The 72,089-nt window shown below is 38.2% G+C and overlaps 1 protein-coding gene and 1 long non-coding RNA gene across 3 annotated transcripts; both read right to left on the bottom strand.

Moving 5' to 3' along the window:
• Positions 1-20,545: 20,545 nt before the first annotated feature.
• On the bottom strand, positions 20,546-48,164 carry LOC121105849. Its single transcript, XR_005838605.1, has 3 exons — positions 48,141-48,164; positions 30,016-30,056; positions 20,546-20,580 (listed from the first exon to the last, which is right to left on the bottom strand). It is a non-coding gene; the product is annotated as an uncharacterized LOC121105849 (long non-coding RNA).
• A 2,315-nt stretch (positions 48,165-50,479) lies between these two features.
• On the bottom strand, positions 50,480-58,314 carry MTERF1 (mitochondrial transcription termination factor 1). 2 transcript variants are annotated; one of them, XM_040644287.1, is made up of 4 exons: positions 58,221-58,289; positions 57,627-57,688; positions 56,600-56,706; positions 50,480-53,815 (listed from the first exon to the last, which is right to left on the bottom strand). In XM_040644287.1, the coding sequence occupies exon 4, from the start codon at positions 53,782-53,784 to the stop codon at positions 52,648-52,650; it is 1,137 nt and encodes a 378-aa protein (XP_040500221.1). In that variant the 5' UTR covers positions 53,785-53,815; positions 56,600-56,706; positions 57,627-57,688; positions 58,221-58,289; the 3' UTR covers positions 50,480-52,647. The 2 variants fall into 2 exon arrangements, with proteins under 2 accessions (XP_040500221.1, XP_008684443.1); XM_008686221.2 differs by lacking the exon at positions 56,600-56,706 and having other exon boundaries at positions 58,221-58,314.
• Between the last annotated feature and the right edge of the window lie 13,775 nt (positions 58,315-72,089).

The following is a 72,089-nucleotide window of genomic DNA, read 5'->3' as shown; positions in this document are numbered from 1 at the left end:
GTTTCCAGGAAGGCATCCATTTCTTCCAGGTTGTTTAATTTATTGGCATAAAGCTGTTGATAAAAGTTTCTAATGATTCTTCCTATTTCGTTGGTGTTGGTTGTGACCTTTCCCCTTTCATTCATAATTTTATTAATTTGGGTCCTTTCTCTATTCTTTTGAATAACTGTTGCCAGTGGCTTATCGATCTTATTTATTCTTTCAAAGAACCAGCTTCTAGTTCTGTTGATCTACTCTGCTGTGCTCCTGGTTTCTAATTCATTGATCTCTGCTCTAATCTTGATCAACTGCTTTCTTGTGCATGGGTTAGGCCTGTTCTTCTGTTCCAGCTCGAGCTTCTTGAGGTGAGAATATAAAAACCGCATTTTAGATTTTTCTATTATTTTGAGTGAGGCGTGGAATGCTTTGTATTTTCCCGTTAGGACTGCCTTTGCAGTGTCCCATAGGTTTTGGGCCATTGTGTTTTCATTCTCGTTGGTCTCCATAAATTGTTTAAATTGATTTTTAATTTCCTGGTTTACCCAATCATTCTTGAGCAGGATGGTTCTTAGTTTCCAAGTGTTTGAGTTTCAAATTTTTCCTTGTGACTGAGTTCCAGTTTCAAAGCATTGTGGTCTGAGAATATGCAGGGAATAATTCTGGTCTTTTGGTATTGGTTGAGACCTGTTTTGTGACCCAGTATATGGTCTATTCTGGAGAATGTTCCATGTGCATTTGAAAAGAATGTGTTCTGTTGTTCTGGGGTGTAGAGTTCTATATATATCTATGAGGTCCATCTGGTCTAGTACGTCATTCAAAGCTCTTGTTTCTTTATTGATTTTCTGCTTAGGTGATCTGTCTATTGCTGACAGCGGAGTGTTGAGGTCCCCTATTAACGTATTATTATCTATATGTCTTTTTATTCTGTTTAAGGGTTGGCTTGTGTATCTAGCTGCTCCCCTGTTGGGGGCATAGATATTTATAATTGTCATATCCACTTGTTGGATACATCCTTTAAGAATAATGCAGTGTCCTCCTGTATCTCTAACTACAGTCTTTAGTTTAAAATCTAATCTGTCTGATATGAGAATTGCTACCCCAGCTTTCTTTTGAGGTCCACTGGCATGAAAAATGGTTTTCCATCCCTTCACTTTCAGTCTGGATGTATCTTTAGGTTCAAGATGAGTCTCTTGTAGACAGCAAATGGATGGTTCATGTCTTTTTATCCAATCTGCAACCCTGTGGCATTATGGGTGCATTTAGGCCATTCACATTGAGAGTGATTATTGAGAGATATGATTTTAATGATGTCATGTTGCCTGTGAAGTCTTTGTTTCTATAGATTATAAATTTCTGTTCTGTATCACTCTTGGGGTGTTTTGACTTTTATAGAACCCCCTTAATATCTCCTGTAGGGCTGGTTTCGTGGTTACGAATTTGGTCAGTTTCTGCCGATCCTGGAAGGTCCTTATCTCTCCATCAATTCTGAATGACAGCCTTGCTGGATAAAGGATCCTTGGCTGCATGTTTTTCTCGGATAGAGCTTTAAAAATATCCTGCCAACCCTTCCTCTCATCCAGGTCTGTGTAGACAGGTCTGATGTTATTCTGATATTTTTGCCTCTGTAAGTGAGAAATTTCTTCGCCCTGGCCACTTTCAATACTGTATCCTTGGATCTAATATTTGCGAATTGCACTATGACGTGATGTGGCATAGGTTTATCATGGTTGACCTTGGGAGGGGTCCTCTCTGCCTCTTGGACATGAATGCTTGTTTCCTTTGCTAGATTAGGCAAGTTTTCAGCTACAATTTGTTCAAATATCTCTTCTAGACCTCTTTCTTTCTCCACCCACTCGGGGATGCTGATGATTCTGACATTGGAACGTTTCACTGAGTCAGTAATCTCCCATAATCTACATTCTTGAAATTGGATTTTTTTGAGCCAAGTTTCTGTTTTAACTTTCTCTTCTACCATCCCATCCTCCAATTCACTAATTAATTCTTCTGCCTCATTTACCCTGGCCGTCAGAGCATCTAGTTTTGACTGTATTTGATTCATAGCATTTTTAATTTCTGCCAGATTCGGTCTCATTTCCACCCTTAGAGATTTTATATTCTTGTTAATATTTTCGTTAATATTTTTTTCAAGTCTACACATCATCTTGACCATTGTTACTCTGAATTCCATTTCTGATAATTTGGTTATATCCATATCCATCAGTTCTGTGGCAGAGGCCACAGACTCATTATCTTTTCTTTGCCGGGGGGGATTTCTCCTTCTCGTCATTCTGGTGAGGAGAGGTTGCGGGGTTGCCCAGAGCCCAAATTATTGACCAGTGTGCACTTGTTTTATAGAGACCTTAGGGATGTGGGCTACTTGATGTTTCAGCCTGCCTTCTGGGGGAGGGGCCTGCTGTGCTGATATCCAGGCAAGCCTGTTTGGGTAGAGTCTTCCTGTCCCCTGCAAGGGGGGATGGGGATGCGCACAATGTGAGCTGGTATTTCTGGGCTTTTGTTCTCTGGAGGCTTTCCTTGGCGGTTTTCTGTGGCTCTTCTGAGAGTCACTGCAGCAATGGCCGAATCCTAGCCTCTGTCTCAGAACAGAGATCGCAGTCCACTCTCCACTGAGCTCTCTTGGCCTCTTTAACTCTGTTTCTGTCGGTGCTGACAAAAACCCTGCTGCGTCCCGGGTTGTGCGCCCCACAGCCAGCGTCCAGCCCTCACTTCCAGGGCCCGCATGTCTCTGTCCTTTGTGTTTCTAACACCACCAGCCTCCGCCCGGTTCCCACGTGCGCTCCCAAGCTCTCTGTTTCAGTGTGCTTCGCGCACACTCCAGAGTGCCGGTTTTCAGTCTGGTCGTGCGCACTCCTGAGAGCTCCTGGTATCAGTCCGGTTCCAAAGAGCACTCTGGAGCTCCGGTTTTCAGTCAGGTTGCACGCAAGCTCCCAAGCTCTTGGTTTCAGTATAGTTCGAGTGTGCGCTCCAGAGCTCTGGTTGTCAGAGTGTGCGCTCCGGAGCTCTGGTTGTCAGTCTGGTCTCGCGAGCATTTCCAAGTTCCTGGTTTCAGTCTAGTTCAAGTGTGCGCTTCGGAGCTCTGGTTTTTAGTTTGGACGCACGTGCTCCCAAGCTCCCAGTTTTAGTCCGGTTCCAGTGAGTGCTCCGGAGCTCCGGTTTTCAGTCTGGTCGTGCGCATTCCCAGGCTCACGGTCTCAGTCTGCTCTCTCCTGGGTGCAGGTCCGTGAGTCCGGCCTGCTCCCCAGTGCAGGTGGCTACTGCTTCCCAGCGCCTGAGCTTAGTGGCTCCCTCCCCCTTCCGTTTATCTTCCAATATCTGTGCACAGATTCTCAGCTTCCCACTTCGTACCTCAATACTCAGCGCTGGAGATGTTCGTTTGTAGAGATCCAGATTTATCTTCCTGCGTCTCAGGCTGATTCCGTGGGTTTTCAGGAGGGTCTGGTACTTATCCAGCTCAACTCAGGAGACTAGCTAAAAAAGGGGACCCCTACTCCTCCGCCATCTTTTCCCTGGCTCCGGGTTTTGTTTTGTTTTGTTTTTATCCATTCCTTCACCCTATGTCTCTTGATCGGAGCATTTAGTCCTTTTACATTCAAAGTAATTATTGGTAGGTATGTACTTACTGCCATTTTGTTACTTGTTTTATGGTTATGTTTGTAGTTCTTTGTTCCTTTCTTCTCTTGCTCTCTTCTCTCATGGTTTGCTGGCTTTCTTTAGCAATATACTAGGATTTCTTAATTTTTCACAAATCTATTACTGGTTTTTGATTTGTGTTTACCATTAGGTTTGTATATAACATCTTGGGCATTTAGCAGTCAGTGTTAAGTTGGTGGTCACTTAAGTTTGAACTCTTTCTTTACTTTTCTGCCCCATTTTAGGTATATGGTATTATACTTTACATCCTTTCATTTCGTGAATCCCTGGACTGATTTTTATAGATACACTAAATTTTACTGCTTTATGACCATTACTTTAAATGGTCTATCAGGCATGATACTTATCTCCATTTCATTTAGCTCTCTAGCTGTGATTTTTGTCCAGTTCTTTCATTTGGGATATATTCCACTGACTCCTCATTTTGTCTAATTCTCTGTGTCTGTTTCTACATGTTAGGAAAGTCAGCTATGTCTTCAGCTCTTGAAAGTAGTGGCCTTATGAAGAAGAGTTCCTATAGTGCCCTGTAAGGCAATGTCCCCTGTTCACCAGAACCTGGCACTTCAGGGATACCTCCTATATGTGTTGTGTGCACCCTACTACTGTAGCTGAACTGTGTTAGCCTTAAGTCCAGTCATCAGCAATGACTCTCTTTGCTTTTTGTGGGCAGAATTTCGTCCCTGTCTTATTAACGGGCCAGTGTGGGGCTGCCTTGGGCTTGAGTTGAGTCTGACCAGGCATTTTCCAGAGATGCAATAGCACCAAACTGCACTGTGCTCTCCCTGAGTTGTCCTCTGAGAAACTTTCATTGGTGGGCAGAGCCTGCAGTCAGGCAAGATCTCTGCCTCCAGGCCACTGCTAGGGTTATAGTCAGACTGGTATGTGTGGTTATCTTCCCCTCTCCCCAGGCGCAGGAGTCACTTTGGAGTGGCAATGGCCCCTGTTGAAGCTACTTCCACATTGCCAGGCTTGTGGCACCTCTTTGGATGGATTCTGACCAAGGGCATATCGAAGGAGGCAGGTCCACAGGAGAATGTGGGGGCAGTGCACACAGTGTTAGCAAGGTTTGCGTGGGTCTTCTGTGGGAGGAGATGTGGAACCAATGCCTGGCTAGAGGGGCATATATGCAAAAGAATGCAGGGGCAGGGTACACTGTTAGCAAGTTAAGTAGTGAGTGTGCAGCACTGGTTCCCACAAGTGTCCATGTGTCTAGGCTGGGGGTGGAGGAGGGACATGGCACCTGCCAGCTCCTTTGTTGCTGGAGAGGTCTCCCAATGATCCCTGCCCCTCTAGCAACACTCTGAGATTAGTAAACAAATCTCCCTCCTGTCTACCCCAGGCATTTTTCAAGCTGTTGCTCCTATGCTGTATTTCAGTGGGACTGTTTGTTGTGCCATCTCTTTAAAGGCAGGGACCCCATTTCCTCTTACTCTCCAGCTTTCCCAGAGCTGAGCCTGCTGATTTTTAAAGTTCCCGGTATTAAGCCCCACTGATTGTAAGAACTCAAGAAATTAGGCCCCTCTGGTCTTCAAAGCCAAATATTATAGGGATTTGCCTTCTTTGTGCTGGTTCCCCATGCACGGTGCCTGGTGTGAGGGTCTGTTTCTCTCCCCTCTCTGCACCCACTGCATCCTTCTCTCCTGAAGACAGTCCTGCGGATCAATTTAGCTCTTGACTGTATCTCTGCCCTTCCTACCTTCTTTGATGTGGTGTCTTCTCTACATTTAGCTATGGAGATTCTGTTCTGCTAGTCTTCAGGTTGTTTTCCAGGTTATTTACACTGATTTGGGTGTTATCTAGGTGTATCCATGGGATGTGCTGAGCTTATGATTCTCCTGTTCCTCTATCCTGGAAGTTCCTGTGAATCTTTTGCATGTATGGCTATTGTTGATCCCCCCACTCTAGTTTCTTTGGGTCTCTTATTGGTGCCCATTGCTCTAATCTCCTTTCTTTCATCTTAGGTACCTCCTGTTTCTAAACACCCTGTGCAAGTCAGTTTCTGGTTAGGTTCTGACAATTATTTCAGTTTAGAACAAGAATTGAAGACAAATTCTCCATCCACAACTGAAACATAAAATCATGCCTCAGTTTATGGTTTTGAAAGGCCTCGAGATGTTTTCTCATTGTGCCACCAACAGAATTTCCTTCTAGTGTCTGAACTGGGTTTTAATATTCCATAGAATTCCATAGTTGAAGCCTTCAAAGGTTTTGAGATTCTGCCAGTTTGTGGAAGGTTTTTATTGGCTGCAAGTTGTGATTGAAATTATTTACTTGCTATTCAGTTTAATATGATGAGAGATTTCTAAATAGGCTGCCTCAGGCTTTTTAGTGCTATCTAGAATAATGATATAAAACTGTACAACTGTCTTTTGGGAAACAAAAAACAAAGTCAGAAAAAAATAGCTCAAGTTACCCCAAGAATTTTGTTAATAAGCCCTTCTATGTTTCTGCCATATACAGTCTCCCTTTGCCTTTCAACCCTAGTATCTATTGTCCCTGCATACGGAGTTTTTGGGTGTGGTTAAGGAATTCTGGCACGTGTGTGTGTGTGTGTGTGTGTGTGTGTGTGTGTGCATGTATATCTGTGTGTGTGTGTGTAACTTCCACATAACATACATATGAGTTGGTAGCACATGAGACTTAGCATATCTCCTTCAAACCTCAATGAAGAACAAAAATAATACATATTTTAGAGAAGCAAACTGGTATTTGTGTATGGATAGATACTGATGGATTGAACTCCCAGCTACTGTTCCTTTCATCCTCCTGAGTCCCTGCAGCAAAGGTATGCCCAGCACTACAGACTATTTTTTCTCCATCCCAGGAATTCTGAGTTTCCAAATGTGAAAACTGAAGGATATCATGAGTTTACAATGTAAAAACCTTCATGTGTAGGAAAATGCAGCATTCACTGTTGTCTTCAGCAGCACTGAAAAGCTCACATAGGAGAGGACATTTAAGGAAAACTATGCTAAGGTATTGACTGAGATTAAATGATTCAATCTGATATTTCTGCAATATCTAATTCAAAGGGCCAGGGTGTCATTCCAGCAAATCAACTTGAAAAGAAAATAGGCTTATTTTGATAATCCATCTTTCCTCAGTAAGTTTGGTTTCCATAGCCACAGGCTTATCAGCCAGCTGGTTTGGTTAATGATGACTCTGGGGAAGCAACTACATGGGTCTCCATTTCTCCATCCCTATTTGCAAAACACAGCCAAATTGGTTCTAGAAGTTGTCTGAGAAGGAAACTCTTACCCCAGAGAGAGATAATACTCAACTCTCTGATAAGCAACATCTTCAATAAAAGAGGCAGATAGCAATTCTTGAATTTGTCTATAATCCAATACCCTCTTAGGGAGCAGTAATAGTGTCATGAAATTCCCCTCAGTCTGAGAATAAAGGAAAACAAATCCAGCCCTATCATATAATTCAGATATTTTTTCATTAATACTCAGAAGTCCCCGGGTTTCTTTCTGAACCTCAGCTGCCTTATCTATAAACAGATAGGTTTCCTCAGTCCCTTCTGTTCCAACATGCTGAGATTTTGCTCTCTGACCAAACAATTTCTGTTCTACCATAAACATTTCTCATGATCCTTTCTCTCCCATTTCTCTTTTCTAATTCTGGCTATAGTACCAAGCTCTAGTACCCAGTAGGACACCCTTCCAATTTATTAAGCCAAATGCCATATGATTTCTCTACCTTTGTAACTCACTCTTTTAGATAAGGTCATTAGGATAAGTCCTAATCCAAGATGACTAGTGTCCTTATAAGAGGAGGAAGATGCCATATGGAGACGGAGACACAGAGAGAGAACACCATGAGACAATGGAATCAGATACAGAAGTATTGCAGTTGCAAGCCAAGGAACACCTGGGGTTACTAGAAGCTGGAAAAAGCCAGGAAGGATCCTCCTCTAAAAGCTTTGGAGGGAGCATGACCTCACCAACACCTTGATTTCAAGCTTTTGGTCCCAAGAACTGTGAGAGAATAAATTTCCACACAGTTGATTTTTTTTTTAATTTAACAGAGAGAGCCAGCGAGAGAGGGAACACAAGCAGGGGGAGTGGGAGAGGAAGAAGCAGGCTCCTAGCAGAGAAGCCTGATGTGGGGCTCTATCCCAGAACGCCGGAATCACGCCCTGAGCACCACCCAGGCACCCCCACACAGTTGATTTTTTAAAACCTAAGTAATAAAATTTACATCTTACACCACTAAGATTTCCCCGCTACTGTCCATCTCATTCCTATTCATCCTTCAGTCATAGCTCAACTCTCATTTCTGTAAAACCTTTTGTCTTCACTACAATGTATGATTCCATTTCACCAACATATATCTAGTACCTACTATATCTGATACATTATGCTAACTAGTACAGATAAAAGTTTTTCTCTTAATCTTTTTTTTAATCAAAGTGTAATTGACATACAATATCCTATTAGTTTCAGGTGTACATCCTAGTGATTCAATATTTTTGTACATTATAAAATGATACCCATGATAAGATCAGAAGAAATCCAATAAAAAACTATCAGAACTAATGCAGAAGTTCAGTAAGGTGGCATGTATTTCTATACAGTAATAATGAGCAAACCAAAAATGGAATTAAGTAAACAATTCCATTCACAATATCAGCAAAAAATAAAATACTGAAGACTAAATTTAACAGAAGGAATGCAAAACTTATACACTTCTGTGAAAACTATGTAATATTGTTGAAGGAAGTTAAAGAAGACCTAAATTAGATGAAAATACATCAGTGTTAATGGACTGGAAGAATTCAGATGGCTTTAGTACCCACAAAGATATATAGATTCAACAAAATATCTTTCTAAATCGAAGCTGGCTGCTTTTCAGAAATTGACAAGCTGATACTAAAATTCATAGGGAAATTAAAGGAACCTGGAATAGCCAAAACATTCTTGAAAAGGAACACTGAAGGAGTCACAATTCCCAATTTCAAAGTTTACTTCGAAGCTACAGAATCAAGACAAGATGGTATTGGCATAGGATGGACATGTGGATCAATGGGATAGAACTGATAGTCTAGAAACAAATCTTAACATTTATAGTCAACTGATTTTGATAAGTGGCAAATAATGTGGAATGAAAAACCTTTCAACAAATGGTGCTAGAAGGGACAACTGTATATTCATATGCAAAAGAATAAAGTTGGACCCCTACCTCACATCATATACAAAAATTAATTCAAAATGGATCACAGACCTAAATGTAAGAGCTAAAATTATAAGACTCTTAGAAGAAAATCTTGGAGTAAATCTTCTGACTTTGGATTAGGCAGTGATTTCTTAGATGTGACACCTGAGTACAAGCAACAACAACAAAATTAGATAAATTAGACTTCACCAAAACCACAAACATTTGTGCTTCAAAGGCACCATTAAGGAAGTGAAAAAGATGGATGCCTGAGTGGCTCAGTTGCTTAAGCATCTGCTTGTGGCTCAGGTCACGATCCCAGGGTCGAGTCCTGCATCGGGCTCCTTGCTCAGCAGGGAGCCTGCTTCTCCCTCTGCCTGCTGCTCCCCCTGCTTGTGCACATGCTCTCTCTCTCCCTCTGACAGATAAATAAAACCTTAAAATAAAAAGTAAAAAAGAAAACCATAGAAACAGAGAAAAATATTGTAAGTCACATATCTGATAAAGGACTTGGATCTAAAATATATAAAGAATGCTTACAACTCAATAATATAAAGACAACCCAATTTTTAAATGGGCAAAGAATCTGAATAGACATATCTCCAAAGAAGATATACAAATGCCTAATAAAACATCAAAAGATGATTGGCATCATTAGCTGTCATGGAAAAGCAAATCAAAACCACAATGAGATATCACCTCACATGTTAGGATGGCTGTAATAAAAAAGACAGATAATAACAAGTGTTAGCAAAGATGTGGAAAAGCTGGAATGCTCATATATGGACAGTGAAATGCAAAATGGTGTAGCCACTTTGGAAAATAATTTAGCCACTCCTCAAATTGTTAAATATAGAGTTACCATATAACCCAGTAATTCTACTACGAGTTATATACCCAAGAGATTAAAACATATGTCCATATAAAAACTTATACACAAATGTTCATAGCCACATTATTCATAATAAATAAAAACTGGAAACCACCCAAATGTCCATCAACTGATGAATAGATAAATCAAATATGGTATATCCATACAATGGGATATTATTCAGCAAAATAAAGGAATGGAGTTTTGACACATGTGACAACATGAATGAACCTTGAAAACATGCTAAGTAAAAGAAGGCAATTTTAAAAGACCACTTATATGATTCCATTTATGTGAAATGTCCAGAATAGGCAAATCCACAGGAACCAAAAGTAGAGTTGCCTACGTTTGAGGAGGTTAGAAGAAATGGAAAGTGGCTGTTTCTTCTAGAGATTATAGAAATATTTTTAAATTGACTGTGGTGATGGTTACACAATTTGCAAATATACCAAGAACAACTGAATTGTATACTTTAAGAGGGTGAATTGAATGGTATATGAATTATACCTCTATAAAGTTGTTATATTTTAGAAATGGTTGAGCCTAAGTCATGAGCCTACACTGTAGTTGCAAAGGAGGCTGGGAAAGTGACTATCTGGCTTTTTCAGTCTTCCTCCTACCAAAACTCCTATCATAAGAATTCTCCAAAATCTGGGAGGATAACTCAGATGCTAGACACCCCCCCCAAATTGATAAGTATTTCCTAAGGCAGCTGAGAGTGTAATAAGTGCTATATGAGTAATATCAAGTACAAAAGCAATGAAGTCTCCTGTGGGGGGAAGATTTTTTAGAAAGGAAAGTATTGGTAGTGCCCCTTCCCTAAGCTCATTCATCATATGTGGCATTCTGTCTTCTAGGATGTGTGTTAGTCTTACCTTCTCTAAGAAATTACAAGTTCCTTGAGACTACTTGAAATTACAGACCCCTTGAGATCTACTTTTCACACAGACCTCAACCAAATCTAGCAAGTGTTTACTAATTATATTTAACTAGTAGTAATGTCATACACCTTCACTACAACCATCAGTTTTATTATGAGTTTAGCTTTTCTTTCCTTTAAGTAAGTTCTGTGCCCAGCGTGGGACTTGAACTCACAACCCCAAGATCAAGAGTCACATGCTTTACTGACTGAGCCAGCCAGGTGCCCTAGTGTAGGGTTATTTTTCATCCAGCTTTTTTTATTATATATTAATTGAAAATTGTTGGAGCTTTTAAGTATTGAGGGGGCTCTCATATGTAATTGGTTGATTAGGTTGCTGTATCCCTTTTAAAATGTAACTAAAATTGGCTTTTTAGTAACAAACCTTCTTTGTGACTTTTGCTGACAACAGTGTTTTCAATTAATGAGTTAGCTACTTTGGCTCTTTATAAAATATCACACCTTCTTAACTTGATAAAGCTCTAGGACCTATATAGACTGAAAATAGAAATCATGTAAAATTCTCCAGAGTTTGAGCAATGGAGAGAAAAACCAGAACATTGTGATTTGTAAGTTTGAGAAAATCCAAACAAATGTGCTTTTTAAAAAATATTTTATTTATTTATTTGACAGAGAGAGAAAGTACACAAGCAGGGGGAGCGCCAGGCAGAGGGAGAAGGGGAAGCAGGGAGCCCGATGTGCGGCTGGATCCCAGGACCCTGGCATCAGGACCTGAGCCAAAGGCAGCCACTAAACCGACTGAGCCACCCAGGTGCCCCAAAACAAATGTGTTTTTATATTACCTTAATTTATCTTAAAAATAATATACTTCTAATACTAATAAGGAAGAGGGCATAAAGATTCCTGACATATGTCCTTGTTTAATTTCTCAAACCACAGTAAATGGAATATCTAAACTGTGTAAAATACACAGACTTACAGTAGTTGTTTAAGCCAGTTTAATTTATCGTTCTCACATATTCAGTTTAAATAAATAAATATATATAAATATATTTATATAAAATTTCTATTTACATTTCAGTTTTAAGTGTTTGAATTTTGAAAACTATAAAACAACAATGTCTATATTTGTTGTGGATTTGCCCTTTCTTTAAGTTTGTACTTAAGTCACTTTCAATTTCTTTCTTCAGAATAATTGCATAATTAATTAACTTGCTATTTAACTACCTGCAGGGCTTGAAGTGCCATTTTTTTTTTTACATCATCTATACCTAGAAAGTCTTAAGGGAAATAACAATAAACAAAAAAAGGCAGATGTCTTCAAATCCTCATTCCAACTTCACTTAGAGGATCCTTATACATACTGATGCAGTTTTGACTCAAGCAGCCTAAACACCCTCTTAAAATTCCAAATGTTGGCATTTTAATCTGTATTTAAGGAAAAGCACTAAATAATTTATGTTTACACTTCTTTCAAGTTTTATGTGCTTAGAGTCTAATAGTCTCTTTTCAAAAGCAACAGAGAAAGCATGATTTTGTAAATGAGATGAGATCTCCAGTGGCAAGGATTTAGTTAGGGATCTTGCGTTTTGATTTTACTGTAACCATTACTGTGCTATCATTCACAAGTGTTTTCCTGCTATACAGTCTGTGCCTGAAACAATGGAAAATATAAATTGTGATTTTCATTTGTTCATTGAAGGTTTCCAACTAAACAGTGGCTATTTTCTCTCCTTGATTTCAGTGCCCTTTAGTTTTCAGTGTGTTTAGGTTTTTTGGCTAGGATAAAGCAAATAATCTTGGAAAGATAGATTCTACTGGGTTGTAATTTCTTTTCTTAATGAAATCTATAAACTGGGTACCTAAACTTCTAAGTCAGCCATTGTGGATATCTTCTGCTAATGCTCTAAAAGCTCACCTATTTTGGGGAAAAAAATCTAGAAAGAATGACATGGCTCAGAGGGACCCAACTGTAGTGAACATTTGTCTTTGGTGTTTTCATTCCACATTTGAGAACGATAACCTTCTCGACACACCATACATGAAACCACATTATGTCCCATGATCGTTAGTTCAGGCATATCGTTCTCTGACCAGCTCACTCTGTCCCATGCCCAGCAATCCTGCAGCATGACACTTTCAGGCCAGTGACCCTACCACCTTTTCATCGTCCTTGCCCCTCAGGTACTCACTTCTCTCCTTACACAGCCTGAATTCTGGAGTCAATCACTAAATCACTCCCCTACGGGACCCTCAACTCCCTTTCCCCACCCTCCCTTCTGTTGGTCACTTGACAAAATCCCAACCCTCATTAAATCCCACTCTGCCTACTCCACGTGGCTGACTGATCTCACTTTAAATTCATGACCACTAACCCCAAGTGGGCCCTCTATGCTGCCTGGTAATCACACTATATTTACCTAATCAAATCACTGTCCCACTCTCCTAGGCAACCGCATTATAATCTCTTCCAGCACCTTCCCCTTTATCCTGACTCCCAGTTGATGACCTTGATTCCTATTTCACTGAAGGAGCCCTTGTCATTGTTTTAAAACATAAATCAAATACTGTCATTTCTCTGCTCAGACCCTCCAGTAGCTCCCCTTCTCCCTCACAGTGAACACCAAAGTCCTTACAATGACTCACAAAGCCCTAGGAGATCCAGTCCTCATTACCTCTCTGACCTCATCCCCTGTATCCTCTACTGCATTACTGCTCCTGTCTCATTGGCCTGCTTGCTCAGCGAACACATCAAGCACTGTCCTACATGCCACTTGCAGTTTCCTCTGCCTACAACACTCTTTCCCTGGGTATATTTATATGGCTCACTCCTTTGCCACCCTTGTCTTTGTTCTCAGCGAGGTCTTCTCAGGCCAGTTTATTTAAATTTGAATTCCCTCATTCATCCTGGAAACTCCCTCTACCCTTTGCCTCCTTTATGTTTCTCCACAGCACTTATCTGCACACCGTGTTCTACTTCTTTGGTTTATTGTCTATATCCAGCCACTAGAATGTAAGCTTGGGCCTATGCGCCAGGATGGTGGCCTATTTTGTCCACTGTGGAAACTCCAGCACCTAGAACAGTACTTGATATATAGTGGGTGCTTCATAAATCTTTATTGAAGGAAGGAAGGAAGGAAGGAATGAATGAATGAATGAATGAATGAAGCATCTTTATTAAAGGAGATGTGTCTAAACATTACCTATCAGCTTGCTAGTTTATGTCAGGTTGTTGCTTCTGTAATCATTAGCAAAGAACACTTAAATCCAAATTTGTATTTGATTGGCAAAAAAGAGAAGTTGGAGAATCACAAAAATAATCTTAGCCTGCCAGGGCAGAGCAGCTGTGACCAGTGCTGTGCCTAGCAGGAGCATCTGTGTACAGTTTCCTTTGCCCAGAAAAGAGGAGCTGTTGTAGCCCATTCTCAGCAGATATTGCAGAAATAATGGCTTGTAACTCAAAGCTGCTTTTTCCTTTTTTTTTTTTTAAGAAAATCATAAGACTCACAAAATTATATAAGGGGCCATGAAATTTGCATTAAGTCCCACTCACATTAATCAATACTACTTACCTTACTACAAAATGCTTTTTAAGTAACCAAAGGTTGCTTTCATGTTAGTCAACGTTAATGGCATGTCTAGGCAATGAAAAAAATATATAATACTATGTTTTTTCAATATATAAATATACCAAATTTTATTATACTATAAATCACTCAAAGTGTTTTCTTATATCTATTTTTAAAGACAGCATTAAATTATGTAGGTCTATATCATTAATATATTACAATCTGGGGTGTTGAGTTAGAGATTTTAATTGCGTAGTGGTTTGGGAATTTTTTTGGAAGAAAAAAAAGCAAGATCAATTTTCCCCTTGCAGACTTTAGTAGGTAATATGAATGTCACAGATATTACCTGCTTTATAAATCATTTTTTAAGTTCCTTCCTCCATCCGAGCCCTCAGAACAGCAACCCAGCAAAGCACTGAAAAACTGTTCAAATTTAAACCATTAAAATGAAATCTGTCTCTGAATGTCTGAAAGGATTTACTGTAAAAATATAATTTTGAGATTAAGTCAATAAAATTAATTGTGACCCTGAAGGAGGGAAAAGGTGGGGCCGGGGGGGCCCTAGAAAACACTACACAATTTAACAATGCTATTAGGGAAGGGACTTGAGGGGTTACTATTAATTCACCGTAGCTAAATTCAAATACAAGCTTTTCTTTGTATATTCAACTTGTGGTGTCATTTTTTTCCATCATCAAAATTAACAAAAAAATAGCCATGAGAATTTTTTCATTTGAATTTATTAGCTACATAAGCTAGCTGAAATCTATGTAAAAGTTTTAAGACAATGAGAGTGAGAGGGCCAGCTTCTTTTTCCTTCTTTTCTGTAAAGCTGCTGTGTTGCAGTTGATAACCACGGATGTGAAAAACAGCTAATTTGTTGTTCCTTCTATCTCAGCCATGGACTTTGTTTCCAAAACAAGCAGAACTAAGTAGGGAAGGCATAGAGTGCTGAGCTCAGAGCGACCCTTTCTGCCTTGTTGTAGCACTTGTGGATGGAGCCCTGGGGCACTTGGTTCGGCCACTGCCTGCCGTTACTCCCTGCCTTGTGGGCCCGTGTCTCATCTCCCTTAATAAGACTGCACGGAGAGCAGTACTGGGAGTTTCCTGTTTCCTCTGCTAACCATAAGTTCCTTACGGTGAGGACAATGTCTGATTCACCTTTCTAAATCTCACAAAACTAGTGTCATTAAACAAAAACCCCTTAAAAGAATAAAAACCCAGTCTGATTAATCTTTTATTGCCTAGCACACTGCCTTACACCTGGTTGGCACTGAATAAATAAATAAACAAATACATAAATAAATAAATGTTGGCTCCGTGTTGAATGAATGATTGAATAATGAATGAATGAATATCAAATATTCTCCAGCCCCTTACTAAGTGACCTCAGGGAATAAGCAGCGTAGCTCTGTGGTCCAAGCCTTCTATCCCAGCTGCCTGCTTCAGAAATGGGGAAAGCAGAACCATCGGTGCTGCAGCAACTTCAGCGTAGCTGAGGCCATTCCCAGCAGAATTTACAATGACATGGAACATTCATGTCCCAGAACTAGTCCCTCAAGCTGATAACAGAGAAAATCAAATTCCCAAGTATTTTAACTATTCTTTTTAACAAAACCTAGTTAAAATGACTTTGGCCACTAGATGGCGCTTGTATTAGCCTTGTCTCCAATTTGGGAAGGGGCCCTGTTCCAAAAGTCCTTTGCTAAGTAGTATGTAGCTTGAAACTGTGAAAGCATTCATTAAAAAAATAAAAATAAAATAAATAAATAAAAAATTATGGCGCGCCTGGGTGGCTCAGTCAGTTGAGTGTTCAACTCTTCATTTCAGCTCAGGTCATGATCTCAGGGTCATGGTATCAAGTCCTGCACTTGAGGCTCTGCACTCAGTGTGGAGTCAGCTTGAGATTCTCTCCCCTCTCCCTTTGCTGTGTGCTCTCTCTTTCCAAAATAAATAAATAAAATCTTTAAAAATAAATTAATAAAAAGAATATATTAAAATAAAAGATCTGCCTAAAACTTAAAATGATAACTAAATTTATTGTATGCCTGTAGTACTGTAATTTATTAATACTATATGTTTTTTAAAAATTTTTTTACTTAAATTCAATTTAATTAACATATGTTGTGTTATTAGTTTCAGGGGTACAATTTAGTGATTCATCAGTTGCATACAACAGCCAGGGCTCATTACATCAAGTGCTCTCCTTAATGTCCATCAGCCAGTTACTCCATCCCCACCCACCTCTCCTCCAGCAACCCTCAGTTTGTTTCCTATGATTAGTAGTCTCTTATGGTTTGTCTGTCTTTTGTCTTATTTTTCCTTCCCTTCCCCTATGTTAATCTTTGTTTCTTAAATTCCACATATGAGTGATATCAGATGATATTTGTCTTTCTCTGACTTATTTCACTTAGCATAATACCCCAGTTCCATCCATGTCATTGCAAATGGCAAGATTTCATTCTTTTTGATGGCTAAATAATATTCCATGGTATAAATGTACCACCTCTTCTTTATCCATTCATCTGTCAATGGACATCTGGGCTCTTTCCACAGTTTAGCTATTGTGGACATTGCTGCTATAAACATTGGGGTGCAGGTGCCCCTTCAGTATGTTTGTATCTTTTGGATAAATACCTAATAGTGCAATTGCTGGGTCATAGGGTAACTCTATTTTTAACTTTTTGAGGAACCTCCTTACTGTCTTCCAGAATGGCTGTACCAGCTTGCATTCCCACCAACAGTGTAAGAGGGTTTCCCTTCTTCTGCATCCTCACCAACATCTTTTGTTTCCTGAGTCATTAATTTTAGCCATTCTGACCGGTGTGAGGTGGTATCTCATTGTGGTTTTGATTTGTATTTCCCTGATGCCCAGTGATGTGGAGCATTTTTTCATAACACTATATATTCTTATATAATACTAAACTATGCTAGACTAGACTAAACTATACTATACTTCATTACAATATTTTCCAAATTAATGTTCTGGGAGTTTGTAAAAAATAAACATGGGAGGGGATTAAGGAGCACACTTCTTGTGATGAGCACCAGGTGTTGTACGGAAGTGATGAATCACTATATCGTACACCTGAAACTAGTATTACACTGTATGTTAACTAACTGGAATTTAAATTAAAATTAAAAATTATATATGTATATATATGCTATATATATGGAATCCACATCCTAGACCTACTAAGTTCAAATTTTTGCATAGGGCCCAGAAATCTGCATTTTAGTAAGCTTCCAGAGACTTTCTTACAGAATGGTTTCCGTAGGAAACACCACCATTTAAGACCACATTCATATGGGAAAGTCATTCATGATTTCAACTAAGGATTCAGAGAATAAATCCTCCCTCTCCTTCTCCAACACTTGCTAAGGCACCTTTTTATTGCATTAGAGGTAAGCCATCCTTATATGCTCCAAGTTTCTGTTGGTGGTTTGTCACCTGAGACAGAGCCTCCAGAAAAGCTCAGATGACAATAACGGAAATTGAGGAAGAAGGATATGATCTCAAGAGTTATGGATAAACGAATAAAGGCATTGGGGAGCCAGGACCTCCTGCCGCTACAAGACTACAGGAAAACTCCTGGCACACACTCATTTCCTTGCCAGTTCCTTCTCTCTTTCAGGTCAGTGTCACCCCATCCCCAGCTATCCATTTCTCTGCTACCTTCCACTGACTTTGACTACAATTTCTCTCTTCTTCCTGCCTCACTACAAAACAGGCCCCAAACTCACAGCCTCTCCCCTCCTATCCCTAAAGCCAGTATCTAATGCCTGCCTGATTTCCTTATTATCAGCAGCCAAGAGAAATAAATAACAGCTAAAAAGAAATCCCATTGCTTTGTCTCATTCACTGTAGGCAGGATTGCCAAATACAATATAGGACACCCAGTTAATTTAAATTTCAGCAAATAATTTTTGTAATGTAAGTATATCCGAAATATTGCATGAGACATCATTATACCAAAAAAACTATTCATTGTCTGAAATTCAAATTTCATTGAACATCCTATATGTTTATTTGAGAAATCCAAAACCTTAGCTGTAAGAGGAAAGAAAACACACGAGATGATCCTAAGTGATAATGGTCTTTGGGGTGTCTAAAAGACTGCAGTGAGAATCATCTACATATCAGGAAACCTAGACTCAAACTCCTCTGGGTATCTCCCCTCAGGAGTAGAGACAGCTAGAAATGGAATGGAGCCTCCCAAGATTACAGATGAGCCTACTGTTGAGGCATGCAAGAATAGAATGAAACTGTAGAAAACAGTATAGCAAATACCAGAGTACACCACATATGGTAAGGATAATTATTTCCGTAACAACAGGTATGAAATTTTTGATTTGGTACCTATATACTGGTAATGAGTCACCATGTAAAGTACATTTCTTATTGAAGTACAGTCCAGAAAGTTTGATAAAGTCTTCCCTGGGCCATCTAAAAAAGGTAGTTGCCCTCGATGAATGCCTGACTATAAGGAATACACTTAAGTTGGGAAATATCTACAATATGTTAGCCTATTTATTTGAGCAGTTCCTACTGATTAGTATATATCTCTGATATTGAGTGATCTGGAAGAATAGTCTATTGTGGCAGAAACTGGCTCTGTTCTCTTCTTTCTCAATGAAGGATCAGACCACAGCTCCCAGATGCATGCAGCTCACTGGAATCATGACTGGTTCTCACCAGGAGAATCTGGGGGAGGGGATGGTGTGTGTTACCTCCAGTGAGGTGGTTAAGAGCAAGAATTTCTCCACACTCTCTCCACACCTTGTCTGAATGCTGGAGGCAGACCACATCTCAAGGCCTTTGAAGATGGAAAGGTTGAAAGACGAAGATTGAAAAAAGCTTGATCCCTGCATGGAGCAAAGCTCCAATCTATGCCTGACACCCTGCATTAGCTGTGACATGAATGAGAAATCCTCTTTTATTGTGTTAAGCTACGTTTTGGGTTGTTTACTTCAGCAGACTAACCTAACTACCACAATTTTTATTAATGTAGGAGGCAGATAACTTATAATTGCAAATACACTCAAGCCAGTACAAATTGCTACACAAATGGGCTCTATAAAAAGTATACCAGCCTTGGGGCGCCTGGGTGGCTCAGTTGGTTAAGTGTCTGCCTTTGGCTCAGGTCGTGATCCCAGGGTCTTGGGATCAAGCCTCATGTCAGTCTCCCTGCTCAGCGGGGAGCCTGCTTCTCCCTCATTCCCCTGCTCATGCTCTCTCTCTCTCTCAAATAAATAAATAAAATCTTAAAAAAAAAAAAAAAAGTATGCCAGCCTTGAGCCAGGTGCTTCAGGAATGTTTCCCATTTTATTAGTATAATGATGGTATTTATAGTAACCAGTGGTTTTGTAATTGTAAATGTATATTATCAGTATTATCAATTTGATCCTTAAGTTTATTTTTCCATACATTAATTTTTACATGAATCGTAAGATGAAATAATAGTTTATATGGCTTGTCATTCACAAATAAAAAATTTAGAACCATTAAAACCAGGATATTGAGGAATAAATCATATATATCTGATATCCTTCAAAATAATTTTATATAAGAATACAATCTTATGTCCATTTAGCCTCACCTATCTTTCCTGATAGTGAGATTAACTCTCCAAATAAATAATTTATAAAAGTAACACAAATTAATCCAGTTAATTTGTGTTGCTGCCTATCTTAAATCTCCATTACTTCCAGGATAAGATCCAAATGCCACAGCATATTGTGCCCTTCATGTCCTTGCTCATCCCCCTTGATTCGGTACCCGTGTGCCTGTCCTCTCACACTGAAGCAATGCTGACTTACCTCTAGTTTGTACTAGTCACCTAAAGCACATATTTAAAATGCAGATTTCTGGACCCCAGTGTTTTTTTGTTTTTTTTTTTTTAGATTTTATTTATTTGACACAGAGAGAGACAGCTAGCGAGAGAGGGAACACAAGCAGGGGGAGTGGGAGAGGAGGAAGCAGGTTCCCAGCAGAGGAGCCTGATGTGGGGCTCGATCCTAGAATGCTGGGATCACGCCCTGAGCCAAAGGCAGACGCTTAACGACTGAGCCACCCAGGCGCCCCATGGACCCCAGTGTTAAGAGTCAAGTTCAGTAGATATGGGGTGAGACCCTGGACTCTGTGTTTTAATAAATATCTCAGGTGACTCTGATGCCGGTGAATTATAAATTACCTGTTAAGAAATGCTATTTAAAGTGAATGATAAAAATATGTAATACTGTAAGATGTTCTACAGGATTCTAACAGGAAAAAAAATGCTGCAAAATCCATTTCTATTTTTAAATATACATACCAGTTACTCATTTTATTCATACATGAAGTTATAAAAATAACTAGGTATAGGGGGCACCTGACTGGCTCAGTCAGTAGAGCATCCTACTCTTGATCTTGGGGTCGTGAGTTTGAGCCTCAGGTTGGATGCAGAGATTACCTAAAAAAAAAAAAAAAAAAAAAAAACACTATTTCTAAAGTATCTACTGATATTTACTAAAATATAATAAACAAATAAAATGCTTATATTTTTATGAAATATAAAATATATAAATTATGAATATATATTTATAAGGAGTATGTATTTTATGTAAAATATAAAAATATATAAAATTTTACTAAAACTAGGTAGTTTCTAAAATATCTACTAATATCTACATTTCTAAAATATCTATTGAATTTTTTTCTAAAATAACTAATCTAAAACCATTTAGATATCTACTTTGATTAAGGGAAGTATTAGCAGATATTCTAACTTCAAATACTATTTTTAAAGTATAAATCTATATATTAAAACACAAAATATTGGCTAAATTTCTATATTGATAGGGTTGATTTGAAAAAAAAATAGATGGTCAACTAAACTTTGACAAGACAGGAAAGAATATTCAATGGAAAAAAGACAGTCTCTTCAACAAATGGTGTTGGGAAAATTGGACAGCCACATGCAGAAGAATGAACCACTTTCTTACACTATACACTAAAGTAAACCCAAAAATGGATGAAAGACCTAAATGTGAGATAGGAATCCATCACAATCCTAGAGGAGAACACAGGCAACAACCTCTTTGACCTCAACTGCAGCAAATTCTTGCTAGACACATCTTCAAAGGCAAGGGAAACAAAAGCAAAAATGAACTATTGGGACCTCATCAGGATAAAAAGCTTCTGCACAGCAAAAGAAACAGTCAACAAAACTAAAAGGCAACCTATGGAATGGGAGAAGATATTTGCAAATGTCTTATCAGATAAAGGGCTAGTATCCAAAATCTATAAAGAACTTATCAAAGTCAACACCCAAAAAACAAAAAATCCAGTCAAGAAATGAACAGAAGACGTGAACAGACATTTCTCCAAAGACATCCAAATGGCCAACAGACACATGAAAAAATGCTCTGCATAACTCAGTATCAGGGAAATGCAAATCAAAGCCATAGTGAGATACCACCTCACACTGGTCAGAATGGCTAAAATGAACAACTCAGGAAACAACAGGTGTTGGTGAGGATACAGAGAAAAGGGAACCCTCTTACACTGTTGGTGGGAATGCAAACTTGTGCAGCCACACTCTCGAAGACAGTAAGGAGATTCCACAAAAAGTTAAAAATAGAGCTATCCTACAGCCTGGCAATTGCACTACTAGGTATTTATCCAGAGGATACAAACATAGTGATTCAAAGGGGCACCTGCACCTCAATGTTTATAGCAGCAATGTCCACCGTAGCCAAAGTATGGAAAGGGCCCAGATGTCTATCGAGAGATAAATGGATAAAGAAGATGTGGTATACACACACACACACACACACACACACACACACACACACACACTGGAATATTACTCAGCCATCCAAAATAATGAAATCTTGCCTTTTGTGGTGACGTGGATGGAACTAGAGGGTATTATGCTAAGCAAAATAAGTCAGAGAAAGACAAATATCTTATGATCTCACTCATGTGGAATTTAAGAAACAAAAAAGATTAATATAAGGGAAGGGAAGGAAAAATAAGATAAAAACAGAGAGAGGCAAACCATAAGAGACTCTTAACTATAGAAAACAAACTGAGGGTTGCTGGAGGAGAGGTGGATGGGGGATGTGGTAACTGAGTGATGGGCATTAAGGAGGGCACTTGTAATGAGTACTGAGTGTTCTATGCAACTGATGAATCATTAAATTAATAATACAGCATATGTTAATTGAATTTAAATAATTTTTTAAAAAAGAAAAAATAGCAATAATAGAAATAGGTAATATTACTGTCTGAATCATGAGAAATAAACAACCACAGGTTAAAATCAGTGGGGAAAAAACAGCCTCCAGCTGCCAATAGAGGCTATATAATCTGCAGGTAGAGTCAAAAGAAAAATTCATTTTTAAAATTAAATTTTAGTCAGGGGGATAGTTCCTTGCATGTGAACTAACCATGCCTCATCATAACTTCTTCATTAGTTTAGTTCTCAGGATAAGAGTATTTTTAGTGAAATTTGGAAACATACTTAAATTTTTCATTCTGTACTTCAGTTCACTGTGAGAATTTTTGCCAACCACTCCCTTTTCCTTTTTACACTCTTCATCTGTAAAATAGGACTAACATTTGCCAATAACCTTAAGGTTGAGGGGAAGAAAATACCATAATCATGTCTCTGCCAAAAATTGAGATTCTAAGAAATAAATCACTGGATATAAATGCAAAATGTAATTATCCTGAAAGTTTTCCCTGTTGCAGTATTGGTAGAGTATATATTTCAAATGTAAACATTGAAAAAGATCATTCTCATGATTAACATTAATAAATATTTATTGAGGTACCTATAGGGTATTTGGCAATGTACTAGTCAGAGATCTTACATCAAATCTGAAATAGATTCACATTGCAAAGAAGTATATAACCTAAATTAGAATTCCACAAACTGGAGACTGGCCAGGTTCTACCCCCGGGTAAAAAAGAATTCAAACACATGAAGAGTGGACTGGGTACATGAGAACTGGAGACAAATCTCAACCACTGAGCTAAACCACTTTCTCAGATGCCAATCATATAAGCATCACTTTCAGATTTCTTCTATAAAGAGATGCAACTCTAATCCCCAGGAGACCTGAAGGAGTACCTCATCTGAAGTCTAATACTTCCTTCTCTCAAGTCTGTGAACCACATCTGCTCTTCTCCACAGCCCTCTAAAACGGTGGCCCAGAGAAATCTCAGTTTTAATAAAACCTCAAGACTTCCCACAAAGGATCCTCTAGTTAGAATTCTAGACTTGGCTTCTTAGATTAAGAATCTTTTTTAACCAATTTGTAGAGCTTTAGTCAAGACAGGAAATAACACGTTGCAGAGCAATTAAGCCAAGAACTCTGTGGCAAAGATTCAAAACCTCATTCCACCTTTGACTCATCCTGGGACTTGTGAAGGTGACTTCACGTCTTTGGAACTCTTTTTTTCTCATCTAGAAAATAGAAAGTTGGATAGTAACCTGCTTTGATCAGAGGCTTATTACATGGGGGAAAATGCATTTGTAAAGGACTTTGGAAAATACAAAGAGCTGTAGAAAGGTTAGATAATGAGGGTTTTGTCTAAGCAAGACTGGAATGGCTACCTCTCTTTGTTTTTACCCTCTGTTGAACTCACCTTTCTCTTCAGTCTATAAAAGAAGGAATCCTGTATTTCTTCCCTAAGGATGTTTTTTCACATAAATTTTTAAATGCCTTTCATATTCATGTTTCAAGTTCTCCTGGAATTGTCTATTTTCACCCAGCATTATGTATCCAAGATAATGAGGAATTCAGAAGAACCACCTGCTGATAAAAACATCCACAGGCTGGCCTGATGCCCAACAAAGATGAGTCCAATCCATGAGCAACCAGAGAAATCTACCTCTTTTCTATACAAGTAGTTGGGTCCCTCATCTTTCATCACACACTTAAGGCCCTATGACCCTTTATCAAATTCTAATGGAATAAGAATACCTCTCCCAAGGGGTTTGAATTTTGAATAGGTTGAATTTCCCACCAGTTTGGATGTTTTCTTTCTCCGGTTCACGTTCTAAAAATAATCAGTTTCCTTCTATTTTACAGTTTACAAAGCACTTCTGCATATTCTGAGAGTAAACTGAAATTCAGTGGAATCTAAGGACATGCCCTTGTCTGCTTAGTAATAAGTAGTAGAGCTAAAAGTCAAAACTACAAGTGGACTTTCTGTACTGCACAGTGCTGCTTGCCTTCGTTATTCTAGAAAGAGTAGAAAATAAGATTGTAAAGGCAGGCAGGGATCAGATCATGGAGGGTCTTGAATGCCAGGCAATGCCAAATCACTCAAAGATTGTTGTTGTGTCTTTTATTTTGCGGGGGAGGCAGTGTTGATTTGTGTTTTAAAGAAGAGTTGAGCTGTCGGAAGACTAATCTGGGAAATATCTGTGTAATAGATTTAAGTAAAGATAGTGTATCAGTCTGGGTGTAATTAGAAGATAGAAACCACACAGTAATTTGAATAGAAGTTTAGCGTTAAAAAGTCATTTAACTGTGATAGAGAAGAAACTATAAAGATGTAAGAGAACTCTAAAGAGAGCATTATGGTTGGTGCAAAGTACATAAGAAAGAAGAAATTTGGACAGAGGGCCTCCTCCCTAAGGCTGGGCTAAAAAAAACTCATTGGAGAAGGTATAGCTGTACCCCACTGGACAGAGGAGCTCTTTGCAAACTGGCCAGGCCAAAGTCACTGCACAGCAAGAAATAACCCTCCAGGGAGTGGGCGAGTCAAGGCTCTGCGTGAGCATACAGAGGGAATCAGGGCATTACTGCTGGTACAAGGCCTGGAGTACATGGTATCTATAGTGAGACAGCTATAGGAAACAACTTTCTGGAGTTCAAACAAGCAAGGAAAACACACGAAAGAAATCAGATTCCACTGCCAGCATTAGAACTGAGCACACCAGTGCCCACTTTGGGAAGGTTGAAGCAAGATAGTCACTGGGTCCAGCCCAGGCCTGCAAGGTCACCAAGGGACTACACATTCTGGGACATATTTGGGATAGAGCACCAATAGATGGCCCATAAATACACACTGTTGGCAGACCTCAAAGCAGGAGAAAAGAAAAGCACAATGTAGCACATGGAAGCAGGAAGAGAAGCTCTTGTCTTCCTGCAGTGTCCCTCAGGCAGACTCTATTGACAAAACTTAATATTGTGCTCACTGGGACAGAGAAAGGTTTAGCAGTCCAATCCATTATCCCAAGCATATATTGAAAAGTAAATTTGGAGCTCAGAAACAATAAATTGATAACTGGCACAGATAGTTTGGAAGTCTTACCCCCTCTTACTTGAACAAAGTAATGACTACAGAAATTGTCACTGATTGGAACCAGAATTTAGTAAGGGCCCTAAAGCCATTTCCTGGTCTATTCTATTTGAGTTCTTGTAACCATGACCTTCAAGTGGTTCCTTAAAAATATTCTCCTATTGCATCTTTAGTGATAATTCTAATTATAATTCTAGCTCTTCAAAAGCTTTCTACAGCTTCCTTTTTGGGAAGAAGGCAATTAGAAAAAAGGGAAAAGGAAGATGGCATCTGGAAAAGTAGAGACTTTTGTTCCAGCATTCTCCCATGGACCACTAAAGCTGACCATGGTAATAAGATCAATTGGAATGCAACTGGAACTCACTTAAAAACAGTTTCTCTTTGCACCAGTGTTTGATTCTCTTGCCCGCTTGACAAACACTTCTTGCTTAAGGTAGGGGGATCAAAAACCTTTTCCCATTGATCTCTTCAAGCTAGTCACACCCGTTCAGGGAATAAAACAAACCAAAAGGAACAGGGGAATTAAGGTGGATAGTACTTATTAAGCAAACATTGCAAAAAGTATGTTCTTGCTCATGGATTTGTAAATAAGGGAATATCTGATGCAAGCTTCTCCACCCAGAATGTATATAAGTGGATTTCTGGAAGCTCTTTAATGTTTAGTGTTCTAAAAGTCTCCAATGGGGGAGGAAAATCCAAAGGGGGGGGGCGGACAAAACAAAATGATAGAAAACTCTGAGTTCTTCCATCTTGTGTAAGAAATGCACTGCCTGGGGCGCCTGGGTGGCTCAGTCGTTAAGCGTCTGCCTTCGGCTCAGGGCGTGATCCCAGAGTTCTGGGATTGAGCCCCGCATCAGGCTCCTCCACTGGGAGCCTGCTTCTTCCTCTCCCACTCCCCCTGCTTGTGTTCCCTCTCTCGCTGGCTGTCTCTCTCTGTCAAATAAATAAATAAAATCTTAAAAAAAAAAAATACACATTAAAAAAAAAAAGAAATGCACTGCCTTTTCGCAGGCCATCAAACCATTAACTTTCTTTTTCTTTTTAATGGTTGTGTAACAGTGATTCATCTTTTACTGTAAGTGCAACTCTCAAAAATTCTGTACATATTAATCAAGAACCTTAAAACTCACCATATTCTTTAATGAAGCAATTCCATTTGATATTGTTGACCATTCACTCCTTCTAATAGCTTCCATAAAACAGTGCTCTCCTAATTTTCCTCCTATCTCTCCTTTAAGCATTGGAATTTCTTGGGGTTCTGTTGTGGGCCCCTTTTTTCCTCATCCTACTCATTCATCTTCTCAATCATCAATTCCATGATTTCAATTACTACCTACATGGAAATGACATAAATTTATTTCTGCAGCTGACATCTGTCTCCTAAGCAACAGATCTACATATCCAATCACCTCTAAACACAACAGGAAGGCTTCCCAGGCACCTCAAAATAACATGTAGAAAACTAAAGTTATCACATTGCCCCCAGACCCTCTCTGGCTCCTTTATTCTTTATGTCAGTGAATGGCACCACCACATACCCAGTTATCCAAACTAGAAACCTAGAAGCCATTCTTAATGATTCTTCCTTCACCCTCAACTCCCACAGGAAATTCTACTTCCTAAGTATTTCTGAAATCCTCCCACCTCTGTCCATGCCCCTGACAACTCCCCCAATTCGTGGCACGATCATCTGATGCCCTCTTAGTCAGTGTTTTTCCATCCAACCCATTCGTCACACAGCAGCCAGGGACATTCTTACAAATCAGAAATCACATCATATAATTCCATAATGAGAAGGACTTAAAACCCTTCAGTCACTCTTAGGATAAAATCCAAACTTAACATGACTTTAAATAAAAGTCCTTATTTTGCCCCACCTACCTCTCCACACTCATTTTTCCTCCTCCTTCACTAATATCTCCAAAGTTCTTTGTTTTCTCTTGCTCCTGAACCTCTGCTGCTGACTCTGTAGAACCCCCTTCCCTTCCATCTAACTCTGTGCACTTGGCCTATTCCTACTCCTGCTGACAGCTAGTGGTTCATCCCATGAAAAGCTCCCTCAGACTCTGCTGGATTGTGGGGTGACCTATATTGTGCTCCCAGAACACCCCCTGCTTCTCTCAATCCAAGCATGTATCACACTTCATTTTTCTTTTTTAAAACTCAGCTTAGTTTATGTATAATTTGTATACAATTAGCCAATTTAACTTAATACATTTTGACAAATATATCAATTGTGTAACAACAACCACAATCAAGATATAGAATATTTTTACCTGCCCAAGAAGTTCCATTGTTAGTCACTCCCCGGCCCCCCACCTCTGGCTTCAGATTAACCACTGATCTGCTCTGTCACTGTAGTTTTGCCTTTTCCATAATATCACCAAAATAGAATCACACATGCAGGTGTAGGCAGTCATTTGTGGCTGGCTTCTTTCACTTAATGGAATGTTTCTGAAATTCATCCTTGTTGCCTGTAAGAGTAGTTCGTCCCTTTTTTTTTTTTTTTAATTGCTGTGCAGCATTCCTTTCCTTGGATGTACCAGTTTGTTTATTTGTTAACCTGTTCCCAAATTGTTTGCTTCTGGTTTGGAGACATTAGGAATAAAGATGCTACGAATATTTACTTACAAGTCTTCGTCTGGACATATATTTTCATTTTTCTTAGGCAAAGACCTCCAAGTAGGATTGCTGGGCCATATGATAAGTATGTGTTCAACTTTATAAGAAACTGCCAAATTGCTTTCCAAAGTGGCTGTTTCAGTTTGCATTCCCACCAATATTTGAACATTCCTGTTGCTCTGTCTTCTTGACAACACTTGGTATGGTCAGTCATTCTAATTTTAGCCATTCAAGTCGCTGCATAGTGGTATCATGCTGCAGTTTTGATCTGCATTTCTCTAATGATTAATGATGTTGTATGTCTTTTCATATACTCATGTGACATTCGTATACCTTTGTTAGTAAAGTATCTGTTCAAATATTTTTCCCACTTTTGTATTGGGTTGACTATTACTGAGTTATAATGTTCTCTCTATGTTCTGATTATATTGAAAATATTTTCTCACAGGCCAAGGCTTACCTTTTCACTTTCGTAATAGTGTCTTTTGAAAAGCAAAAGATTTCCATTTTTATGGGGTCCAACTTACCCATTTTTCTTTTATATGACCCCTTATTTTAATGGCTTTATTAATTGCCTATCTATCCTATCACAGAATAAGCTCAATAAGGGAAGACTACATGTTTCTCTTGCTTACTATTTCTTGCACCTCACATGTAAGGCACTCAACACCTGCCCATGAGGCACTCAAAGATGTTTACTCAATTAATTATAATTAGTAAAAATATGGAGGTACAACTAAGCCTTCTGTACTAGACAAACCAGTCCTTTTACCTGCCACATTCACTGCCTGTTAAGCTGCTATGTTTTATACCATGTGGTTCTGGTTTTTTTACTTCCTTTCTTCTTGGCTACAAATCATTAGGCTAGAGAGAAGCAAGGGAATCCAATCTGCAAACTAACTGTACAGGGCTCTGATGTGGGAAATCTGTTCAAACAGAAATAAGCTAGACCAATCATTCTTGCTAACAGAAACTTGAATTGCTAAATACAGAGAAATAGGCTGTTAGTATGAAATATAGAAATATATAATATAATAGAGATATAAAACTGAAATGATGCAGAGAAACAGGCCATGAAATAGAGCAGAAGCCATGAACAAGATGACATTCTGAAGATGCATCTGTAAAGTAGCTAAAAGAAACCGAGTATACCATGGTAGCTGTCAACCTGACCACACCTCTAGATAACTGGAGAAACTTAAAAACTCAGTCATCTCAGTCCCATCCCTTAGACCGTTGTTTACTCAACATATATTTTTTGAACATCTACTATGTGCCAAGCACTATTCTAGGCACAGGATACAACTTTGAGGAAAAAAATAAAATCCTTATTTTTATTCAGCTTATTCTAAGTCAGAATCTACAGGGATAGGATTAGATGTATATATTCGCTACAGATTAAATGTTCGTCTCCCCCCCAAGATTCATATTTTGAGATATTAACCCTCAAGGTGATGGTATTAGGAGGTAAGGACTTTGGGATGTGATTAAGTCATGAGAGAAGAGCCCTCATGAACGGGATTAACGTCCTTATGAAAGAAGCCAGAAAAGAGTCTTTGCCAGAACTTGGTCATGCTGTCACCCTGACCTTGGGCTTCAAGCCTTCAGAACTGTGAGAAATAAATTTCTGTTGTTTATGAGCCATGCATTTTGTTTGCTTTGTTAGAACAACCCAAACTAAGATAATTTTTAAAGTTCCAAGGGTGAGTCTGACTCAGACTCAAGAACTATTGAAGAAAAGGAGCAAGTTAGAAATGGAGAAAGGGAGAGAACACCAAAAAAGAAGAGGCACAGAGAATTGCTGAGTTATACTAAAGGCAGAGACCTGGTCTAAAGATCTGTGAACTCCTAGTACTGAGATCTGAAGAGCCACCTGAGATTTTGTTTCAGCTTCATTGAGACTCAGTTGTGGTGTGGTTTCTGTGAGGCCTGCCCACTCAGCTGAAATTCCTGTTTTGCTTACCTCCTTCCACCATATTTGAAGTAACTTGAGAGCTTCTTTTCCTTAGAATGACAATAACTGAATTAAACCCATGTCTTAAACTCTGGTCCCTTCTTGCCCTAATGGAAGGGAGATAGCTGACAGCAACATGCCCACCTTTTCCAGGCCTTCTAGCCTATTCCTCTAGATACTGACTGAGGACCAATAACAACTTAAGGTAGTTCCAAGTAGGACAATAGGATACAGTTCTGTGTATGAGTAGCCCATATGGATATAAGTAAGACTACCCACTGCCCCACAGACGCCTACTGCCTTTTCTTAACTCACCAGAAGAGACCCCTTTAAACAACAGTCCAGACTGAATGAGTCAATCACTCTCCTTTGGATACTGTATTTTGACCATTGACCACTAGCCTTGGGATTTTCAGATAGCTTGACCTTGAGCTCTGACCATGCCCTGACCCAGCTTAGTCCCCTACCCCAAGATGTCTCCATCCAACTTATTGATTAGTTCAATAACTATTTATTAAGTGCCAAAAATGTGTCAGACACTAGATCCTCATGGATCTCAGTCTGACTAGAGAGAAAAAAGTATACAAAATAATTCTCAATTATAATGAATTATAAAAACAAAGAACTAAAAATAGAAAAAAAATTAAAACAGTGAAACCAACTTTAAATAAGGTGTTTAGGGAATATATTGTGACGGGATGACATTTTAATGGAAGATATAAAAGGAGCCTGGCATGAGGAAGAGGCCCCGAAGCAGGAAAATCATGGCTCATTTGAAGAACTGAAACTTGACTGACGACTTATCTAAGTCAGCAAAAGCAATTCACCTTTCGGTGGGAATAGAGAAAGGGAAGGCCACAGAGGCTTTCAAGATATAACTGCCGAGACCTGATGGTTTTATCTACCTTGTATTGACCAACGCAAGCCACAGGCAAGCCCAGATTCAAGGGCTGGGGGAATAGTCTCTGCATGGAAAACCTGCAAAGTCACAATGAGAAGGTTGTGGGCATAGGAAGGCCGTTAATTATGCCATCGGTATATTCAGTCCACACTGAGGGTGCCATGCTCTGTGAGCTATCACCTCTGTGCACGTACTCTTGACTTGCCCTGCTTCCTCACTTGAGTGTTAGTCTCTGCAGCTTGATCACTCCTCTCAGCACCTGTCCTGCCCTCCATACCGGGGTCACTTCCCTCGCTCCATTTCCTCTTGCCTTGAATGGACCACCAGGCCTCTCACTCTAGTTCAGATGAGTTGTCAGAGGCTTACAGTCTTGAAGCCCCGCCTCTGCCATGAGAAGAAATCTGCGCTGCCTTTTGAGCAGAAAATAAAAAGATAAAAGACCAACCTGTAGCCAGCAAACATTGAAACATGTGAGCGGGCCCCAACAAGGTCAGCAGAGCCACCTACCCAGCCTGTAACTGAGGGAGCCCAGCGGAGACCAGAGCTACCCGACTGCTCCATAAACTCCTCAGCAATTATAAATAGAAGCCAAACCAGAAGTGCAGTCTTGTAGACTAGCCCACGCTGCGGGGAACATGGGAGAAAGGAGAACTATAACTTAGTGCCAACACCGGGTAAGTAATCAGTCGCAGTAATCCCCCAAGAGAAATTGGTGAGGAGATTTAAGGGAGTGATTCAGGTAACAATTTAGGATCCTGAATCTGGCAGAGGAAGACTGGAATGTGATTTTGAATGTGTCTGCTGTAGATGGTAGAGATGTTTGACAGCAGTTGGAAATGCAGACCTGGAGCCTGGATAATGGTTGGAAGTAGATGAGCTTGCCAACGGAGTAGTGGAGGAAAAGAAAGCTGAGGCGTTAGCCTTTGGTAATAACCAAATTAGAGAATATTAAAAAAGTAAGTCAGTTCTAAAAAGAAGAAAAAGGACAAAGTAAACAGAAAAAAGCCAGGATAATGTAGTCATAGAAGACACGAGAGCAGAGCATTTCAAGAAGAAGGTATTAAAACAATATCCAAAGCTGCGGCAACATGAAGTAAGAACTGAACAGGCCTGTCTGGAGATCAGTGAATGAGAATGAGTATTTTAAGACTGACTCACAGTGAAAAGTATTAGTAAAATAAGGGCTTTAATTAACAATTTGGAAACATTCAAAAGGTCACACAAGCCCAGAATAAACAAAATATAATAGATGGGGGAAAGAGTGACCAGGAAGTGAGGCAGCCAGTACAGGGGCCTCAAGAAGAAAGGCATTTACCAGGAAAATATAACCATTTTTCTGTAATTCCTGCTATTGCTTGTAAAAACCACAATACTCCTTGAAGTTGGAAAACATTTTGAATATGCTTCACTTTGTAGATTTGGAAACAGTACCCTAGAGAGAATTCAGTTTGAAGGAAAAGGAGCCTCCTACAAAAATGGATTGCATAAGAAGCCAAGTGTAATTTTTCTTTGATGGCACTCACTGGGTGTTCTCTGAATTTACAATCAGGGGCTTCTAATTGATAAAGCTTTGATAGCACAAAAGGTCATCATGGATTACTCAGTCCTGCTTTGCAACATACTGTGCTTTCCACAAACATTAGCAATTAACTGCAATAAATAATGGCATGATTCACCCCTTTCAAACACAGGACAGCATCCTGAAGCCCCTTACCTGCAGTAAACAGCAAGTAGGAACTGCCCTTTCATGTAAACACTTTCCATACCACAGTTGAATATGTCTCTCAAGTGTGTCTGATACTTTTGCCATTTAACACACACTTATCTGGGATCTAAATCTATTTCCCTACATAAGAAAAGTCATATTTTTAAAACAAAATCTCTGTATCACAAGTGATGTATGTATGATCCTGCCATTAAAAAAAAAAACTCTTTAATTAAATTATTCCTTCATTTAACCAAGAACCCTTAATTGTCCTAACTATTTATTATTTTAATTCAGTCCAAGTGGCAAGAAGGAATTAGGTACCATTCTGTTGTAACATGTCTCATTCCCATTCCAATTTTGTTCGCAATAGATGTGTTACAGTCCTTCCGCTGCCTGTCAAGGAAATTTCATACAAAAGCAGCATTTACTTGCAGTTATAACAGAGCCAAGTAATACATACGCTATTCGATAGTTTGGAATATCTGTTTTCCAGCATTCATCTGGAGCTGTTATTGGAACCATTACAATTATTATTTTTTTTTTTTTAGTTTTTAAAGGCCCAAGACATATTAATTTGTCCTGATGGATGGTATAATGTGTTCATGTAAAAGAAAAACAAGTGTTACATCAACCATGACTAAACTGTCAACTACCTCCTCTTTACCTCACTTTTGACTTGACATATTTAATTTATTCTCCATCAAAAATGGCAACCAGTAAAAAAATAAAACCCCCAATCTGATTTACTTTTTACTTGATAATACTCACGCCCTTTATCACAATGAGCAATGCCATTTTTGACTCAAAATAAGAATGAAACTTTTGCTTTCAGACAAAAGTAAACACAGATGGTTTGATATTACAGAACTTTCTACAAACTGTTTCATTTAAAGCAGTCCCATTTAGTGCCACATTTCATTAAATATGGCCTATCTTAAATCAGACAGGCTCTCCTACAAGGAACCAATCTTTATCTTTATTTAAATTCAGAGTAGGTGGCTTGTCTGTCACTATAAAAGACTTTGCCTTCTTTGTACAGGGATAGACATTAAAGCTGAGAAGCAGGGTGAGCCTCTTTAACCCAGCCAGGCCAATCCAATTTGCAAACATTATATCCAAAGGTTCTTTTGTCAGTCTATTGTAGGATTTTAAAAGCATTTTACCATAGAAACAATGGTATACTCAGTGGTTAGGTTCTTAGGAAAGGCCATAAAAGCCTATTTAACCCGCCGTATAGTTGTGTTAACAGTTAAACAGTACCAAAAATCACCTGTGCTAGATAATACTATAGAACAATGCATAATATTTTAATGAGAAAATTCATGGAGAGTTCCACGTTTTCGTGACTGTGACACAGCTTCAGTAACCACACCCTCTTTAATTCCTCTTGCAGATCTCCTTCCCTGTTGGGCAACAGGACTTGGAATTCAAGTCACCAGTGCTGGCCACTATTATTTGGAGTCAGGGTTCCAGCACAGTAGATGAATCACATATGGGAGGTAAAGACAGAGACTGGGGGTAAGGGGTAAATGTGTGGGATGGTCTATTAGGTAAAGAATGGACTAAAGTCTTGCCAGCATACACCTCAGGCCCCACTCTTTGATTTAGCCTGTGCAACATCATTCCTTTCTTTTGCCCTGGGCATTATTCTGTCTAATTCACCTTTCATTGCTACTACCTGTTGCTCCTATCAAGGTTTCTTTCTTCCTCCAGGTCTATTGCACTTCAGAATAGCATTCTTGATTTTTTTTCCTTGTTTCTATGTGTCCTTTTGAAGCTTCTGAAAGATTGGTACAGCTGCTAGCAAAGGAAGTCAAAGGATAAAAGAGTGCTTCTAAATTTACTTTCCACAACTGTTTTTTAAATTTAGATTAAGTTGAGAAAAACAAAAGTATAGCCGGATGATAACAATAAGTTTTGGAGAACAAAACAAGGTATGAATTTGTCCTATAACATTCAAGAGCAAGATAGATCACATTAATGGATATGCTCCACTTGGAAGAAAATCTTGTTCAGCCCCCACCAGCCAGTATCAAGATATTCCAGCTCACATTTGGAAGACTGCCTTTTCCTCCTCAGCTCTCCCAGAACTGGGGGCAGGGTAGTGCCCTGAGAAGAGGGTAAATCTCTCCTGATCCTCAGGACATCATAGTCGTACATGAAATGCTTATTGCTTAAACCCACCAGTCCATCCAAAGATGGGCCATGCCTTTCTTCTCTGCCAGAGATCTCTTAAGTCAGCTTTTAAAAATTATTATTAAGAAGTTCTACACCTCCCCCCCCCCACAGGGCTTAAACTCATGTCCCTGAGATCAAGAGTCACATGCTCTACCGAATGAGCCAGCCAGGTGCCCTTAAGTCAGTGTTTAAGAGTTATAAATGTTCACCATTCACAGCGTTAGCATGCCCCTCTTTAACTCCCCATCTGAAGACCTCACTATGAGGGCAAGGGGGACAGGTTCTCAGTATTCATAAAGTTGTCACCTAGATTGGCACCCCACCCCAATCTCTAAAAGCTAATCCACACTCTTGTCAGTTCTGTATCCTTTGCCCTCCTCAACAACCCCCCCCCCCGCCGCCACCTTCATGCTCCCATTGCCATTCTCCTCCTACATCTATATCCCAAAACAAAAACTTGAGTGTTGAGGTTTTATTCCAAGTGGCAAGAAACTCCCATTTTCATCCATGTTCTTTTTTTCAGACCTTCCATATAAAGGCTGTTTATGGCACCCTGAAGCTAGAAAGCCCAGAATCAGAACATAACAGCTTCGGGGTATGGTAGAAACAAATAAAAAATTATGACAATAAATTATCCTCCCAAATATATTTCAGAGGAACTCGGACTCAGGTTTTTCTGTTTTTTTTTTTTTTTCCATAATAGGTTTGCTGTGAACCAAGCAAGAGATATAAATGATACAGTGAGAAGATCTACCAATCTTGTAATTAGGGTTGCACAAGAAAGGAGGGACTAAAGAGGGCAGAAAGAAAATTTGAAGAGATGATGTCTGATTATTTTCCAAACTGAAGAAATATATCAAGATATAGAATCAATACAAACTTTAATTAGGGTAAAGAAAAAAGAAGACCACACTTAGGCACAGCAATCCAAAATCATTAATTTTTTTAGGTGTGATGATGGTTTTGTGTGATAGATTGATAAAATTAATAATAAAAATTTTTAGAAATCCTTATCTTTTGGATATACTCAAATTTATAGATGAAATTATATGATGTCAAAATAATCAAGGATGCAGGAGTAGGTAGGGCTATAGATTAAACAGGAATAAATTATTAATTTTATTATGAGTTGATAATTGTTGAAGTTGGGTGATGGCTAAGTCAATATAGAAACTAAAGTAAAGGAGAAAGTCACCTAGTTTGAGGCATTTTTTTTAAAGATTTTATTTATTTATTTGACAGAGAGAGAGAGACAGGAGGGAGAGAAGGAACACAAGCAGGGGTAGTGCGAGAGGAAGAAGCAGGTTCCCAGCAGAGGAGACCGATGCGGGGCTCGATCTCAGGACTCTGGGATCAAGCCCTGAGCCGAAGGCAGACACTTAACGACTAAGCCACCCAGGCACCCCGAGGCTTTTTTTAATTGCAATAAAACACACACACATACACATACTTTTTTTACCATCTTAAACATTTTCAAGTGTACAGTTCAGTAGTGTTAGGTATATTCACATTTTTGTGCAATAGATCTTTAGAACTGTTTCATCCTGCAAACTGAAACTCTCTACCCATTAAACAACTCCCTATTTCTCCCTCCCCCCCCCAGCCCCTACCATTTCTACTTTCTGTTTCTATAAATTTGACTACTTTAATGCCTCATATAAATGGAATTATGTAATATTTGTCTTTTGTGACTGGCTTATTTCACTTAACATATTGTTCTCAAGGTTCATCCATGTTGTAATGTATGACAGGATTTTCTTCCTTTTTAAAGCGGAATAATATTCCATTGTGTGTATATGCCACATTTTGTTTATCCATTCCTCCATCAATGGACATTTGGGTTGTTTCCACCTTTTGGCTACTATGAATAACACTGCTATAAATGTGGGTGTGCAAATATCTCTTCAAAGTCCTGGTTTCGATTCTTTTGGACACCTATATAGAATTGCTGGATCATATGGTAATTTTTATTTTTTTGAGGACTCACCACGGTTTTCCATAATACTGGCACCATTTTACACTCCAACCAATAGTGCACAAGCATTCTAATTTCTCCACATCCTCATCAATACTTCTCATTTTCTGGCTTTTTGATAGTAGCCATCTTAATGAGTGTGAGGTGGTATCTCATTGTGGTTTTGATTTGCATTTCTCTAATAATTAGTAAAGCCATCTAGTTTCCTAAGGGAGACCTGATGAGTTTATGAGAGTTGTTCAGCTAGTAGAATCTAGAAACATGAGGGTCACTGTTGAGGTCAATACTGCAGTTTGCCTCAACTGCTGCTTAGAGTGCTGTTGATAAGTATGTGTTTGTCTGAGACAAAGTGAATGGATTTGGTTCTAATTTCTGTTCATATTAATCAGGGTGGTCATTAGAGTGGCATATTCTTAGGGAAAATCTCTAAAAGCCAAGATGGTGTAGAGACAAAGAATGGATATTATTGGAAAACAATTTTTCATGGGTCTCTCACATTTCTACACATCATGTAAGCTAAGGCACTAAACTTCCTTTGTTCTGAACTATCTATCCAAGGATGTTTGTATAGTGAACAGCCTTGGAACTTGGAACAGATCTTGGAATATAAAGATAGTATCTCCCTTTGGAGCTTCAAAATAAAAATTCAGATAAATGGATAAAGATGTGGTATGTATATATAATGGAATATTATTTGGCCATTAAAAAAGAGATCTTGCCATTTGCAACAACATGGATGGACCTTGATGGTATAACACTAACTGAAATAAGTCAGAGAAAGACAAATACCATATGACTTCATTCATATATGGAATTTAAGAAACAAAACAAAAGAACAAAGAAAAAAGGGACAAACCAAAAAACAGACTCTTAACTAGAGAGAACAAACTGATGGTTACCAGAGGGCAGGTGGGTGGGAGGATGGAATAGGTGAAGGGGACTAAGAGTATACTTATGATGAGCACTGATGTATGCATTTGTACACAATGTATACAATTGTTGAATCATTATATTGCACACCTGAAACTAATATAACACTGTATGTTAATTATATTTTAATTTTTAAAAATTAATAAATAATTTAAAATTTTTTCAGGTTTCCTAAGCTCAGGGTTTCTTTCCTGTAATGCAACTTACTGTGTGGGGAAATATCACCTGGGCCTCCACATTGCCATGGGGGATGCGGGGCTCAGGAAACTAGCAGAAATACCCATTCTTGAATTGCTGTTAATGCTATAAGTAATAAATAGTCTTTTGTCTCTGATCTAGGAGTCTCCTGTCTTATGCCAGCAACCAAGAAACTGTGGCAGGCTATCTTATTAACTTGCATATAAGATAAAACCTCAGATCTTTCACCATTCTTGACAAATATCCAGAAAATAAAAGTAATAAAAATAATATATGCCAGAATCTAACAAATTCAGTAAAGTTGCAGGTTGCAAAATCAACACACAAAAATCAGTTGCACTTCTATGCATTATAACAACAAAATAAATGAAAAAAATTTTTAAAAAACCCTCATTCATAATAGCATCAAAAAACAATAAAAAACTTAGGAATAAATTTAACCAAGGAGGTAAAAAATCTGTACACTGAAAATCACAAGCATACCTCATTTTATTATGCTTTACTTTACTGTGCTTTACAGATATTGCATTTTTTTTTTTTTACAAATAGTGAATTTATGGTAACCCTGCATTAAGCAAGTCTATTGGTACCATTTTTCTAATAGCATTTGTTCACTTCATGTCTCTGTGTCACATCTTGGTAATTCTGGCAATATTTTTCATTATTATATTCATTATGGTGATCTGTAAGTAATCACGACTCACTAAAAGCTCAGATGATAGAATTTCTTAGCAATAAAGTATTTTTTAATTAAGGTATATACCTTTTTTTAGACATAAGGCTGTTGCACACTAAATAAACTACAGTGTAGTGTAAATATAACTTTTATATGCACTGGGAAACCAAAAAACTCATTTGACTTGCTTTATTGTGATATTCACTTTATCGTGGTGGTCTGGAACAAAAACCACCACATCTCCAAGGTATGCCTGTATAAGACTTTGATGAAAAAAACTGAAAAAGACACAAATAAATGGAAAGATATTCCATGTTCACAAATCAGAAGAATTAATATTGTTAAAATGCCCATAATACCCGAAGTCAACTATAAATCCAATGCAATTCCTATCAAAATGTCAATGGCATTTTTCACAGAAATAGAAAAAAGAATCCTAAAATTTGTGTGGAACCACAAAAGACCCCAAATAGCCAAAGAAATCCTGAGCAAGAATAACAAAGCTGGAAACTGTTTTACAAAGCTATAGTAATCAAAACAGAATGGTACTGGCATAAAAAGAGACACATAGACTGACAGAATAAAGAGCTCAGAAATAAACCTATACAAATATGGTGAACTAATATTTGACAAGGGAGCCAAGAATACTCAATGGAGAAAGGATAGTCTCTTTAATAAATGATGTTGGAAAATCTGGATAATCGCATAATAATAATGAAAATGGACTCAAAGAAATTAATTAAAAGGATTAAAGACTTAAATATAAGACCTGAAACTACGAAACTCCTAGAAGATACCATAGGGGAAAGGCTCCATGCCATTGATGTTATATTAGTTTCAGGTGTAAAATACAGTGATTTGACAATTCTATACATTATGCAGTGCTCATCATGATAAGTGTACTCTTAATTCCCTTCACCTATTTCACCTTTCCCCCTACCCACCTCTCTCTAATATCCAAGAGTCTTTTTTTTTTCTGTTTGTCTCTTTTTTCTTTGTTCATTTGTTTTGTTTCTTAAATTCCACATATGAGTGAAATTATATGGTGTTTGTCTTTCTCTGACTGACTTATTTCATAAGTATAATTAGCGTTATACTTTAGCTCCATCCATGTTGTTGCAAAGGGCAAGATCTCATTTTTTATGGCTGGAATATAACTCTATCCATTTAGCTATTGATGGACACAGGCTATTTTCATAATTTGGCTATTGTAAATAATGCTGCCATAAACATAGGGATGCATATATCTTTTCAAATTTAGTGTCTTCATATTCTTTGGGTAAATACCCAGTAGTGCAATTACTGTATCATATGGTATTTCTAATTTTAAGTTTTTGAGGAACCTCCAAATTGTTTTCCACAGCAGCTGCACCAGTTTACATTCCCATCAACAGTGCGTGAGCGTTCCTTTTTCCCCACATCCTCGCCAACAGTTATGTTTCTTGTGTTTTTGATTTTAGCCATTCTGAAAGGTTGTGATGTGACATCTGATTGTGGTTTTGATTTGCATTTCTCTGGTGATTACGTTGAACATCTTCTCATATGTCTGTTGGCTATCTGTATGTCTTTGAAGACATGTCTGTTCATGTCTTTTTTTTTATAATAAAATTTGTTATTATATTATGTTAGTCACCATACAGTACATGTCTTTTTAATATGATTTTTTTATTAAAGATTTTTTTTAAGATTTATTTTATTTGTTTTAAAGAGAGAGCGTGTGTTCAGGGGTGGGGAGGGGCAGAGGGAGAGTGAGAATCTCAACCAGACTCCCTGCTGAGGGCATAGCCCCCCTCAGGGCTCTATCTCATGACCCATGAGATCATGATCTGGGCCCAAACCAAGAGTTGGCTGCTTAACTGAATCAGCCACCCAAGGCGCCCCTGTCCATGTATTTTTAATTGAATTATTTGGTTTTTTGGCATTGAGTTGTAAAGTTCTTTATATATTTGGATACTAATCCCTTATTGGATATATCATTTGCAAATATCTTTGGTTATGAGAAATTTTTAAATATATATTTGGCTTGTATTTGTGGCTCATATTATATTTCTGTTGAACAATACTGCTATAGTGTATCCAACAACATCTCCCAAATCTACTGTCACCACCTTAATCCAAGTCACTATCATTTCTTCCCAGAACTGCTACAGTGGTATCTTTATTGATCTTCATGCTTCCTCAATTGTCCCATTCTAATAGATTCTCCTCACAAAGTATAGATCTTTTTTGAATATAAATCTCCTTATATTTTTTACTTGCTTAATATCTCTTAGTTGGTTTTTCATTTTCCTTGAAGTCCAAGCTTGCTATCATGGCCTGCATATGATGTAATTCCAGCCCCAAACGTCCCTGCCCATCACTATCACCTCTTCTAAAGCCATTCAATAGGCACTCACTATTCTCCAGCAGCATGTGACATCCTCAGACATATTAAGCTTACACCCACCTGGACCTGTGTAAGGAAGGTTCTGCCTGGCTCTTTGGCTGTCTCCTTCTCATTCTTCAAGCCTCAGTTTATACATTAATTCCCTAAGAGGTCCTCCCTGATCAGCCAGTGTAAGGGTTTGTGCCCTTTAATCTCCATCCTAGAAACTGTTTCCTTGAAACACATTTTCTCAATCTATAGTGACATACTTATTTGTATGTTTAACTGTTTGTCTCTCTTCCTCTGCTAGACTGTAAGTACTGTGATAGGAGGGACCATGCCTGCTCGGCCTACCAGTATACACCCAGTTTTGGTAAGGAAAATTACTTTGAGGGCACTGCATAGACTATTTAAGAGTAGGGATTGGTTAGAGGTTTAAAAAAAATGGATCTGGAATTGTCTACAGAAGAATATGTCAGAATTAGAGTTAATACTAGAAAAAAGCTTCAAATTTGAATTATCTTTGTAAAAAATAGATTAAAATATGTGATCCAGAAGCATTCTGATATCTTTTGTTTCTAAATGGGCCAACATTGGCCAAGAGATCCAGTTTTTTTAATCAGAATATTAATTCAACATATGATTTGGAGATGAGTCTCAAGTTACAACTTCCCAAGTGCTCCTCCTGCTTTCCTATTCTTGATAACCATTCCAGGAACTTCTATCATGCTGAGTAGCAACAAGATAGGATTCCCTGACCAAGGTCTGAGCACAATACCACATGGTGACCTGATAAGCCCTTCTGGGAGGGCAGTTCTTTTCCCTATAGTTCTCAAATGGTACATTCCCTTAACCACAGTGGACCAGGGTTATCAAGTCTCGAATTTATCTAAAAACAGGTCATAAATGGTGTGTGATGTGGGAAAATGCTTATAACATATTTATAAAAATGGGTTTAAAACAGTTACTGTGTAATAATCCAGTGTCAAACACAATAGTGCATAGTTGGTATTCAACAAATATGTGTTGAAGAAATTATTAATTTTAGCTAGAAAAGATATTATATTTATTTTTCACATATAATATATACATAAGAAAAGAAGACTAGAAAGTTATACACCAATATGTTTACAAGTGCTATTTCTGGGGTATTGGGATTATAGGTATTTTTGTGTGTTTTTCTGTATTTTCCAATGTTATGAAATTATATGATTATTTTGCAATCAGGAAAAAAATGTTACTTTTATAAACCAATAAACTATCCAAACTAGTCCTCTAGGCCCTCTGTGGTCTCAATTTTAGCAGTGACTCAAACTGTGGTGATTATATAAATATTTTGATGCAAAATGAAAGAGGAGTGAACTTAGGTTTTCTGGAGAATCTAGTTGCTCAAGCAAGCCATTACCAAGGTGACTCCTTTGCTCACTGACTCTGGGGGAGAAAGTCAAGGAGAACAAAGCAAAACTTATCGAAGTAGGTACTAATTTCAGCTTGAGAGGATGGGCAGAGGCAGGGGGAGGAGAAGGGACCTTCTCTATCTAATGACAATTCTGTTTTAGAGTTTGTTCTCAAGTTTTCAGAGGTCAGGTAGAATGTGAACCAGAATTCAACTCGATGAAGGCATGATGCAGACAGTAAAGACATGATAAGTCATCCTTTATCTATAGAGGTTTCAACCTCTTTTGTGGCTACCATAACCTCTGGTGCATGCATTGTACACATGGTGCTTTATACTGAAAGTATTTTATATTTATTTCCATTTCTGTCATCCTCCCTTACATACTGATTCTCATAGCTAGGACTGTTCACCCAATCATAGTTAAATGGGCAAAGTCATGAAAGCTGCTGTATTCGATGCCGTGGGAGACACAAGAGCACATGCATTCAGATTTGCAATGTCTTCCAAACAATAAAGAAACCAAGGACAGTTTATAATTTGTCTATTTGATATATAACTATTCTCCCAACAAATTCTGATTTGTTCAGACATCATTAAGATCTTAATTTTTAAAAGATCCTCCTCAAGCCCCCATATGAATGAAAAAGTTAACAAAGTAATTGGGTCAACTGCAATGATGTGGAGACCGTACTGCTTTATGCTGGAGTTTGTGTACAGACACATAACAAAAATTGCTTTACAGATAAAAATTAAGTAAAGGAGAGGATCTGGCAGTAATAATTGAATAAGTATACAGATATTGCTACAAAATATTTTTAAGCACTAAGGTTGCATAACAGGAAGAGAGTTTCAAGCCTAAGTAGAAATGCAGAAAGTACCCTAATTATATCATTTCAGAACTGTCTGAGACAATTAAACAGTGGTAGTTGTTTAAAAGGAATGCTTAACCATTCAAGTAAAATTGCTCTTTCATTCTTTAAACAGACATTAAACGATCAGCGGATGGGGGCGGGGGGACTATATACAAGAGTTATCAGTTTATTTTCTTCCAGCTTGAGGCTAAGAGAACCTCCAGATAAAATGGTACCCTACCAACCCTTTTTTTGGCTTTTAAAGGATTCTTTATTTAGTTTGAATTATCAGCCAGACTTACACCTTACTGACTTAAGGAAACTGTAGCCAAACCTCTGCCTACAGTTCCCCCTGCAGTTCATGAAGTTCTGTGCACAAGTAAACATGGGGTGATTAGGACCAAATGGTCATTCTTTTACCAGTTATTAATTACTTTGACTTATTACTTAACCATGTAATTTATACTATTTTAATTGTTTATCAGTTATTCATCATATACAGTAAGTTAAACTTTCATACTGTGAATAGTTTATCAATTTAGCTAAATCAGTAAGCTGCAGCTGTGTGTCCTGTCCTTCCATGAAGTGCAGTCCTATGGCTTTGGTCAGGATACACAGGCATTCTGAAGAAGCTGAGCAGGTCTGAGAGATACACTTAAATGTGCAGAGTGGGATAATGCTGATCTAAGTGCACTAATTTTGCTATAGACACTTCAGTAAATATTCAAAGTGCCACATGACAATCAGTATTCCCCAACTACAGGGAAGCAAAAAGGAAGGAATGCCTCTTACTTGGGTGCATGCACCCTATTTTCCTTAGAAAATGAGGCTGTGTATGGCTGCCAAGAGAGTGAATGCAATCAGTTTAGTAATCAAAAAAACACCGCAGTTCTCCAGGGGGCATAGGACTTCATCAGAGGCCTGGCTCTTGTGGAAAAAAGCTGAAGTCTAGCTTTATCTGTACTCATGGAAGAGCAAGAAAAAACAGGGGGCAGCTGCCTGCTTGATAAATTCTAGCCCTGGGGAAGGGCCGGGGGCAGGGGTGTCCCAGGAAGCCCTCTAGAATAAAAAGATGCTGGTATTGTATGACAGATGGTAGCTACACTTGTAGTGAGCATAGCATTAACTATAAACTTGTCGAATCACTATGTTGTAACCTGAAACTAATACAGCATTGTGTGTCAACTATACTTCAATTAAAAAAAAAAAGATGTTGGTATTAGTGCCAGAGCCTAATACATGCCATAGCCCAACTTGAGTATCGGTCATTAGCTGTAAGGCCAAGGCAGAGGTTGAGTGGTATAGGGCTTGGAGTTTATCCTGGTGTATGAGAATGAATCCATCAATATTTTTTTTTCCCGGTGGCTTCCCAGGTCTCTCAATACCTTTACTAAAAAGATGCTGTTTAATTCTTTGTTTGTTTGTTTTGGGAGGTTTTTTGTTTGTTTTTAAGTAATCTTTATGGCCAACATGGGGCTCAAACTCATGACCCCAAGATCAAGAGTCACAGGCTCTACTGACTGAGGCAGCCAGGCACCCCTGATTCTTGATATCGGTATAGAAATATAAAGTCAAATACATTTGTTCAATAGAATTGGAGAGTATCTAAAACACACACACACACACACACACACACACACACGAATTTAGAATCAGATAAAGACTGCACTTCAAGTCAATGTTGAATGGATAAATCATTCAACTTTCCTGAGGAATAACTGAAGTATACTAAACTGCACACACTTAAAATACACATACACAGTTTGATACATTTTGACATATGTATACACTCACAAAACCATCACTATAATGAAAATAATGGATATATACATCACCCCCAAAAGTCTTTGCCCCTTGGTAATACTTCCTTCATGGTTTTCTCCCACTGCACCCTACGGCCATCCTAGACAATAAAGGATCTACTTTCTGTTACTACAGATTAGTGAACATTTTGTACAATTTTACATAAATGTAATCATACATATTGTACATTTGTGTGTGTTTATGTCTGGCTGCTTCTTCTTTTTTTTTTTTTAACACAGGGCTCAAACTCACAACCCTGAGATCAAGACCACAGATGAGATCAAGAGTTGGACACTCAACCAGGCCCCCCTTTGGCTTCCTTCATTCAACGTAATTAAGATCCACCCAGGTTGTTGCATGTATTAATAGTTCATTTTTTGTGTGTGTTGCTGAGTAGTATTTCACTGTGTGAATATATCACAATTTATTTTTCCATTCACCTGTTGATGGATATTGGGTTGCTTCCAGATTTTGATTAAGAACATGTACGTACAAAGTCTTTGTATAGACATAAAGCAGGCAATGTTACTATCAATGTAGAATTCAAACCAAAATGGGGGCGCCTGGGTGGCTCTGTCGATTAAGCGTCTGCCTTCAGCTCAGGTCATGATCTCAGGTCCCTAGGATCAAGCCCCCATATTGGACTCCCTGCTCCCTGGGGAGCCTGCTACTCCCTCTCCCTCTGCCCCTCCCCCTGCTTGTGCTCTTGCTCTCTATCTCAAATAAATAAAATCTTTAAAAAAAAAAAGAATTCAAAGCAAAATGCATTAACCAGGACAAGCAAGAACTTTATACTGCTATCTACTAAAAAGATAATAGTCAAGAGCCTTTGGATAAGCCTTCACAGCAACTTTACATTGTTGTCAAGGATTTATCACGAACAAGATACCAGTCTTAGCTGATTTTACAGGCAAGTTCTGCCAGTCTTTAAGGGGATAGGTAGGGCCCACCATTTTCAAATGGTTCCAGAGCGTACGCAAAAAAAAAAAAAAAAAATAGTAATAAGCTTCCAAATTAATTTTATGAGGCTGGCACAATCCTGATCCAAAAACCTGAGAAAGTGTTAACCTCCCTCCCCCTAAAACACAAGGAAACTACCCATGGAAACTTCCATAATAACAAGATGAGAGGGACAGGAAACCTATACACAACTTCCCCTTGTGAATACTAATGAAAATTCCTAAGTCAAATATCAGTAAATTGAATATGGCATAGGTTTTATTTCCATAAAACAAAGGGCAACATGAAGAAATCAACTGATGTCATTCATTAATGGATTGAAGAGGTGATCTTTAAATTTTTTTTCAAAAATTATCATTCATCTCTGATTTAAAAAAATAAACAAACCTCTTTGTGAACTAAGAATAAAAGGATTTTTCCTCAACTGCATGATAAATAGGTTAGCTGTGACTTTGTTTCAGTGTACTGTTTGAAGGCTTTTATAATGATTCTGTATTCTCAGAGAATAAATTCATTTCCATTATAAAATAAAAACAAGAAGATAATGATTATAGGCATAAATTGAAGGTGCCTTGATAGCTATGAAGGTGGCGTTGGGATATTAAAAATGGGTATGGAAGAACTATCATACAATCATATTAAAATTTTTCATGATCAACACAAAGCAGTTCATGAACATAAGCTCATTAATCTTCATACAATATTGCTACTAGGGAAAAACAAATTCCAAGTATCTGTCTGATTAATAGTCAAACTGAGACAGAAAATGGGATTCTAGCGAATGTCTTCTCTCTACCAAATTCCACTCAGAAATTAGTCAAAAGGCTAAAAAAGAAATTCTACACACAATTTGGTTTTTTCCTTTTGTTTAAAAACTTTGTGAACAGAGGGAGAAAAATGTGAAATCAAAAAGGTAGACATCAACTATCTTGAAAAGACCAGAAGAAAGTAAAGATGCAAGACTGTTATTAGGGGGATACCAGAAACATGAAAGTGAACAAGAAGACACAGCTGGCTTGATGTAACATTCACTGTGAGTGCCTTCCTCAACTCCCCAAAACTGATCCTACTGAAGCTGTCCTGTCCCAGGTTCCTGAGTCAACAGGGAATAAACTAAGGAATGAATGAACAGCCTCAATCCAAGAACCTCTTGGCTAATTTAGAGCACCCATCTCCCAAACACCAGGTGGCCAATCAAACCCCAGACCTTATCCCTTTTCAGAGATGGTCCCTAGAAGACTATGATGAGTATGAGTCACAGCTCAACTCTTCCCTCCCCAATGTTAGGCAACCAGACTTCTGCTTTGATCTCTTCCCACAATCTCTCTAATACACAGTCCTGCTATCCTACCTTGCTTGTGCCAAGTTCTTCCTGGACTGTAGAACAACTGACTATTATTAAAGTCTATGGCTAGAATTCTGCCATCAACAGATCTTCACTAAATCATACTGTCGGTGTAATGTGTGGAGTATTATGGTTCACAGAGAAGGAGCCAATAGTCTAATTTATCACATGAAAGCCATACTATTGGATCTTTAGCCACAGACCATGCACCTACCCAGGCCTTAGAAAGCATTTAAGGAGGGAAATAATTGGTTTAATAACCCAATGAACTCTTATAAGTACTAATTTTTTATTCCTTCCTCCTAAGTTCATGATGAAGAAACTAATTTTTCTTTAATCTTTGATATTGTCCTAATTCTTGCAGGTATTTGAAAGTCCTCATGTTTAAGCCATGACTTTAGAATGTACAAATGATTTCCATCTAAAAATGAAGTTTTGCAGATACATCTGATATTTGGAGAACAGCAAAATGCAGCATTCTTAACATTCACATTTTCTAGAGCAAAATTTCAATTTATGAAGTATAACAATGGTAAAAAATACACATTATATTATGTATAATGCTATGGAATACTGAACTAATATAGGACTTTTCAAAAATTAGTAATGTACTAAAATTTACTCACTCTGTTTAATAGTGAGAGATTGAGTAGAGAAATTCTGGTTTATCCAAATGACAGAATTTCATCCAAACATTAAAATTTGTTATAGGTGAATACTTAATTGACTCTGTAATTAATTGATTACTTAAAAATACTTAATATGTTCAGGACCTATTGAGTTTTTTAAAAAGCAACTTGTAAAAAACATAGTTTGATCTCAATTTGAATGTATATGCCACATACCTACTCATATTACATCCATGTATGGATATATTCTGGAAAAAAAAAACACAGAAGAAAAGTCACCAAAATGCTAATCAATTATCTCTGGGAGATAAGATTATAGTTCTTCTTTGTGATTCACTTATTTTCCATTTTTTCCCATTATAAACGTGGATTTTATTTTTTACTCATGAAAAAAATTACTTAAAATTTTACTTAAAATTTTGTAAAATTCATATAATTTTTATAATTTATAAAATTTTAAAAGAAGAACTGACTCTCCCTCAGACTCAAACCTTAAAAGTATGACATGTTAATCTTGCCTGACAGGCATTTATCCATTTGTTGCTACAAAGAAGTTGTCCCTCCCCAAACTTCCAAAGATGTCCTGTGTTGTAGTGCTGTGCATCCCACTTGTCATTGGCCACAACTGTTGCTGCTATATCACCGACTACCATCTCAGGTATAATCATGGTCAATTAAGAATCAGCATATATGATATATATACCCCCCTCTATATATGCCCAGGGTCCCCTCTTTTTTTTAATGTTCCTTTATATTTTATTTACCATAAACATGAAGAGAATACAGCAAATACTGGAGAAGGGATTTTTAATAATTTTTGGATGTAAAGCTTAACATTTAAAATTACGCTTGCTCCCCCCATCCACTCCACTTCAACAGATATCATTTAATTTCATATATGCTGATCCTAGAGGTATATCCTCTATATACAGATGAGGCATATATAAAGAGGTATACCAGCATATATAGGTATAATCGTCATGACAAATAATGCCTTTTTCCTCTCCATCAACATTTTGTTTTTTTAATTGAAGTATAATTAACATACAATGTTATATTTGTTTCAGATATACAGCATGGATTCAACAAATCTATACATTACTCAATGTTCACCGTGGTAAGTGTGGCCACCATACAATGTTACAGAATATTACTGACTATATTCCCCATGGTTTATTTTTCATCTCTGTGACTTATCTATTTTATAACTAGAAGTTTGTACATCTTAATCCCTTTTACGTATTTTGCTCCCGTCCTCACCTCACTCATCTTCCCTCTTACAACCACCAGTTTGTTCTCTGTATTTAAAGGTCATTTGGTTTTGTTTGGTTAAGATCCCATATATAAGTGAGATCACATGGTATTTGTCTTTCTCTGACTTATTTCATTTAGCATAATATCCTCTAGGCCCCTCCATGTTATCATACATGGCAAGATCTCATTTTTATTCATTCATCTATCAAAGGACACTTGGGTAGCTTCTAGATCTTGGCTATTGTAAATAATGCTGCAATAAACATAGGGGTGCATATATCTTTTCAAATTAGTGTTTTCATTTTCCTTGGGTAAATACCCAGTAGTGGAATTACCAGATCATATGGTATCTCTAGTTTTAATTTTCTGAGGAACCTCCATACTGTTTTCCACAGTGGTTACACCAATTTATATTTCCACCAACGATGCACAAGGATTTGCTTTTCTCCACATCCTCACCAACACTTGTCTTTTTGATACCAGCCATTCTGACTGGTGTGAGGTGATATCTCATTGTGGCTTTAATTTGCATTTCTCTAATTAGTGATGTTGAGCATCTTTTCATATATCTGTTGGCCATCTATAGGTCTTCTTCAGAAAAATGTCTATTCAGGTGGTCTGCCCATTTTTTAATCGGATTGTTTTATTTTGGGGGTGTGAGTTGTATTAAGTTCTTTATATGTTTTGAATATTAACCCCTTATCAGATATATCACTTGCAAATCTCTCTCCCATTCACTAGGTTGCCTTTTTGTTTTGTTGATGGTTTCCTTTGCTGTGCAGAAGCTTTTTATTTGGGTGTAGTCCCAACAGTTTATTTTTGCTTTTGTTTTTCTTGCCTGAGAAGACATATCCATAAATATGTTGCTGAGGCTGATACACAAGAGATTACTGCTTGTTTTCTAACAGAAGTTAATGGTTTTAGGTCTCACATTTAGGTCTTTAATCTATCTTTAGGGGCTTTTTTTGTATATGATGTAAGAAAGTGGCCCCGTTTCATTCTTTTACATGTAGCTGTCCAGTTTTGATGCTGAATAATCTTGTATCTCCTTTGCTACCCACCTCCCTCAAGTTCCTTATAAACTTGTTAGATTCCAAAGAAATTACTCCGAAAATACTCCCATAAAATTCAGAAGATGTAGGGAACTAATACTTAGTTAACAATAACATTTACTCCCAATAATATCACTATACCCATACAATGGAATACTTAGGAATAAAAGGTAATGAAATACTGATATGTGCTACATGTACAAAACTTGAAAACATTATGCTAAGTTAAAGAAGACAGTCACAAAAAAACACATTTGTATGACTCCATTTATTTGAAATGTCCAGAATAAGCAAATTTCAAGAGATAAAAAGTAGATCATTGGTTGCTTAGGGTTAGGGAAGGGAGGGGACAATGGGAATTTACTGCAACTGGGCAAAGGGTTTCTTTTAGGGAGCAAACACATATCCTAAAATTAGATTGTGATGATTATACAGCTCTATGAATTAAAAAATATATATTGAATTGAATAATTTGGTGAGTTATATGCGAATTCTATATCAATAAAGCTATTTTGTAAAATATTTATTATAGCTGTCATTGAAGAGTTACTACTTACAAAAAGACTTAGAGACTCTATGTCATCTGATTTTTGCCAACTCTGCAAGGTCAATTTTTAATCTTACAGATGAGAAAAGAAGTTCAGTGAAATTGAAATATTTACACATACAGAGCTGGTCAGGAATGATGCCCAGATATATCATTCTAAAGAAGTATCTCTCTAAAGCCCATGTTTTCTTAACCATGCCATGCTTGCCACCAATAGTGTACTGGCAATAATTATAAGTATCATTGACATCAAATGGCCTTGAAAAAAACGCATTTTGTTTCTATCCGTGGCAGGAAAAAGTTTTTTTGAGGCATCACTTAGGAAATAAGGCTTCAAAGATTTAGCATCACTGTTATTTAATTCAAAATCTACATCTAGAAAACAAATGCCTCTGGAAAACAACTGGAAGTAATTAAGGTCATATAATCTGTTGCTTCTTTTTTAGTTTATATCAGAGCTAGATTGTGAATGTCTTCAAGATACAGACATCACCTGATTTGTCACTTTTCAAGTCAGTGCATCTAAAAATTCCTTGTTCTTTATTTATATTAGATAAAATGCCCACAAAATATAAAAATACAGAAACTATTACCATTTGTTTAAACTACATTAAGTAAAAATATTCCTTTATTTAGATTTTATTACTTACATTTCGTTTTTTATACAGACATTTAGAGGTCTTTACAAACAACAAACAACTTGCTAGTTATTCCAGAAAGATATGTGGATAAAACAGGTAATTACAAGAGGAAGAAACACAGATATACTAAAAGAACCATATATTGTGACTTTTCCACCTATAAAGCAACTAATCACTATTAATTGTTATATTCATCTATTTGCTGCTGTAACAAATTGTCACATTCTCAGTGGCTTAAAACAATACAAATTTATTATCTTATGGTTCTATAGGTCAGAAGTTTGACAACAAGTCTCAGTGAGCTAAATTCAAGGTCCCAGCAGGGCTCTGTTCTTTTCTGGGGGCACCAAGGGGAGAATGTTTCCTTGCTTTTTCCATTTTCTTAGAGGCCACCTGCATTCCTTGGCTCAAGGGCCCTTCCTCCTTCAAAGCCAGTAAATAAAGCCAGGGTCAAGTCCTTACATCGTATCCCTCTTCCGTTTTAAGAACCCATATGATAACACTGGGCCCATACGGATAATCTGGGATAATCTCCCTGTCTTAAGGTCCTTAACTTAATTGCATCTGCAAAATCCTTTTCCAATGTAACAGAACACATTCAGATTCTGGGAATTAAGACACTGACATCTTTGGGTGGCCATTTTTCTGCCCGTCATAGTTGCCTTGTCTTTAAAGAAATCAGGATATACCCACAGTAAATTCAGCCTTGGAGGGAAAGGGGAACATACTAATGGTTTAAATGGAGAATGCATAACTTGAGATGAAAAGCCCTCCTTTTTGGTTTGTCACATTTTTACTGGCATTCTATTTTGAATATGAACCACAATTAGATAACAGGAAAAATCAGTTGCAATTCAAAACACTGAGAGGAAACAGAACTATCCAAATGAATCTGTTGATTTTTTAATCTGAACAGAAACCAAAAAAGCTTATTTTGTACTTTCTACCCTTCCACCCTGGCGCTCAGGAACTACCATTCATATGACAGGCACAGCCTGTAGCATATAATCAGATGTTGTATTAATTCAAACTAGAGAAAAGGTAGTTGGGAAGACTATACTAGAGCACACTGACCATGAGTTTTTATGAAACTTTAAAATAAAATATCCAAAGGATCATTATGTACGTATATATGGTTAAGAAACCAAAGCTCTCCTTTTTGAAAGGCCCAAATTCAAAATGAAGTATCACTACATCACTGACACTTTTTAATTCCCCAGAACAATGTTCTATTCAATGTTTAACTTTTTCAATTTAGCTTTGTATCTTTTCTGACTCCAAGATAAAAGAGCAATGTTTGATGTACTGAAGTTATAGCCAGCATTTACCAATTCTTTGATTCGACTCTTTAAAGTATTTATGCTTGTATCCAAAATCCGAGGATTTTCAATTATTTGTGATATGCTAAATGTTTCTTCTTTGAGGCAGTCTATTTTATCATTAAACTTTTTCTCTCCCAAGAAGATCACATCTGGATAGCGTAAGATAAACTTGTGTATCTCTTCTTCAGTACACCCAAGAGAAAACAACTTCTCTTTAATATTTGTGTAGTTTCTGTTGACATAGTCATTGGAAAGGTCTAGAATTTTAGCTCCTGGACCACAGAGAAGAACAAGCAGCTTCTCATTGTCCAAGTTGAAAGTTGACTGTAAAAACTCAATGTTAGTTTTTACCCGTTTGGTACTCTGAATTAAGATGAAAGGGTTTTTTAAAATTATCTTCTTAACAAAATCTCTGGGCTTATTGTGACCCAAAGACAAACAGACTTCTTGCAAAAATTCAATCATCTGTTTATTCAGATCTAGACTGTTGGAGAAGGTACGTGGGGCATTGGTCAATAATCGGCAAAGGCATTTATGGGTCAATCCGACTGAAGAGAGGAACTTTATATTATTCTCTAAGTTTAGGTTATTATTGGACCGAAAAAAAGATTCAGGAGAACGTTCCAAGATATTTACAATTTCAAGGTCTGATGTCATTATTTTTCTCCACAGATCCCACCGTTTTGAAAGACTTTCATGTGTGCGTGTTATGGCTCGTGGATATCTTGATATAATGCTAGCAACCACTTCTTTGCTAGCTCCTTTGGATAGAAGGAACATCTTCAGGTCCTGCTCTTTAGTTCCCATCCTATTAAAAACTCCAGGCTGTCGTTTTCTCGCCATGTCAACATCTACTCCCATCGTAAGTAAGTTATTCAGTAATTCTTCATTCTCCGAAGACTTGCTGTCTGCATTACCACACTTCACACTAAAAAGCCTAAATGAAACTGATTTAAGCAGGATTTCTGCTGAAAATCGGATCATCCAACATCTTGAACCAAAGAGAAAGTTATTCCTCATACACAAGAAGTTTCTTGGTGCCATAATGGTCAGGTATCCCAAACCTTTTGGAATGCTGTGTAAAACAACATACATATTATACAAATGCACGTGTTAAACAGCTAAAAAACCATATTAAGATCCTATAAGCATCATGGTCATTTCTATAAGAAAATATGTATAGCTCCAGCTCTCCTGGTGTTGCAGTAACGATTCAGCCACTGCACTCCCACTTTCTACTTCACTGTTTCTGATTATCTGTGGGCCTGGGGCTGCTTCCATTCTTAATGTGAAGAAAAGCACTATAAGCATCATCACTGTCCCACAACTATTCCTGCCTTTATGTTGCTACCCAAAACCAGTTGCCCCTCCCTACCTCTGCTTTATCCTCCTAGTTTTCAAACCTTTGGCTTATTCCTACTAACCAATGCTTTCAATTCTTCCTCGTCTTCCAACTTTCCAGATCTTTGGTCTTGCCTCTGCCTAAAGATACCAGACTACTTTGCCCCTGTTCCCTCTTCTAGTTCCTCACACTCTAAATATAGCCTTGAAAATCAACACTTCAGACTACCTAATTTCCACTTTAAACACCTTTTTCTAGACTCATGGTTCTCTTTAAACCCATGCTATCATTAGTCTCAATTCTTAGCTTTATATAGACCTCTGGTCAGCAGTTCCCAATCTCAATCTCTATGTCCTTCAGTTTATCCTATTTCCCCTAGGTTGTAACCCAACTACTCCAAATCAATTTTTACCTTCAAAATGATCTAGTTGGGCTATTTAATCCACATAGTAGAACTCTGCATCTGCCTTCAGCTCAGGTCATGATCCCGGGGTCCTGGGATCAAGTCCCGCATTGGGCTTCCTGCTTAGTGGGGGAGCCTGCTTCTCCCTTTGCCTGCCACTCCCCTGCTTGTACTCTCTCTTTCTGACAGATATATGAATAAAACCTTTAAAAAAAAATAAAATAAAAAATAGATATAGACGGTTCCAACTCACCACTATTGTCTCTGGGCTTGAGATACTGCTTTCAAGATCGGTATCAAAGAAAGCCTCTCTGTGTCTGCCCTTTTAATTACACTAATTTTTTTTAAAGATTTTATTTTTAAGTAATCTCTACACCCAGCGTGGGTCTTGAACTCACAACCCCAAGATCAAGAGTTGCATGCTCCACTGACTGAGCCAGCCACCCACCCCTTCATTACACCAATATAACAAGAATTTAAGAGTGTGCCTACAGGCAGGGAACTCTACTGTATTTCAGGTAATTTATAGATCCTCAAAGAATTAAAAAAAGATTCCCAAACTATAGAATCAAATAACATTCAAACAAAAATTCAGGACACTCACAAAATAAACATCGAACAGCAGCACATTTTAGATTGCCCTATACTGAGTTCACTATTCTTTACTTCTCCATAAAACCACATACTACTCTTTAACTACATATTCTTCCAAAAATGCATGAATTTAGAAACTTAAAAAGAAGATCCTCCTAACTAAAGAATGAAGGCTCTCCTTGCATGGCTCAAAAATCTGTTCTCTCTTCCAGATGCGCAAGGGTGACCTCTACTGGACAATGGTACAGAACACTGACAGTGGTAGGTAAGACCTGGGCTTTGGGAAGAGGGGTGAAAGATGATCCAATGGAATATAGGAAGCAAGCAGTGAAACTCCAGTTTATATCTTAGCCTTTTAAAAATGCCACTGTATTTGTGTTTTATATATACAATGTAATTGTACTGTAAAACATATGTATAATTAGTAAGTCAATATACATACATTGGAGGTACATGTATAAAATCTTTTTTACTGAGAGTATACACAATCAAAAGTCTGAAGACAACTACTCTGGACAACAAACTCTTGAGATGATTAGCACCGTGACAAACAGGCTGAGCAAGCCACAGAAAGTTCAAAAGGAATTGTACTAATGACAGACTAACAGTGAAAATATATGCCAAATTTCTTAACAAAGGAGTCATAAATCAGTTAAGGTTTCTCCTGAATCTGTCTTGTGTATAATTCGCTCTCTGAGGAAATATCTTTCACATGAATTAGCATGTCTAAAACCAAACTGAACATCTTTCCATTCCCAAACTAGCTCTCTTCTGATGAATGGAATCACTACCGCTATCCTAATAGTCACTCATGATAAAAATCTAAAAGTGATCACTTTCTTCCTCAACCCCATTGTCATTGAATCATGTAGATTCAGCTTCTTCAGTATCTTCGTTAGCATCTCTACTCTTTGCTATTCTCCCTCACCTAGACTATAACAGCCACCTAACCTGCTTCTCCAACATCAGTCATGCAGAACTGCCACCACAGTATACCTATAAAACGAAGTGATTACATCCCTTATTCCCCAATTAAAGACCTTTATAGCTTTCCCCTAGAAAGCAGAATCTTCACACTCACCTTCAAAACTCTCACCACACCATTCCAACGACCTTCCTAGCTATTTGTTCTAGTCTACAGACTCACAACCAGGCATTATTGCCTCTCAAACCTCAAATTCTAAACATTCTTGCCCATTTTTGTCTCCTTGCCTTTGTGGAAGCTATTCTTTCAGAGAGGCCCATCCTCCCATATCTATCCATAGTACAAGGTCTCATTCAAATACTACCTTCCCACAAATCTTTAACTTAACAAATACTGCTGAAGTGAACCATTTGTTTTATAACTTACTACTGAAGAATCTAAGACTAGGGGCGCCAGGGTGGCTCAGTCAGTTAAGCGTCTGCCTTTGGCTCAGGTCATGATCCCCCCTGGGATCAAGCCCTATGTCGGGCTCCCTGCTCAGTGGGGAGTCTGCTTCTCCCTTTCCCTCTGCCTCTCCCCCACTTCGTGCTCTCACCTGCTGTCTGTTGGTGAGCATGTGAGAATGCAGGAAATTCTCAAATACCACTGTTGAAAGGGAATTTAGCACCATCCACCATATCCTTTAACCCAGCATTTTTACTTCTTTAAGATTATCCAAAGGAAGTAAAAGGACAATACACATTTGTTATTAAAAAGGATGAGTATCCTAACATTATTTGCTATAACAGAAAAGAAGAAACCTATCAACAGAATGATTCATAAGTTATGATACATCTATATAATATAATACTATACAACCTGATTTTTTAAAAAAGAGGTGTATCTAACACAATGGAAAGATATCCAAGATATTCTACATGGCAAACTGCATAACGGTATAGATAAAATAATATCACTTATATAAAGGCGGGGACGTTAATATATACAGAGGGTAAAAAGGCAGTAAGAGTTGTCTCTGAAAGATTAATGGAGGCTATGTACTGTTCCTGAACTACTGTGATATTATTTAATAAATGTTATTTTGCAACCAGATAAATTAAGAACAAATTAAACTGGCTCAGGGGTGCGCAAAAAGTACTGGTAAATATGTTACCTTTATCAGTTTTTCAGTTTTCAATACAAAAAGAGTTAAACCTGAAAAATACTGATGTTTTACTTTTAGCACCTGATCCACATTCAAAACATTCCAATAACACCTAGCAAGGTAATAAATAAGCAGCCTAATGCAAAAAGTACCAACTGTCTCAATCTACAAATTTCAAAAATAATTAATATTCCATAATTTATTTCAATCTCTCAGTTCGCTGTCTTTAATTAACCAAAACCATTATTTCAAGGACTAAAGTCCAAAATTAACGAATACACTGAAAACCTCTGTACTCATAACTTGTAAGGCCTAAGGAATAAAAGAGGATTTCCTTGTTCCCTGCTGCACATTTCGCTTGATAAAGGGACTTTTAACGGAGATGGCTAATCACTGCCCCACAGTACTACATTCCAGTTGGTCTTCTTTTGATAAAACAAGGTAAGTTTGGAGATCTTTACAGCAATCCATTTCTCACCTAGTTTGTCTTAAAGAGAGAGGATGTTGCATTTCTCCTGAAGAGCTGGAAAACTGCTGGCCCTAAAATGGAAAAAAAAAAAAAAAAAAAAAGGCGGGGGGGAGAACAAAATATTGTCAGCACTTCGTGATACAGAATAAAGAAATCGATCCCAGCTAACACTGCATAGAGTTCTTCGGATAAGCGTCACCTCTTACGTACTAAGCATCTCTCAAAGATACCAAGAAGAAAACGGCAAGAACACGACCCTGAGTATTAATGGGAAAAGGTAGCGTAATCACGCATATGATTTGTAAAACCGGAGCTAAATGCTTCACATATATTGTCTTACTTCAACCCCACAATTTAAAAGGTAGGGATTATTCCTAAAATTAGAAAATCGGGGGAAAGGCCGAGCTCTGTCACAAGTTTGTATTAGCTCACTGAAGCTAATAGAGTAATTCCACGGGTTCCATTCCATGGGTTCTCCCCATCCCTCTTCCTCCCCAAAACCGACTCGCCAAGGGGCTGCGCGGGAAGGGTTCTCCACCATATATCAAAATCACCCAGACCCACTTCTAAAAAGAAAAAGTACACGCGCTGCGAGCCACAGACCTCAACCTGGATTGTATTAGTATTCGGTAGATGGCTTTACTTCCGCCTCTACGGCCCGGGGCGGGACCGAAAAGCGGAAATGAACAAGACAAACTTCCGGTCGCATACAGGTGACGTCCCCTTCTTTGCGCCCCCCGGCGGCAGCTTGGCAGCCCTCTGCAAGCCCGACGCGAAGAATCAGCAGGGGGCGACAAGAGATCGTGGTGAACGCTGGGAACAGGCCATCTGGGGCTCGTTTTGGAGGGAGGCTGGACTCTGGGCTTCCCCGAAGAACGGGCCTGGAGCCGAGGGTGGGCTGCAGAGATCCATTGCCTGCTGGCGACGTGCGGTAGGAAAGTCGCGATGATATACATGAATTTTGCAGCCTGGTAGGGTAGGTTATTATGCTGATTAATGTGGTTAACATATGCCGGTAAACACCTTGGCGTTTGGTGTCGGAAGACGAGTGCAATCTAGGGCTCCTGAAGAGTTCCAAATTCTCTTTCCTGAGCGCTTTGGAAATCCTGGAGTGTGGCTGCTAGTCCGAATTTAGCTTCAGCAAATAGGCTGGGAACCAATTCTGATATACTTCGATTTAACTGCTTGCAGCACAAATTCCTTATGCTTCTTCTGAAATTGTGACAAGCCTAGGCTATTTCAAGTTTCAACAGAAACTTAATCTCTACAGCAGAAGCATTTTTGTCACCCTTGAAGGCGTCGCTTATTTAAACCTTCCTGGTATTTAAACCTTCCCGGTCCTGTCAATCTCACTTGACTGGCAGTGGTAGCAATGGAGATTAAACTTAAGTTCAAAGCAATTCCGTTACCGCCAAAAGAAGGATTATGCCTAAATTAATGAAATAATCATCAAGCTGCCAGGTTATCTTCCAGAGGAAGTGATTTCGTCTTTAGAAAAACAAAAAGTGGGGGAGAGGGTTGGTCCAGAATTCTGCAAGGAAGAATTTCCTGCTTTACCCTACTCCACGTAGGAGAATATGATAAATTTTTCTTTATCTCATGCACCAATTAATGTTTTATCTTCACTCTGTCCCTTAGACTACAAGCTAGCTGGTATGTTGTCACTTTGTTTTGATTGAATTTTCTGTTTTATTGGTTTATGAGGGTAAAGATTTACCTTTGGAACTTTAAATTACCAATAATCAGTTTTTCTGGTAAGTGAAATTACTCACTGCTGTCCCTCCAGGTAAAATGTATTTCTGAAATGTTAGAAATGGCCTTTATGTGAATTTCTTTTTTTTTTTTTTTAAGATTTTATTTATTTATGTGACAGAGAGACAGCCAGCGAGAGAGGGAACACAAGCAGGGGGAGTGGGAGAGGAAGAAGCAGGCTCCCAGCGGAGGAGCCCGATGTGGGACTCCATCCCGGAACGCCGGGATCACACCCTGAGCCGAAGACAGACGCTTAACCACTGCGCTACCCAGGCGCCCCATTATGTGAATTTCTAAAATCTATTTCTGCATGGAAGGAGCTCCTATATCTGAGTTTATATTTACTGTTATATATAAATACATAAACTTACATGCATAAATATATAAATATTATATTTATAAGCTACTCTACAATCAATGTAAAACAATAAAATCTATTTTAGGAATCATTGAACTTCAGACTTAAGAAGACCTTCGAGATTATGAATCCCTCATTATGAATCCTCTCATTTTGCTGTTGAGACATTGAAACCCTTACAGTAGGAGTCAGCAAGAGAATACATGTGTTATACCTCCTTAACCAGTAAGTCTTCTATGATTTATACTACATGCACGGACATAGATGATCAAAGGTTAGTTCAGACTTACACTTAGGTTTGTTTTTAGTAATGTGTGTAGGTAAAGGAGTTTGGTTCTTTTGAAAATAAGTGCCATATTTCCTATCCAAAATTCTCTGATTACAATAAATTTTAAATGCATATTATAAAACACTGAGAAGAATAGCAACAAAGGTGTAATGATGGGTTAGCATGGTGTATTAGCAATTTTTTTCCTTCTCCTATTTCTGCAAAGAGGTTTAAAATTTGATGATTTGTGAAATGTTGTCATTACTTCTAGTAGGGCAGTGACTACTACCTCATTGTCATTAGTGATGTATTACAGTATAACCTATATATACCTTGCCTGTATTTTATTCATTGGTTCAGTGAACATTTATTAAACACCTGTATATTCCAGGCCTTGTTTTCAGGATCGGGGGGATATAGTGGAAAACAAGCCAAAGCCCCTGTCCTCCTTGACCTTATTTCCAGTGATAGGTCTCACTCAGCCTGAGTGCTGCCCTACATGCTTCCCCTCATCTCACCTCCCCAAGACCGTAGCTGATCCATGCCCTACTAAGCTGATGTGATTAAGAAGAAGTGTGGTTGGAAACACTGGGGGACTGTGTGTGGTAGAAGACAAGAGCCAGGGCGTAAGCAATGATGAAGAAATAGAGAAGAAAAGGGATAAGTAGTTGCAACATGGTGGAGGGGAGTTTTTCCTAGTGTCATCTGCGTGGTCCTTGGGCTCTCTAAGCAGTAGGAATTGACTAGAGGCCAAAAGGGAGTTCCAGGCAAGGCTTTTATTGGGGCTCATTCTGGAGCACAAGGGAGACAGCACAAAGGAAAGAGTCCTTCAGGCTGACTCCCCTAACATAGGCCAGGGAAAGTTTTTAAAGGGACTGAGGAGAGAAAGGAGTGATGTTGAGACATAGAGTCAGGGATTTCTTGGCACCTGCGCACTTCAAGTTTATGCTTCTTCACATGTCGCAAGTCTAATTAGCATGTTAAATCTCCACCCATGTTCATGGTTTTTAGTATTATAATGAGGGGAATAGTTGGTGAAAAGTCAGGGCAGGGGGTCCATCTGGGTGCAGACTAGTTTGGTTCAGTCTTCGCCTTTGTAGTTCAGTCCCTCCTTGAGGTAGTCATCCTGCTTCCACATTCCTGCAAGATATGCTACTCAAGATGCATAGAGTTTCAACTTTCTAGGAAAGCCAGATTTCATGGTCAGTGTTGAGGAGACCCAAGTCAAGTCCCTTTCCTGTCTCACTAGAAGCTGTTCTGAAGTTGTCATCTTTCAAAGTTTTTTTTATAAAGTCTAAAGTAATTCAATTTTTAAGTTAAATCAGTTTTGTTATATGTGTCTTTTACAATTTTCTTTTCTGAAACCATGGTAATATTAGATGGCATATGTGTTTTTAAATGACTTTACTTGAGAAAAGAAAAAGTTGCCAAGTCTGTATTGGAGCATCTCCTGCCTCTTTTTTTCATCCAAAAGTTTGTTGCAGGGGAAAGTAGGGACTCTGGCACCCTCCCTCCCCAAGTAGGACTTAAGATACTCTGGCAGTGAGCTGAAAGTCAAGTCTGAGGACAGAATCTGTGCTATATTCAGAAGCACCTCTGCCCTTTTATAATTAAGGTTTTTGTTTTTGTTTTACTGTGTCAAAAGTGCCTGCCTTGACCCGCTCTACCCAGGAAGGATCCTTAGTTTTTCATACAGATAGACTTTTGGCACGCCACAGCCCCTTGGTTGACCACTCATGTTTGAATCTCAGCAGACCCAATTAAGGTCAGAAAGGAAGTAGCCGTCCAGTTCCCCAGCCCACACCCACTACAGCAATACCCAGACTCCTGGACTCAATAGACAAATGCAACCCACAGCAACTTCCTAGACAGACCTATCAGCTTCCTACCAGTGTAGCTAGAAGGTCCTCAGAGGAACATCATGTCTCTTCTCCCATTCTCTTGCCTGAGGTTATCTTGTGTGCTTATGAAAATACATGGAAAGAATACAAATTGCTTACTGCTTAGTAAAACAGTAGATAAAGTTACCCTGAAAATCACAGGTTAACACTCTTTCTGTTTGCAAACAACCAAAAAAAAAAAAAGCCCCCCAAAATACTTAGCTTACTTTCCCCCTTTTCAAAAACAACTGCTTTTAACAACCTTGGATTTCTTTTGAAATCTAAAGATTTGACTGTGACAACTTTCTTTCTCTGAAATATGCCTAACTGGAGTCTAGAGAGACTTCTTGAGTCAGCCTTCCCACTCCCACACTCATTACCACAGGGGTCTGTGGCAAGGAACTGAATACTTAGTCTGGCAAATTTGCTGATTCCAGACCTGATAGATCCTGAATTCCCACAGTAGTTGGACTGCCACCAACAGCATAACAGAGTTGGCCAAGAGAAACACAATAATCATTTGAGATCCCATTCAGCCTTGATCCCATTCAGCCTGGTGAGTTTAAGTACCTTTTGGGTTGTTTGATCCTACGTACCATGAATTACTGTGAAGCCATTCTTAATCACTGGTAGAAAAAAGTGATCTTACCACAGAGCAGGGGAGAAATATTCATAAAATAGAATAAAATCTTCCTTGTCCAAAACTATCTCCCTTCCTATTTACAGTATTTATTGAAATTCCACCCTTAAAAATTTATTCCTTGGTATTTATAACATGGTGAATTTAAATCCTAAACATATTTGAAAGGGGAAACAAATTAAGCCAACAGCCAACAAACTTTTTCTATAAAGGACCAGATAGTAGGTATTCCACAGAGCCTAAAGTATTTACTATCTCTTTTGCACATTCTTCTTTTTTCTTTCTTTCTTTTTTCACAACCCTTTAAAAATGTAAAAACTGTTAGCTCATAGAGCACCTGGCCACTGGTCATAGTCTGCAGACACCTGCATTAAACTACAGTGAGCTACTGTATACCTGTAACCTAGTTTCTGGACTTAAAGCATCCAAAGAATAGGCATTTTGAGGAAAAGTGCATAAAAGAGAAAAAAGTTAATAATATTTGAAAGCGTCATATAACACTGTCTGGCAGGTACTGTTCTAATTATGACACCTGTATTAATCCATTTACATCTATGATGGAAATAATGCGATCTCCATTTTACGAATGAGGAAACTGAAATAGAGGCTAAGTAACCTGTCCAAGCTCACACAGCTAATAAGGAACTGGAACTGAAGAAGTCCAACTCTAGAGTGTGTGATCATAACTGCAATGCTATGCTGACACTCAGAAAATAATAATTCACTGTAGAAACTATAAAAATAGAAATATTTTTCTATAGAAAATAGAAAAAGAGGGCAAAAAAAAAACCCACTCTCAATTCCATCACCTAGAAATAATCACTGTTTACATTTTGTTTATATTCTTCCAGAATATTCCTACACATAAAATCCTTTCCTTTACTCAACCCATGAGATAGTATAATTTTACAGATGAGGAAACTGAGGCTTAGAAGAGTTAAGTGACTTTTTCAAGAACATAAAGCTGACATGTGTGTGGAAGCAGGATTTTTGCTCCCAGGTTATTGCTTCCAGAACCTGTGCTCTTAACCCTTGACCTATACTGTATTCGAGTTTATACTTACTCCCTCTCCCTTTGCCCCTGCTCTCCCCCCCCCACCCTTCATGTACTCACTTTATCTCTCAAATAAATAAATAAAATCTTAAAAATAAAATGAAGAAGGTAAGTTGGACAGACAAAAACATCTTTGTCTGCTACTACAGCTGGTAAGCCAGATTTGGAGTTGAGATCTTTGATCTCCCATTTCAATCCTCTTCTCATTCCTTTATTTATTCATTTAACACATATTTACTGAGCGTTCTATCAGGATTGTATTTAGCTACATGTAACAGTGGTGGTTGACTTGGCAAAATGTCTAGAGATGGAAGTGGATTTTTGGCATTGTTTTCTAATACCAGGTAGTGTCACAGTTTCCTAAACACAGCACTGCACTTCTTTGCCTCTGATCCTTTGTTCACTCCTCTGCTCACCACATCCACTTGTTAGGCATGCTCTTAGTCTCAGTTTGTTAGAGCTGTTATAACATAAATGCCATAGACTAGGTTGTTTAAACAGCAGACATTTATTTGTCACATTTCTGGAAACTGGGGAGTCCAGATTAAGGTAGCAGCAGATTTGGTGTTTGGTGAAGTCCCACCTCCTGGTCGTTGACTGTCTTCTCAGTGCGTCCTCACATAGCAAAAAGGAGTAGGAGAGCCCTTTGTGGTTTCTTTCATAAGGCACTAATCCCCTTCTCAAGGGCTTCAGCCCCATAACCTAATTACCTCCCAAGGCCCCACTGCCTGATATCATCACATTGGATGTTAGGATTTCAACATACAAATTTTGGGGGAAACACAAACATTCAGTCCATAACAATCACTTAACCTAGAAGGGTGATACCATCTCTCCCTGAAGCTTTTCCAAACCCCCATTCAGAGTAAATCTTTCCCATTTCCATACTGCTGTAGCACTTTGTGCAATCAGTAAACACCAAGTATACTCTACCTTGTGCTTAAATTAATATGGTGCATACATATCAATCTCTGCTGTTATACCATGATTTCTTAAGGGCACAGACTGAGTCTCATTCTTCTTTGTGGAACCCAGATGCCAACTGTTCTCCCATCCTCTAACTGTGGCAGCTCTGCATCCTCCCTGCTAGACCCTGAACCACTTTGAGTTCTGCCAAAGTGAACCATATCACCAGAAAATATTAGTGAGCAAAGTAGACTTCACTTCAGGTTTTGTCATGGAGATGACATACCACGCTACACCAAAAAAACCCTCTTAGATCCCTTGTTAGACCCACTGGCTCACATTTCTTTCCTTTTGGATTGTCCCCCTGACTTCAAACTCCTCTCCTCATTATTTTGCCTAAATTCAGAGGTGCTCCATCCCTGGCTCCAGATTCGCACACGCAAACCCAGCATGAAGCTCAGCAAAGTAAAGTCCCACATAGGTAACAGGTCACGCTCTTATCAGTAGTGGGGGTTCAAAACAGCAGATAATATTAAATAATGCTAAAAATAGTTAACATTCAGTGAGTATTTATTTTGCATAAAGCACTGTCATCCCTGCAAGGCATATTTTGTTATTCTCATTTTACAGTTGAGAAAAGGGAGAGATGAAGAGGTTAAATAACTAAATAAATACCACACACCCAGAAAGTAGGAACCAGAAATCCAACCCAGGCACTTTGAATTCAGAGACTGGGCCCTTAATAATGAAACTCCACTAATTTTTATAGCGCCTGATACAGTGCCTTCCCTAGTAAGTACATCAAAATGTTGGTTGGATTAAATTTACTTGTATTTCTAAGATCATCAGAACTACTCAGTTTCTTATGTCTTTCTTTCCAGCTGCAAACGTTTATTTTTGTTTATGAAATACCAAATATCCATTATAAGAAAAAAAACACATTATGTTAAAAATAAAGCAAAAACTATGAGCATATTGCAACTTTTTGCTAGTTTTGTTTTTCTCAGCTTTTTTGAGGTATATATATATATATTTGAGGCAAATAAAAGTTGTATAATATTTAAGTTGTGCAACATGGTGATTTGATATACCTATATATTATGAAATGATTACCACAAATCATTAAAACAAATTAACACATCCATCATCTCACATAGTTACCGTTATTTTATGGTGTGCTAAGAATACTTAAGATCTACTCTCCGCAAATTTCAAATATACGATATTGTTAACTGTAGTCACTGTGCTGGACATTCATCCTTACAGATATCTAAAGCTTTCTGTTTGTATTGGTATCAAGTGAATGAATGAACTGACTAATTTACTGACTATGCAACTCAGCTTCCTCATCTGAAAATTCATTCATTCAGCTGGTCATTTAATATTTATACATCCACCCTGTGGGCACTAGAGAAACAATGAAGCGTAAGAAACACTCCTTGCCTTTAACAGGTTTGCGGATGTATTCAGAGTCCAAAAGAAAAGTGTCGAACCAGATAGTATTGAAGGTCCCTTCCAGCTCCAAAATTCTGTGATTCTGTTGAGTGGGAGGTTTGCTGTCTTTGTAGAGAGGTGGTGGATTACTGTCTGTTGTCTAGACATTGGGAAGGGGGGATGGAGATGGGGCTGCTTGTCAAATGATCACTGAGGAGAGAATTTCGGGCTGCCCTGAACCAAAGAACAGGGAACAGGAAGCCTTGCCTACTACCCTCCAGCCTTCCTCTCTGCACTCCTAACTCCACTATCTGCTCAGATAGCTGGTGTCCTGCTTCCCTCAGAGTCCTCCAAATCCCATTTTGACACTAGGTAAGCCAACTGAACATGAGTGTTCCCTACAGCAGAGCGGTCTGTAGAGCTTCCCTCTTCACTTTTACCCAGGAGCTGGGCACTTGATCTTTTCACTCTGTTACTCTCATATCCTGCTGTTCTCAGTCATAGCCGCACATCACCCAGGGAGCTTTTTACACATACTGAAGGCCAACTCTCCACCTCTAGGGATTCTGATTTAATTGGTTTGACAGGAGGCCCAGGAACTGGTCTAATTTTTTGTTTTTGTTTTTTAAATCCTCAGCAGATGAGGGACACCTGGGTGGCTCACTCAGTTAAGCATCTGCCTTCGGCTCAAGTCATGATCCCAGGGTTCTGGGATCAACCCCTGCAGCAGGCTTCCTGCTCAGCAGGGAATCTGCTTCTTCCTCTGCCTGCCGCTCCTCCTGCTGGTGCTCTCTCTGTCTCTCTGACAAATAAATTATTAAAATCTTTTAAAAAAAAAGTCCTCAGCAGATGATTCTAACGTATAGCCAGAACTGAGAACTACTATACTTGAGACACTGGAGTTGCTTAATTTTCCCTTGCTGGTTAAGGCCCCACTCTGGATTCTGGGACCAATTCTGTTCCCAGCCAGGGAAAATTCAAGGCTAGCAGCTCAGCAGCTCAGGGCTTAATCCCATTGTGGCCTGCACTCCCAGTTCCAGCAATTAAAGGCTGTTGTTACTCTGTGATTAAGCTCCTACCCCAAAGGAACACAGAGAGTAAAAGAAGGGGAAACAGTTGCTGGGAAGGCAAAACAGCAGGTGTTTACTCTAATGCCCTCCCACTTCCTTCTGTTCCTGACGCCATTCCCTGCTTAAACCTCAGTAACAAAGTTGTCCTGAATAGAGTGGCATGGATAGGAAATTACCTGACCTAACATCTCTCAGCCACACATATGTCAAGCCAGATGTTTCTCTTTATTTCACTGCATACACCTCTACTGGTGATACCTTAGCAACCTTTTTCCCAGAGACATTTCATCTTTAATCTCCTTTCCTTTCTTCTCCCTCTTTTAACTTGTATTTAGCTTATTCCAGAATCTTCCCCTCTCTCGATCCATTTTTGCAAATCTCCCTCACTACAACTGTGATCATGCCTAAGCATAAGACTAATACCAGAGTAAAGGGAAGTGACATTTTTTAAAGTGCAGTTTTGATGTGAAAAGGAAAACAATTTCTAGAGCCCATGAAAGTGCAAATAAAACTCTTCACAATTCCCACAAAAAAGCGTATATTCTCTTTATTGTCCTCTAATAAAACCTTTTATTCAAAAAGCAACACTCAACATAAATGTTATTTTTTGAAAGAGGGGGGGGTGGGGGAAGGGCAGAGGGAGAGGGAGAGAAAGAATCTTAAGCAAGCTCCACGCCCAGCATGGAATCTAATGTGTGCTCGATCTCACAACCCTGAGAGCATAACCTGAACCAAAATCAAGACTCAGACACTTGGGTCGCCTGCGTGGCTCAGTTGTTAAGCGTCTGCCTTTGACTCAGGGCCTGATCCCAGGGTCCTGGGATCGAGCCCTCCAGCGGGTTCCCTGCTCTGCTGGGAGCCTGCTTCTTCCTTTCCCAGTCCCCTTGCTTGTGTTCCCTCTCTCGCTGGCTGTCTCTCTCTCTATCAAATACATAAATAAAATCTTAAAAAAAAGAAAAAGTCACTTAACCTACTGAGCCTCCCAGGTTCCCCAACATAAATGTTATTTTTAATCTGTTTCTTTCTGCTTTGAAACTTGTTACAACAGTTTTGGTTTTTACTGGTTTTTTCCTACTACTATTTCTTATAACACTTCATTTTGTGGATTACAGTAGTCCCCCTTCTCCTCAGGGGATATGTTAAAGGACCTCCAGTGGATGCCTGCAACCATGGATAGCCCCGAGCCCTATATGTACTATTGTTTTTTCCTATACATACTTACCTATGATAAAGTTTAATTTATAAATTAGGCACACTAAGAGAGTAACAACAATAACTAATAATAAAAGCAATTATGACAATATACTATAATAAAAGTTATGTGAATATGGTCCCTCTTAAAATATCTTGCTGTACTGTACTCACCCTTCTTGTGGTGATGTGAGATGATAAAATGCATACGTGATGAGATGAAGTGAGGTGAATGACACAGGCATCGTGACATAGTGTTTGGTTACTGTTGACTTCTTGCTGATTTGTCAGAAGGAGGATCATCTGCTTCCGGACCTGTGGTTGACCACAGGAAATTGAAACCACAAAAAGTGAAACCACAGATAAGGGGGGCCTGCCTACTGTATTCTTAGAAGATTAGCGCCACCTATAACATTGTGTTAATTGAAAATTCCACTTGAGTACCAAAGTTTTGGAACACAACTCATCTGCAAATTGAGGACTGCATGAATATACCTAGGCACTCCCTTAGCTAAGAAGTCTGCTTTTCCAACATCACAGGGGCTGTTCTTAAGGTTTCCCAAAGGAGAGGAATGAATATGACGGCAGATTTTAATGACATCCACTTCTTTTGATAGCATTGATGACTTCCCAGCCATCAGTGAGATGGAGGGAGTTACTCTTTTATTTGGTCCTGGAGAATCTGCTATATATTCGATTTTCCTTATGTCAAGGACAGTATCATGACACATGGTACCCCTTGTACCCACTTAATTACTATGACAATCTGAAGAAGCAATCCTTATTATAATGTCTACAACTGTTCTCAGAAAAGTGCTTTTACAAATCAAACATTTGTCTAATTAAAGAAACGTTCTAAAATATGTTCATTTTTCTTGACATTAAATATAAATCTTAGTTTGATTGTTCTCTGTTTTGATCAGATCCTGTGATTCTCTATGAACATTAGCAAAAGACAAAAAAGAGAGAGAATTTTTAAATGTTTTAAAGCACATAAAACAATTTTTTCCTATTATATAGTGAAGTATATGTTCTGTATTGCTCGAGAGTATCACAATCATGATTTATGATCTTGATGTATTTTTAGTACATATTTAAATTAGTCATTGTGAATCAGATATCCTAAGATCATTTAATTAATTACCTGTATTATCTAACCCCTACTTAAATTTCTTTTCTAGACATATTACTCCTACAGACTAAATTATTCATTCCACCAAACTTTCTAAGCTGACAAAGCTAGCTGAAGTGCTATTGTGAAAGCAAGTCTCAGCTCAACAAATACTTTTTCTTTTATTAAAAGATAAGGGTAAAGAACTATCATGTCTAAAAATAGATACTTGGAGCTTAAAATCTGTCAGACCATATGTTGTACAAATCCAAGATCCAGGAAGCAAAGACATCTTTCTCTTGGGGGTATGTATTATTACTCATTCTAGGGGATCAAGTGCCAGTCCATATGTATGACTATACAGTCATTTAAATGTCATTAAAAGAGAAACTGATTATGAATTCCTGGGGATGGCGGAGGGAAAATATTATTCGGTTGGCACTGATCTGATCTGCTTGTATTTGTCCTCGTGTTGTGAGAATGCATGTGACAGTGTGATTTTTTTCCCCAATGTCTTTGAGATTTCTTTTAAGGAAATTTCTTTTCCTGTTTCTCTTTGGCAATCAATGGAACGACCACAAAATATAAGACTTGAGGCAATCTTTACCTATAAGCAAGATAGCATTTTATAAACTGTTATACAATCTTTGTAATTCTTTTTCTGTATTTGAATTTTAACCTTTTTTTTCCTTGTGGATATGTTATTTTATTGTTTTAAAGTTTAAAAACTTTTAAAACTGAAATAAATTTTCAAATCTGCCATTAATGTCTAAATATGTTTTACATATGTGGTACACATTCTATAGCATTGAATATATTTTATATGGTGCAAACTCAACTATCTTCAGAGATTCAATTATAGTCTGATGCTAGAATATCATTCTGAGACTGTGTATATTAGTACCTTGAAGCAATTTTGCAGTTACTAAGTTTCGACCACAAACAATTCCAGCCTCCAGAGGGGATACTCTTCTGCCTTTATAACTATCAGATCTCCACTTCTCTTTAGATTGCGGAGACCCAACTACATTGGCATATTTACAGAGCCAAACACTTTTAAAATGTTGAGGGTAAGAGATTCAACCACTCTCTAATTACTAGGCAAAGATTGCACAGGCTAGTTGTAAAGGTAGAAATGTCTGTTCTTTGTCAACTAACAAAAGACCTTCAGTCCTCTTCAAGTGATGGAAGAGGAAGGAGGAAATGAAAAGTAGTATCAGTGTATTTCTTTTGGGCCATGAGGCTATATTTCTTTTAGTTTTTAGAAATATTTGTGTGTACATATGTGTATATGTAAAGGAAAGTGTACACACGTGATATAAAGATACAAAAGAATACACAATATAAACCCAAGTCTGTCTCTCCTTTTCCTCAGTTACCCAGTTCCCCTCTGAGGAGGCAAACACGGTACCCAGGCTCTTGGAGATTCTTCCAATGATAATTCATGCATTTGACAACATATATGTATAAGTGCACTCTCTCTCTTCCTCTTTCTCTTCCTTCACTTTAAAGGTAGTATACCATAGGGGCGCCTGGGTGGTTCAGTTGGTTAAGCGTCCGCCTTCAGCTCAGGTCACGATCCCAGGGTCCTGGGATTGAGCCCCATATGGAGCCCCATGTCAGGCTTCCGCTCAGCGGGGAGGGAGCCTGCTTCTCCCTCTCCCTCTCCTGCTGCTCCCCTACTTGTGTGCTCTCTCTCTGTCAAATAAATAAATAAGATCTTAAAAAAAAAATAGTATACCATATACTATCCTTGAGTATTCATTCTTAAAGATTGTTCCTTGAGTTTTCATTCTTAAAGATTGTTCCAGGGGTGCCTGGTTGGCTCAGTCAGTTAAACATCCAAGTCTTGGTTTTGGCTCAGGTCGTGATCTCAGAGTCATGAGACTGAGCCCTACCTTGGGCTTCATGCTCAGGGCAGAGTCTGCTTGAGATTGTCTCCCTTTTCCTCTCCCTCCCGCTCTGCACCTCTTCCCACTCAGGTGCCTTCTGTCTCTCTCTCTCTCTCTCTCTCTAATAAATAAATAAAATCTTTAAAAAATAGATTGTTCCAAATCAGTATATATAAAAGTCATTATTTGTGTACTGTCTGTATAGTAATCCACTGTACAAATATACCATAATTCAACTTAACAGTCCTTAATAACATTTACTGTTTCACATCATTTACTATTACAAATGGGCTGAAAAAAAATTCATTTGCACATATTTTGTGTCAAACATATGCAAGATTATAGAATAAAAACCTAGAAGTTGAAATTACTGGGTCAGAGTATGAGCATTTTTAATTTTGACAAATAGAACCAAGTTGCCCTCCATGAACATTATACCAATTTTCACTCCTAACAGCAATATATAAGAAAGAAGCAATGTTTTTGACTAGAACCAACTTCATATTTATACTCCAAAATGTAATTATAGCATCAATATATTTTTTTACATGTTACAAATGTCCGGAAACTCTAGCATTTGGAAGATAATAAAATATAAAGTAAGAGATAACAAGCTGACAGAATATAGTAACCATTTCATTGTTTGTAAGCAAGAAAACTACCATCATGTTACAAGAGAGAATTTTGAATTATATTTTTCAAAACCATGAAAACTGTTCAATCTTTCTATTTCTAATAATAATGCTATTATTAAATTAATAGAGCTATTGCCAATAATAATAACAAAAGAGGAAATATTGTATGGAATATACAAAACTGTCATGATACATAATGCAAATATACAATTGGACTGTGACTTTTTAAAAATCTGTATTGCAATAATAGGTATCACAATGTTCTAAGACTCAAATTAGCC

Source organism: Ursus maritimus, unplaced genomic scaffold (assembly GCF_017311325.1).
Source record: "Ursus maritimus isolate PB19 unplaced genomic scaffold, ASM1731132v1 scaffold_3, whole genome shotgun sequence".
NCBI classification, from domain to species: Eukaryota; Metazoa; Chordata; class Mammalia; order Carnivora; family Ursidae; genus Ursus; species Ursus maritimus.
This window is presented reverse-complemented; position numbering and strand designations above follow the sequence as displayed.

Coding starts and splice junctions, on each gene's coding strand:
- MTERF1 (XM_008686221.2), bottom strand. CDS start 57,658: ATGCAACATCCTCTCTCTTTAAGACAAACTAG. Junction 53,816..57,626: donor CTCTCTTTAAGACAAACTAG/GTGAGAAATGGA, acceptor TGTTTTACACAG/CATTCCAAAAGGTTTGGGAT.